Source organism: Solanum lycopersicum, chromosome 11, assembly GCF_036512215.1.
Source record: "Solanum lycopersicum chromosome 11, SLM_r2.1".
Classification (NCBI taxonomy): domain Eukaryota; kingdom Viridiplantae; phylum Streptophyta; class Magnoliopsida; order Solanales; family Solanaceae; genus Solanum; species Solanum lycopersicum.
In genome coordinates, this window is record NC_090810.1 from 30,918,853 (window position 1) to 30,990,941 (window position 72,089).

Below are 72,089 nucleotides of genomic sequence, written 5' to 3' on the forward strand. Positions count from 1 at the left end.
TCCACAGTGAAGGTATTGTGGCGAAATAGTCTTGTTGAGGGTGAGGTGTGGGAGGCTGAGCCCGACATGAGATCCCGTTACCCTCATCTTTTAAGCTCTTGAGGTTTAGGCTTCCTACTCTTGAGTCTAAGTTTCCTTATCTCTCCATATTTTCTAGCTATTGCTTGGTTGTGCATAGTGATTATTCTATGATTTGACTAGCATTATGCTAGATAGTGGTAGTGTCATTCCTAAGGGGGAATAATGTAACAACCCTAAAAAAATGAATAAGATAAGAAATGCTTAATGTGTCAAGAATGCCTACGATTAGATCATGGTTCACACGGATTAATTCACGTAGAACCAGACCTCGAAACCCTTACTACATCCAATCCAACTAAACTGGGGAGTTATTTAAGCTTGTAAAGGTTGGTTCCAACCATATAGGGCTCTCGAATACGAAGATTTACTCGTAGTAGTCTTTACTTGACTTAAAAAGAAGAAATCTTAGGTTTGAAGGGTCCAGGGGTAAAATTGTCTTTTCCTAGCTAAGGGTAGTATCATAATTACAATAAATATGTAATTAATTAATTAACAAATAAAGTGGAGTTGGGGAGAGAGATTATAAATTGAGCCTTTGAAGTGAAGTCTTTCTCCACCTGGGGTCGAACCTAGGTGGGAGCAATGATTTAATATGATTTATTTAATTGATGAATTAATTTAATAAATTATAAATTAATGGTTGATTTAAAAAGGAAAAATAATATTTCATTATTAATTATTATTTATTTATTAAAATCTATGTTTTTATGACTGTTTTTTAGTCTACTAAGTCTAAACTACTTCATCTCCTTTAACTCTCTCTCACGCTCACCTCTCTCACATTTCCTCCAATCTTTTCACAATTTCCCTCTGCCTAAACTACTACAAGAACAGAAATATTACTAGAGTTCTTCGCACATGAAGAACTCAGACGAAAATATAAGAAAACAAGCTAAGTGAACACATTTGGTAAAGAGAGGTTTTTTTCCGTCAAAAATTGTGTTAAAAACTTTGATTGAATATGAGTTTTGGAGAGGGTTTGGGGCACCAACTTCAAGTTTTGAACGTCAAAATAAGGTCTGCGTTTTCTTCTCTCTTGATCCCTTTCACCAAGAGAAACCTTAAGGTTTATATTATTCATTCAAAAACTAGGATTTTTTCCCCTTTTGCATGCCCCTATCAGTATCTACCAATGAATTGTACGTTAGGTATGATTTCTGGTAGATTTAGGTGTATGTTATGTCTTCATGATTAATATGATTGCGTTATGTACTTGAAATTCTATGATAGACAACAATGTATTCGAAAGTTTGTGCAAGTCTGTGAATGTGCAAAAATGTTATAGTGAGTATACTGTGAACTAGGCTGAGTTAAGGGTTCAAGTTTAATATTGTTTTGGCTGTGATTTTACATATAACAACCTATGTGAATCGTGATGTTCATTAAAATGGAAATGGGACTGATTTGAGTTTCAACATTTTTGCTAATGGAATCCATGAAATACCCCCCAAAATTTATTAAACGATCCATGAATTTTTCTATGTTTTCAAGTGGATATATTGAGGAAAATAAGTTTAAAAAATGATTAAGTTTCCAGCCAAAAATATAAGTTTAGTTTAGGCTAAAATATAGAGAATAAATCTGGAAAATTTAATTTATTTTAAAGGGATGAGGCCACCTAGATTCGAATCTGTGATCTCACCCGTCTGGTACCTTAAATTAGCAATAAAAGAACATTGGTAAGGGGGATTCTAAATGGGGTGTACTGGCTGAGAAAGGATGGTTGAGAAAGGAGATAGCAAAAGTTTTAATAAATGACATGGGGGGCGTTGAAATCGAACGCACGACCTCCAAGCAAGGAATGAATGGAATGAAAAATAAAATAAAGGAAGTGTGAGGTATGGGAATGTAACCCACGACCTAAAGGCTGGAAAGGAGAAAAGCCGAAATATATTAGAAAATAAAGTTAGGCTATGGAGACTCGATCCCACAACCTCATTGCCAACAGATAGCCAAGTCAATTTTTAACTAAAATTAAAATATAAGGAGGTTGTGGGGCGTTCGAACCAACAACCTCACAGCCCTTAGCGAAATAAAGCATAAATAAAGACAGGCTTTGCGGGTTCGATCCCAAAACCTCATGGTCCATGCTAATTGGACAAGAAGAATTAATTAAAAAAAGAGAGGGGGTTGTGGGGGTTCGATTCCGCAACCCTTTAGCCAAATAAGAGGAGAATCCAAGGAGAAAAATAAAAATAGAATGATTATTTTGGGGTCGATCTAGGGTCCCAACGTCATGAAGACTAAAAATAAAGTGAAGACAAAATGTAAGTATTGTCTTAAGGGTTCGAACTTGGGTTCCCTTACAAAAATTTCTGTATTGATACATGAGTAATACGAGAATTAAATGTTCAAGAATAATGCCACTTACTTAGATCGAAATTGAGATCTTGGTATACATATCAGCTATATAAGTCTTGTACTACATATTCTTAGGAATATATGAGTAACTTAAGCCAACAATGAATGAAGCATCGTGGCTTGTATGTATAGATCCATAAGTTTAGCATACGTTTATAAATAAGTGAACCTAAGATATCTGTTATGAAATGAAGTAACCTTAAAAAGGATAAGTACGAGGTTAAAACACACTAAGTGGCCAAGTGCATTGGCACATGATGAAATGATTATTATGTAATGAAAGTAGAAAACCCTAGAAGGGTTAAGTAAGAGTGTGAAACACACAAATGGCCAAGTGCATTGGCATATAATGAAATGAACATTCACGTAAAATGGGGTGAGTAATTGTGAATAGATATTGCACTAATGTTAATGAATGTGATGACAACATAATATGAAGATAATGTGAAAGATGAGAACAATCTCAAATGATCCTAAGTAAATGTTACCAAAAGGTACTCACTTATAACAGTGGGAGTTAATGAAAAGACGAATCTCTATGAACAGTCTAATTAAAGTTTTGAGATTAACATACTCAATACTAATGATGAGATGAGAAATCATCTATTGATCTATGATGTCCTCATACTAGAAGCCAACATCCATGACATATGAGTTGAGTGTAATGGAACTTTAAGCTGAGCACCTATAGACTCGCTATGAGCGGTGATGACTTCTTTCGAGAAGGGTGGAGGTTTACGTAACTCTCATGAGATGATACTTTCCGGCATGCAGCGTATCGGTCTTCGAACCTATACTGCCAATATGGGGATCTGGAACTCCCATGTGCACTAGCATGTTTTGGGTCACCTAGGCCGGTGATTCCACCTCTTTTAGGTGGGGGGGGGGGGGCGGAGACACTGAATTTCATGATGCTCACATGATCTATGTCGGTTAAAGTTAAAGTTCACAATGAATGAATGAGACCAGCCTCAAATGATGTGCACATTGAAATGAATGATGCCAAAGTTGTTAGGATATGATAATCAAGAGGTGAGTTAGACTCAAGTAATGGTACTAGATTATTCTTGTCCATTGCACAACAAACCGATGAGAGTCTTAAAGTAGACCCTAGGTATACCTGGTGTTTACAATAGCTTATATATAAATGAAATGAAGTACATATGACTGAATGAAGCAGACTCTGTGTTTTCGAATGAAGACTCCCTAGTTGATGTCCAATATTTTGAGCCCTTATGTTGGGAAGTCTTAATGTCAAGTCCATGATTCCAACGTCTCATGGCATATGAATGAATGTTATAAAAGATGTTACGTGCTATATATTATGAGATATGTGTTATGTGTAAAAATGTTATGTGTTGTGTGCAATATGATAAGTATGATGATGCATCTTACCCTCATAGCATGACCTTCCTAATACAAATTTCGGAAAGTTCACAAACTTTCCTAATCCAAATTTTGCAAGTCCACTGATTTGGCTTCCCTTAATCATGTTATTAGAAAAGTGCTATTCTTGCTCATGCATGTCCGTGGTGTGTGCTTGCATGTACCTATACTTAGTACAAGTGTGTGCTAACGCTATACAACTCTACAATTTTAGGTGAAGGCACAGGTGGACGCTAGAGCTATAGGTTGACATTGAAGCTATCCGGATGTCGAGCATTCATCCAGACTTGGTAGGCCCTCATGCTTTCGAGGATGCTTGCCCATTTATATTCTATCTTAGTCTTAGGATAGAGTTAGTGAAATGTTCCACTAGTGTTTCTTTCCCATATTGTTTAAGACTATGTATTGGAGACATTTTTACAAGTGTTTAGTTATTGCTATATTAAACTATTTCTTTCATTTGATGATCTTAATGTTAGATGGTTGATGGTAAACAAATTATGATTATATTACAAATGCTTATTAAGAATGTTAAGTAACAAAAAGTTCAAATTTTCTGCGAAAATTAATCTAGAGGAAGTAATGATGACATATGTAGGCTTGTCTGCGACCTCTGACAGGTCAATTATGCCGATTTCGTCTAGGGTCTAGATTGCGGTCGTGACAAAATCCCACAGCTGCTAACTCAAGATAATGAATTGGATAATTTTCCTCATGAAACTTAAGTTTTCTAGAGGAATAGGCTATTTCTTTCCCATGTTTCATAAGCACATACCCTAAACCCACTAGGGATGAATCACAATATACCACGAAAACCTTAGTACCCTCCGGTAAATTCAACGTCAAGGCAGAAGTAAGCCTATCTTTTATGATTTAAAAGATGTTCTCACATGCCTTTGACCACTGAAGTTTCATACTCTTTTGGGTCAAAGTAGTCAAGGGAGATGCAGTTGACGCAAAAAAAAACCACAAAACTCCTATAATAATGTGTTAGAACCAAGAAACTACTAATGTCGATCGGACTTAAAGGTCTAGGATAATTTTCAATGCATTGGTTTTACCTGTATGAAACTAACTACCCCACTAGAGATTATATGACCTAAAAAAACCACCTACCTAAACCAAAACTCACATTTGCATAGTTCGCAAATAATTGGTTTTCCTTAACCACTCATAACACCACCTTCAAACGGCCTATGTGTTCACTCTAATTTTCTGAAGAAAATAAAAAATTAATCTAAGTAACTTTGAAACACCCTATTCATGAGAACCATAAATGTCGCTGGGACATTAGTGAGACCAAAAGACAAAACTAAGAACTCTTAGTGACCATATCTACTCTGAAATGTCGTATTTGGTATATCCTTACCTCTCACCTAAGTTGGTGATACCAGATCTCAAGTCAATCTTAGAAAATAGTCTTACCCCTTGGAGTGGATCAAACAAGTCGTCAATCCGAGGGAGAGGATACTTGTTCTTAATAGTGACATCATTGAGTTGGAGATAATCGATGGACATTCTAAGGGACCCATCCTTATTCTTCACAAACAAACCGGAGCACCCCATAGAGAAATACTATGTCTAATGAAGCCTTTGTCTAGCAAATCTTTCAGATGATCCTTCAAATCTTTCAATCTAGCAGTTTCCATACGATAAGGAGGAATTGAAATGAGTTTTGTATCCGGTAGCAAGTCAATACAAAAATAAATTTCCCGTTCGGAGAAATTCAGGGAAGATCATTAGGAAAGACCACCGGAAATTCCCTTACTACGGGTCTAACTCAATGGTAAGTTTTTAGGAGTCTAAATCTTTGAATCCTACAATTTTATATATACAACCTTTTGAGATCATTTTACAAGCCTTAATAAAGCGATAATATGACCTATAGGTGTAGAATTTCCCCTCTTCCACTCTAAAATGGGTTCATTTGGAAAATTAAACTCAAAAATACTAGTTCTACAATCAATGGAAGCAAAACATCATGCAACCAATCCATCCATAAAATTACACAAAATCGATCATATCATGTTCTACTAATTCAACATGAGTAACTCTATTGGGCAATATTATAGGAAAAATTCTATATACCCTCCTTGCAACTACCGACTCACCTACCGGAGTACTTACCATGAAAGGTTCATTTAAAATATCAGGAAAAATATTAATATTTCTAGATATAAAGGGAGTAACAAAACAAAAAATAGCACTCATATCAATTAAAGCATATACATAAATAGAGAAGACTTGTAACATACCGGTCACCACATCGGGAGAACCAACTTGTCTACCCCTAGAGCGAACTCCATAACAGTGATTTTTCTTTGGAGGATCAACATAGAACATTATCTTGAGCATGATTTATACCTTAGTATTTCCCCTTCACATATTTACAATCCCTAACATTGTGCCAACTTTTGCCACACCCAAAGTAATTGTCCGTTCCAACAAGGCAATTACTATAGTGCTTCTTCCACACTTTCCACAATTTGGCTTTTTATCTGGTAATCTAGTACCTCTTCCCTTTTGAAATTAAGGTTATACACCCTATAATAACAATCCTTAGGATATTTGATAGCAATTTGATTTAAATACCTCTTCTTAAACCTAGTCTTGTCTTGGATGTCATGCCTACCTTATGAAGAACCACCAACAAAAGACTTTACCCTCTTGGCATCCCTACTCTTCATCTTAACCCTTGTCTCTTAAACTTTTTAAGCATGAACCATGAGATGAGAAATGTTTATATTATCATGTAGCATAGACGAATGACATTCCTCCTTCAAGTCATTAGACACGCTTGCCATAAAGAGGCTAATTTCATCTTTAATATCAGAAACCAAAGAAGGAGCATATTTTGACAATTTAGTATATTTCAAAGAGTATTTAAGTACACTAATACATCCTTGAAGAAGGTTTATGAATTCCTCCACTTTGGTTCCCTTTTCTACCTAGGAAAGAACTTATCAAGAAAGGCCTTACTGAAACTGTCTCATGTCACCGGTCCACGTCTTAAAGGCCTATTGTGTCTCTATTGGTCATACCAAGTTTGGGCCACATCTTTAAGTTGGTAAGTGGCTAACTCTACCTTATCACTAGTAGTCAACCCCATAGCATAGAGGATCTTGTAGGTTTCATCAATGAACTCTTGGGGGTCTACTTAAACTTCGGAACTATAGAAAGTAAGGGGGTTCATCCTTGTAAAATCCTTCAAATGGGAGGTCATGGTACTAACATATTTGTTTGCACGGGGTACAACCTCCCGATTAGATTGGGCCTTCATGGACTAAGATTTAGTAGTGACGGCTTGTGCTTGAGTATTAATTGCTTGGGCCATTTGGACAAAGGCAACCCTTATGTCACTATCCGCTAGAGGAGGAGCATTGACAGGAGCTTGGTCATTAGTTGCAACTTTATTAAGAGGAGGAACTGGATTGCCTCGGGAAGGATATACCGTATTGGCGATATCTTCATCAAGTCTTTGAGTGGGTATTATACAAGTATTCATTGCATATAATCACAATTAAAGGATTGGATGCTAAGGCACATAGACTCAAGACTCTAGAGGCACGATATTGGTTTTGCAAGAAACGAGATTTTCCTAAGAATCATATAGTTTCCTATTCACAAGTGTGGCACGCTCACCATTATGAATAAGAACCTAAATAGACGTGGTTAAGTGACACATTGACTCTGTAGATATTCAACCTCATTCTCTCATGCGAACTTTTTCACATCCGCAGAGTAACTCTTAGACGTAACTTGGGTTGTCGTCATAATCGAGGATTAAGACTAGTCTCTTAGCTTACATTTTATAAGTTAAAATGTGGAAAAATTTAACACTTTTCTTCTCTGTATCATGAGCTTTACATAGAACTCTCACATACACATAATATATATAAATATAATATATATACATATATATATATATATATATAAGAAGATTACATAAACTTCTACTTTTATGGCACATACTTATATAAACGATATAACATAGTCTTAAAACCAGATGTATCATCCCATAACAATCTAAATAAGAGCATAACAATTGGGAATAAACCATACATCAATATAATAAAATCAACATATAGACTATACAATTTTAGTACTCAAATGAAAAAAAAATGAACATATTGTCTTTAAGACTAATCAATATCTGAAGCTAGATAATGACACTGTCCTCAAAGTATTGAAGACATACCTAACTCGGATAATGAGAGTCCATCTCTTCCTTCAAATTTTGTTACAAGCCTTCAACGACAAGAACCTAAAATGTTAGGGAAAAAGAGACAAAATGGGGTTAGCAAATTACTGTACTAAGTATGACACCATATGCACACACAACAAAAAATCATGTTAAAGAGGGACATTTCATAAGAGTATGCAATTTACTTTTAAAAGCTTTATGCACATTAAAGAAAGCAATACCAATCAATAAGACATATTCATTAAATGAAGATCAAGTACACCAAAAGACCAACAGTACTAAGCCTAGTCAAGCAAACATGCATATCACTTATTTGAGCACATAATCAAGACAACTCTACCATCAAGCTATAATGTCAACAAGAACGAATAAAGGTTCATAACGTCCTAACCAAAGCAATACCATTACCCATGAACCCTCATTAAGTCAACTAGTGCAATGACTAAGCAAAGCCCCATAACCTTTCTCAATCAAGTAAACCCAACAATAAGCATAACCAATGTCCAACTTCACATAGCATATCATTCAGAGTAGATATCATCATACTTTAGCAAGGGAGACAAAACACATATTCATAAGTAAAACAAATCATCATATATTATCATAAATATGCAAGGTCATAATATATATAGTGTACAAATATAAGCATATACATACATACATACATATATATATTTTATATATATTCCCTCAAGGCTAACTAGTGCAATGTTTAGGAAGAGTCCCCTACCCCTACCAAGATTAAGCTAAAACCCCTTAGGTCATCCTAGTTAGAATTCATTCATTTAGTTCATTTTATATTTTTGGGAACATCTGGCCCTAACCGACATAGACCACATGAACTAATGTGCAATACTGTGTCATGGAACCCAACACCGAAGAAAGGCAGACTACTTGTAAAGGTAGTACAAAAACATGAACATATCATCTAGGTGGATCAACTAGCTTGTTTTCCAATGGGGACAACATCGTTCAAGAACTAGGAGATATTGTTGGGACCCTCTTTATTCTACATCCACTGTATCTCCAATCTCATGAGTACATTAGTGATCCTACCTTCCCTGTGTGGGAAAACACACTCCTCACTCTAGTTCACTCGGTGCTAAGCTACATTCCCTTTTAAAATGTGTTTAATATGTTATTAGTCATCATAGCTTAATGTTGGTCATAACTTCTATCTTTTATATAATCATCATCATGATATCATAATAATAGTTTCATGAGTATTATTCTTTCATTACAATTTATACAACTAAGGTTAAAACATTTACATAATCACTTCATAATAAGGCATATTGGTAAGTTGTCACCATCCTTATAACATTGACATCTTAGCCAAAAACTCACAATCCATAGTTCAAGAAATTTCAACTCAACATCATACCAACCCTATCAATTTTAACATAAGGTTTACTTTAATACAAAATCAACACTTAATCACAAGTAATCTTAATTGAAATAAGGAATAAAGATAATAAGACTTACTCAATCTCCTCCACAATGCCATCATCAAGGTCTTAACATGAACTCTCCAATTTAACCCAACAATTGACGTAATACCATCACACAATAGTAACAATCATAATAATAAGGAAATTTGAATAATTATACAACACTTCATCACTAGTTCATAGCCTAGAATTAGGGACTTAGATCAAGTTCATAATTTACTTCACAACCTATGTCAATTACTCAAGAACTAGTATAATTGGATTACAATATATAATAATATATTCATAATTATCATAAAAACAACATATTATAGAAAGTTACACACTAAAAAAACCAATTGAGTCAATACCATATAATTAAATTCAAAATCACAACCTAGGGTTAAGGGGAAAAGATTTTCTTCCAATACCAATTTCGTATTCGAAGTAAAGACACTTGAAGTTCATACTTTAGAAATCAATTTAATGTAGCCCTTTGAGGAAAGAGATCCCAAAGGTGAAACAAATCCAATTCATTAAAAATTAATTATGTTTGATGGATAAAAATTGATCTTTGACATGCTAGAACACTTCTTCGCTTAGTCTTCAATGGGGTTTCTTTGGGAGAGAGAAAGAAGAGAGAGGGAGGAGCAATTTGGGTTTGGAAAATTAAGAGGGTTAGGTTAGTTTAATTAGGTTAGGGTTTTTATACAAGTCATTGAATAACATAATCATACCTACCTTAATCCTTAAATAATTAACCTACCACCTTATTAATTATATTGACTTATCTTAAAACGTGCAAGAAAAACAGTATTGACAGACACGACAACGAGCCACACCTCGTTTGACTATTGACGACCAAGGCACCAACTGTCCTATTGGTCCATCATTTTTGTCAGAGATATGTCAATATGGATTCTTAAAAAGTTTTCTAAGTGTCCATCGAAGCCCCATCGATTGGACCACGCCTCGTCGATGGCCTTTGTTGGAGATATTGTTCCTTGATAGCTTTTAGCCACTTTTGCAAGTGTCCTTCTCAAGGGCCCTTGGTGAGTCATAACAAGACGTTTAGACTATAAACTAACTCTAATATGTGTTAGACACCCTTCCACAAATATTCGTAACTTTTGGACTCCTAAAACATAGTCAAATAGCCTAAGACAAACTAGTACCTCATTGAACTAGTTTCCTGACGTTATGGACTATCCTTGATGTTTTGATTCTAAAACTTTATAAATGACTCAAATAAGTTAAAATTGATCTTAAAGTAGTGTTATAACTCTTATACAGTCATTTTAGGCTTTATATTAGGCTTTAGACTTCTGGATTATCACATTTCCAAGATAACCTTTTAGATAATTTTGTGAGCACTAATCTCAAATTACAGAAGAAGTATGTTTTCAAAACATAACATGTAGTATATTTTGGGAGTAGTATTGATAACTTAATAGGTATGATCATGAATTCAAATAACTAAGGTTTTCATAACACTATAAAGCCACCATGAGAAGAAAAAGGGTTGTACTCTTTTGATGAATCGTTTTCACAATAGTCTACTGGATTAACTAAGTAATTCTGTTCCTATACCTTTTGCCGGGTATAAGATGTGTTGGAAGCATGACGTAGATCGTTGTATCATCACTATAGCTATTATGTCATCATTGTAGGTTAGAAAAACATCCATATATTTTATTGTAATTTCATATACATTTCAAAGTTATGTCTTATCCTTTTTATATACACAGAGTTGAAATCATGTTTTTAAACAACTTTTCATTGTATTGCACTTGTTTTAAACTGCTTTATTTTGAAGTTTATTCAATAAAGTGTCATGATTTGAGTATTTTGAGTTGAGTATCTTGATACCTTAAGTTGAGTATCTTGATTTGATATGTGCTTCATTGAGTCGAGTATTATATGTTTGAAATTGTCTATCTAACATCTGAGTTGACTATCTTATCCTTGAATACTCTTTATTTGAGTAAGGTTGATTAGTTTTGAGTATCCTTGAATATTACTTGTGTATTCATTATGTTGACTAAGTTTTAAAAGTTGTAAGTATGTTTCTATTTTATCTTGTTCAAGGTTATGTTATACTTTCAAATTCCTCTTACTTGCTAATAGATTTCACGTACTAAGCCATTTGTTCTCTATATTGTCATGATCCAGATACAGTTATTCAGGATCTTCCAAATGAGCTCCATTGATACAACTGAGAGTTCAAGTTTGCTATGGTGAGCCTCATTGCTTCAGGAATATTTTATTTACCTTTAAGTTGTGTCAATTCTTAGGATGTCGTGTGTCTTTCCTTGACTTTCATTTTTATCAATTATAGGCTTCATAGATAGTCATTGTTGTTGAAATGTCTATATGATTTATTTTATTAAATTTGGAACAACTGAAGCTGCCTAATTTATGGTGAATTGAATATGTTATATTATTATGAGTTCTATTTTGTGTTAAGATTTTGTATTTCGTTTTATGAATTACTTATATTTTAAGATTCGGCATGCTTAAGTTACTCTTTCGGTTATAGTCAGCCAGGTTGAGGGTTCACTTATGGACCATTAACGGTTCTCGAATGTCAGCCACGTCTAGGGTGTAGACTTGGATTGTGACAAAATTTGTATCAGAGCCCAGAGTTCAAGAGGTCTAAGGTTTTTATAAAGTCATGTCGTGTAAGATCTTATTTATGATTTTGAGGGACCCACTTTTATAAAGGAAGGACTAAAATATTTAAGAAAAGTTTCCCTTGTTTCCTACTCTTTATCGTTCAATACAGTTATGCCACAACGATTTGTTTGTGCTCGTTCTTTTCTCAGAGTCATTCAACTACACATCAAACTAGAGGTGGTTGAAAAGTAGATTCACTTCTTTCTTAGTAAGTTGGTCTAAGAAAATTTTTTGAGGAAGTAATGAGACTCTAACAGAGCTTGAGAGAAACCCTAAAGAAAGTTAAGGTTCGCTTTAAAAGAGTGCCCTCATATTCATATGAATTGTACATATGAGATAAAAGAGAGTTGTACACTTTCCCTTGAAGCGTTGTTCCAGTTGAGGTCCTTATTAAGAGGAATATTTAGAGTTTGGGTTAACAGAGTAAGTTAAGGGTTCAGTTTAAGTGAATGACCTCATATTGATTTGAATTGTGCATTTGACATAAAAGTGAGTTGTATACTTTTTCTTAAAGCCTTGTTCTAGTAGAGGTTCTTATTAGGAGTAATATTTAGAGCTTGGGTAGAATTTTCACCCAAAGAGGTAGCATTGCATCTGAGACAAAGAGTAGTAGAGAAAGACCTCACACTTAGAGGAATGTATGCATAGGTTTAGTAATCCTATAAAGGGAGATATTGTTTTTTTATAGCTATATTATTATCGTCTTGCACCCAATAAGTTAGAAATGAGGACTTTTCCCTTATGGGTAGTCTAAGAAGTAAATAGTTGTGAAGATCTTAGAATAAGAGGTAGAGTAAGTTTTGCAAGTCAATATGAGTTAGAGTATACCTTAACTGGAAAGGGGTTTTGATGTGTAATTGTGTAAGTAATAACCAAGTGTAAGTGGTGATAAAATGGAAGAGCAAGAGTAATCATGAAGTGATAGATCTAATCTAGGCTTATGGATTTTGAAAGGAGAACCCCATGGTATTTTGAGGATGATTGACTTATTTGAGTTATAATGTGCAAATATTGAGTAATTAGTACTTAAGTTGTGAAGTGAAATGTGAGGGTATTTAGAGTATGCTGACCTAAAGATAAGGATTGACTAATTGTGATAGTGAACAAGTGTTTCTAAATTGCCGTAGTAGCATTGAGGTATATTATAGTAAGTTAGCAATCATATTGATATTCGAGTATAGTAATAAACAATAAGCTTGAATTTTAGATGAGTTTTATGATAAAAAAGAAGGCAACAGAAGGATAATGATGTTAGTCCTGAGATTTCATCTAATAAACTTAACATAGAGTGGGTGAGGAATTGATGTGATTAGTTGTAATACATATGTGGTAAAAGTGAGAGATCCTGATACTTGGGTAAGAGAAGAGAAGTATGGGTATGTCTCCAGAGTAGAAAGAGCATAAAAGAGGTGTACAGAGATGATATGCTACTAGATGAAGTTCCAATTAACTTAAAATATTCCATGTGTGCCTATATAGGATAATTGAGTTGTCAATGTGGAATAGGTCCACAACCTTCAAGTTTTATATTTATACTTAAGGGAGAGATGTTAAGATGAGAAATTAGTCAAGTGTTAAAAATTTCTTACGGAACTGGTTAGTAGGAGTCCTTAGAGTTGTTAGAATACTAAGCTTGAATGCAGTGTAAAAGGGTAACAGTTTGAGATGAGATTCCCTATAGAGAGGCATATATCCTGAACTTGTGGATTTGATTTATGATTTAATATAGTAAAATCATACCATTAGACTCGGACCATAGAAACAGTAACCTCATTTTATACCCACTCTAGTCATTATTCGAGGAGAAATTATCCCAATGGAGAGATATTATAACACCTCACAAAATCTTAAACCGTCCTTCGTTGTGAGTATAATTTTACCAAGGAATTGAAATTTTCCTAAGTTCTCAATGTATCACCTTAAGTTCCAAGAAGAACTGAAGAGAAAAGCTTTCAAGTAATTCCTAAGTTTTATTAAGTTTTTGTCAAGTTCAAACCACAATAATTCTTAGAAAATGGAGAGTTAGGTTTGCAATAAGATACTCTTGTAAATTTGTTTGAGTTATCTCTCCACAACCACTGAGTTTGCTAAATTCTGAGTTCGGATGAGTGGGATATGACCTTTTGAGGTTAGGCTATCCAATTAAGGAAGTTAGCCGAAAAAATAGGAAGGGGTATTTTTGTGTTTTCCTTAAAAAATCATATCATATTTATTTTTAGTAATACTTTAAGGGCCTAATACTTTTAGGTTTATTATTATTATACTACTATATGCCTTGGGTTTTTGTGGAGTGTTCTAGAAGAGAAAATAAGAGAAAACAGGAAAGGAATAATCATTCGTCAAGATTCTTGCGTCATGTTGCGGAATTTCAGAATGAGTTCAATTCCTAAGAGGTATATAACATTCCATTGTTTTGGATTTGTTAATCCACATGACAAACATGTTATTTTCAAAATGATTTCACTCTAAAAAGTTGATGGATTTAAGTTCATTCTAAATAATTTTTTGTTGGGGTTTTGATAATTTCTTGAGATTAAAGTGATTATTTTGAGTGGATTAGTGTGTACTTATGTCGGGTAATTTAATCTAAGGTAAACTTTAGAAAAAAATTGATTAAAAGCTATTTAGTATCAGAAAACCGGAGTAAATATTTGTCGAACTTTTCTTGAGGAAGGTCAGGCGTTGTGCACCGCAGATTCTCCCAAGGGTCTGACGTGACACACACTTAGTGCGCCTATATAGTATCTCATAAGTTAGGGGCTAGTGCCCGGGCCCAGAATGCGCCATAAATGACTATCCCCACTTTTTTTTCATGAATTGTCTTCTTTTAGTTCATTTAATGTGTATCTTCACTCCTTTTGATTCTAAACACTTCAAACTACTTCTAAATACTTAAATATCATTCATAACATAAACCATAACCTTGAATTAATAATTCAAATTCAAGGTAAATTTAAAAGTTAAGTATTTAGAGTTCTTCTGATCAATTTGAGAAAGTCTATTTGAGTCCTTTTGAGAAGCCTTCTACAATTTCTAGTAACTTGTTTCAAGACTCGAGCAAATGAGTATGATAAAGAAGAGAATGTATTCATGATTCTACCTTATCCTCATGAGATCATTCATATCATGCACAATAACTCTCAAACTAATAGTTCATACTAAAGAGATAGTTAAAAGTAGAGTTGGAGAAAATATTTGAGTTCGTAATTGTGAATCCTTTGAGACAAACTATAGATTTGCACTAAGTTTTGATGAAGTAAGGAAGGAAATAAGAATATGCATGTGCATGAGTTCCATGTATTTATGTATACCTTCTAGTCAAGTTGTTTCATGCTCATAATTCAGCATGAACTTTGTAAGTTGAGCATCTTTCAGAGAAGTTGTATCTTCAAGTTCTAAGACTTTAACTGTCGAGTTCCAAATCCCTCTTTAATATTCTTTCCAATGACCCATTAAGTCCTTGACATAAGTAGTTCCTTCCCATAATTTAGTATGAAACTTATGAGTCGGACAGTCTTGATATCAAAGGTATCATTAAGTTCATGAGTTAAGTAGTTCATGCCCATAATTCCGTATGAACCCTCCGAGTTGATCATTTTTTAAATGATTAGTGACATTGACTCCTTGAGTTTTGGAATAGTATATCTTTAAGTATTGAGTTCTATCCGTGGTTATTGATACCTTCAATTGTGTCGTTAATCTCCCTAATTCGATATGCACCCTATTAAAGAAGTCTTTTTACAAATTGTTTTAAAACATTTTTTAAAGACTTGACACTGAGTTAAGAATGAGTAAAGTTGAAGTTCTGGTCTTCAATGAACTATATGGGGACTAAGTATTCCCAACTTATATTTAAAATGTTTTCAAATTTTAATAACAACGACTACTGATATTTCCGCAAAGTATTCGGGCTAGTTTTTGAAAAAATTAATCGCTTTCTAAATGAAGCAAGATAGGAAACTTAGATATCCAAGGTATCCTTTGAGCTAAGTTTTTGAGAACTAATCTAAAATCACACAAGAAGTATGTTTTTAAAACAAAAGAGCTAGTATATTTAGGGATTAGTATTGATCACCAAGTTGTGGTCGAGCACAACTTTAGATAACTCACGTCTCCATAAAACAATGTAGCCACCATGTGTAGAAACCGATCATACTTTTTAGATGAATTCATTTCACAATAGATTAGTGCATCCACTTAGTAGTTCATGTCTTATACCTTTGGCCGGGTATACGATGCGCTTGCAGTGTGAGGTAGATCGTTCTATCATCACTTTAACTCTTATGTGATGGTTGTCTGTTGAAATAACCACAGACGTTATTGTATATTCATATATATGCAAAAGTGATGTTTATGCCTTGTTATATACACAAAATTGATATCTTGTCTTTAAATAACATTTCTTTACACTTCACTTTATTAAAAAATATTATATTGATGGGAGTTTAGTTAAGTATCATGAGGTTAGTATTTCGAGTAGCGTAACTTATTTTGAGTATCTTGAGTTTATATGTGCTTTATTGAGTCGAGTATCAAATATTTAAAGTTTAGTATCCAATCTTTGAGTTCAGTATCTTATCCTTGAGTACTTCAGAATTGTGTAAGGTTGAGTAGCTTTGAGTATCATTCAGTATTCCTTGAGTTGACTAAGTTTTAAAAGTGGTAAGTATGTTTCCATCTTTATCAAGTTCAAGCTTATGTTATACTTTAGAATTCCCCACCTGCTTGAACATTCCATGTACTGAGCCATTTGGCCAGCATTTTCTCATGATGCAGACACATTTATTTAGGATCTTTAACAAGAGCTTCGTTGATATATCCGAGAGTTTGAGTTAGCTATGGTGAGCCTTATTTGTTTAGGAGGACTTAATTTACCTATCAGTTATGTCAGTTGTTTTGATGTTGTGGGTCTTGTCCAGACTTCAATTTTTATTAGGTAAAGGATTCATAGATAGTCAATACTGTATAGAAGTGTGTATCATTTATTTTACTGAATGTTTTAACGACTTAAGTTGCCTAATATATGGAAAATTTAATATGTATTTTTCTAAGTTCTCTTTTGAGTTAAAGTTTTGTATTTAAGTTTCATGAATTTTATTGTATTTTAAGCTTTTGCATGCTTAAGTTAGTCTTCCGCTTTTAGTCATTTTGGATTAGGGTTCGTTTAGGGACAATCAATCATTCTTGAGTGTCGGCCATGTCCAGGGTGTAGACTCAGGTTGTAACACACATCTCCAAAATCGAACATACCTATTGCTGATCTACATTCTCTCCCATATAATGCCTCAAATGGTGCCGTGTTAATACTTGAGTGATAGCTATTATTATAAGAGAACTCACGGAGTAGTAAGATCTTATCCAATGTCCTCCAAACTAAATCACACAAGTTGTCAACATGTTTTCCAATACTTGAATAGTCCTTTATGACTGTCCATACATTTGGGGATGGAAGGCCATTGTAAAAGTGAATTGTGTTCCCAATTCATCTTGCAACTTCCTCAAAACTGTATAAGTGAAAAGGGTAGCACGCTCTGAGATGATAGAAATGAGCACCCCATGCAACCTCACTATCTCTTTCATATAAATTTAAGCTAATTGTTCCGCATTATAAACTACCCTTACCAAAATAAAATAGGCTGACTTATTCAACCTATCAACCACAATCTAAATACAATCGAACTTTCTCAAGGTCTTGGGGAGACCAACTAAAAAACCCATGGCTATTCTTTCCAAGTTCCTTTCCGGAATTTGCATTCTTTGAAGTAAACACGTAAGCCTTTGGTGTTCATACTTTACTTTTTAACAATTAGGGCACTTCATCATGAACTCTGCGATGTCTTTCTTCATTCCCGACAACAAATAAATTCTCCTTATATCTCTATACATCTTGGCCACACCCGGATGAATAGAATATTGTGAACCATGACACTTCGCCAACAATTCCTTTCATGTCGTTATCTCAGGAAAACAAGTCCAATCCTTATGGTTTATTACCCCGTTCACATCAAGATATGACCCTTGGGACTTACCCATTGCACTCTTCATTCTAAGCTCATCAAATTCTCAATCCTCGACATTTTGGGCCTTGATCTCCTCAATGAATATGGAGTTAGCTTCAATACTAACTAACACCCTACCTCTTTTGGAGATTCCCAATTGCATGAACTTAGATTCGAAGGCCCAAATTTCCTTTCCCAAAGATCTATTGGATACACTCAAGTAAGAAAAACTACCCATACTTACCGTTTTCCGACTCAAAGAATCTGCCACATCAATGGCCTTATCGAGATAGTATTAAATGGTCACATCATTATCCATGGGTAATTCCACCCATCTTCCATGTCTCAAGTTCAAATCCTTTTGAGTGAACACTTGCTACAAACTATGATGATCAATAAATACCTCACACTTGATGTCATGAAGATAATGTCACAATATCTAAGGAGCAAATACCGCCGAGCTTACTCCAAATTGTGAGTGGGATAATTCCTTTCATTCACCTTCAACTTACGTGAGGAATAAGCTATACATTATTGTCATGCATCAACAAAGCACCCAAACCAGAATGTGAAGTATCACAATATACAACGATGTCCTTACCCTCAACTGGTAATGTTAGGATTGGCGCGATGGTCAAAAGAGTCTTAAGATTTTGGAAGTTCTCCTCACATGTATCAGTCTCTTCAAATGGTACATTCTTCTTGGTAAAATTTTTCATGTGAGTAGCGATTGAAGATAAATTCTCAATAAAAAGACGATAATAACTAGCGAGTCCCACGAAACTATACCGGGGCATACCCAATTCTTGACCTCTTCAATCTTTTGGTGATCTACCCTTACACCTTCTTTTGGCAATACCTTTCCCAAGAACACCATTGATTTCCACCTGAATTCACACTTGAAAAAAATCTTCATATAAATTTTGCTTCCCAAGAACACCAAAAATGTACAAATATGGGTAGTATGCTCTTCTTCACTTCTCGAATACACCAAAATATCATCAATAAGTACTATCACAAAGGAATCAAGAAATGAGTGTACCACGCCATTCATCAAGCTCATAAAGGTTGTATGTATATTAGTCAACCCGACAACCTCACCAAAAATTCTTAATGCCTATAATGAGTACTAAACGCCACCTGAGTACATCTTCTGGCCTAATTTTAAATTAAAGATACACAGTATCTTAATTCAATCTTAAAAGAAGATCATTTCACCTTACAATTGATCAAAGAGATCATCTATTCTAGGCAATGGGTACCTATTCATTATAGTCACTCTATTCAATTTGTCGATAGTCTATACACATCGTTATGCTACCATCCTTCTTCTTGAAAAATCAAAATTGGAGCACCCCATGGGAAGACTTAAGATCTCTCAACTCTGTCAGAGCCAATCGATACAGAGGAATTTAAGTGGGACGAGTTTCAGGCTGTATGTCAATATAATAATTATGTCTCTATTTGAACCCAAGTTAGGTAGTTTATTGGGAAATACTTCACAAAACTAGGGAACCATAGGAATACACAATGCCTGGAGCCTCAATCTCAATATTCCTATCGTTAGCTAAATAAGCTAAATAACGTTGCTTTTATAGTTTACGATCCCAGATGGTGGATATATTTTGAGCATGGGCTTGCATAGCCCATCCAACTCTAATCTTTCCGTTCCCAAAATTTCTAAAGTCACAGACAGTATTAAAATTAATCATCTCATGATTGGGGGACAACCAAGTCATGCCAAAGGTAATATAAAAATAACCATATCCAAAGTCACAAAATCAACCCAAATTTGAAATCCCATAAACAAATAGGGAAAGCACGATGGACATGGATGACTATGAATCACTCTCCACCGGGGGTAGAAACACAAATTAGGGCATCAAGGACATCACACAACATCTCAAATTCGGATACGAATATGATAGATTCATATAAATATGTGGAAGCCAGATCGAATAGAACATTAGCCATCTTGTCATAGACAAGAATAGTACCTCTGATTATATACACCAGATGGCTCCGCCTCATTCTTGCCCGGAAATGCATCACATTTAGCCCTGTCATCAACACAAGATATTTCTCTACTTGGTTACACATTTACTCTACCTCGGTTACCCATTCCTCTTCCTCCACGACTTCACTTGTTACCTCCTCGCCCAACTTGTAGACGCTGTCGACATGTATTTCCATATCCGCGGGTACTATTGCTCAAGAAGGTTGCTGTATGGACTCGAATGCACATGGGTATGAACAATCTCTCCTCATATGACCAGGTTCCCCACATTTAAAACAAGTCTTTTCACTGGATGGTCTACTACCCTTCCCTAGCACCATACTATGGCTATCCTAAAAAAAATTATATGAAGTCCCTAGATAATTACTTCTAGAGTCGGACATGGTTAATTGGATTGTCTTGTTCGTGGTCGACCGGATCCTCTATCACTTGTGCCCTGAAATTTTCAAGAATTTTTGCCCTCTTAGCAAATGCATTGGTTTTACCATTTTGCTTCACCCCCTCCACTTTCTTAACATAATCTTCAATCTCATTAGAACTTTATCCTATAGAAGTCATATGGACAGATAAAACCTACAAATCTGAGTTCAAACCTCTAACAAATAACCGGATCCACTCATACTAAATAGTAACCAATTGTGTATCATCTTGGGATAAAGCGTGAAACTTTGCTTCATAAGAAGCCACAAACATACTGCCTTGCTCTAAAGCCATAAAATCATCCTTATTGAGATCTTTCAACTAACTAGGTCCATCCTTGTCAAGAAACAAGGCATGGAATTGTGTCCAGGTAATTTGGAGGTAATGTAGAAGATCTACATTCCATGTAAGCCCTACACCATTGCTTGGACACATCGTGAAATTGAAAGGACACGAAATCCATCCCATGTTGGCTTAGAGTACACAACATATGCAGTCTCTCGTAATAATCCACGATGAAATCATAAGCATCTTTGGTCTCAGATCCATGAAATACAAGAAACTTGAGGTTTAAAAACATGGTGAACATAGCATGATCATTAATGTACATCACAGAACCCAACAAGGGACGAAAAGAAAACATTTTTACTGCCCTCTTAACCTGTCATAGTCATAGTCTTAGCTACCAGAGGGTTACTATGGGCTTGAGTGGGTGGAATCATACCAGGACCAGCCAATGCTTTCAATGAAGACATGATCTGTTGAGATAATACAGGATCGATGGGAGGGATCTCTGTCGCTTCTGCTTGCAATTCTTCCTCTTGCTCTATATCCTCAACATCCTCAATCTCAACTTCATCTTCTACCCCTTCATCATGTTTTAAAGGATTCTTGTTCATTGGGACATTTTTAAGAGTCACCTCATGCACAACAGGTGCCACTCTTCCATGACCTCTACCCCTAGCTCTTCCTGTACCTCTTTCTCATCTGTGACCTCTTACTGCGGGTTCCTTAGCTAAAGCATTAATGGGAGCTACGAGCTAATGTCATTATGCCTAATATTAACCATCTGTGGGCAGAAGAGTGAACGAAGTAAAATACAAATTTGAGTTGACTAATACCAATTGGAAACATGTAATAGCATGAAGGAGACATGAGAAAAATTTGAGATTTTCTAAAGTCCTATAGCTTCTCTAAGAAAAGTAAAGGTGTCCCATACCATTCTGGGAGACTCTATTGGGCTCATTTCAATAAATCGAGATTAACAAACCTAGGCTATGATACAACCTTTTTTACGATCCAGACCATGGCCAGTTGCACACACACTTGCTAATCAGTGGGAGAACCATTCCTATTATCCAAATAAAGAAATTATTCGAAAACTAAGGCATTAAAGTTACGAAAGTAAGTTGAATCTCTATAAATGAAGTTCCTCTACTAAAAAAGAAGATCATGTACTATCCATTTGCGAAAGATAAACCTAGAACTTGAAACTCAATCTACCAGCACAACTAACGAATAACCTAGTCTAAATAAGGAATTATTAATGAACTATTCAACTTACTAAATATAAAGGTTCAAGTCAAAAATTGGTGGACCCGGACGAAGGAGAACTCCATGACAGCCCGGACGAAGTAGCTCATCCTTGAAGTCAATGCGATAATCTCTCATCTCCTACGTGAGGTAAATCAATAGAGGCTTGAAGATTCCATGTACTCATAAAAATAATAGCAAGTATAGAATCAGTACACAACTACCGTGTACTGGTAGGATCACAAGACTATCCCACTAGTGCAATCTATAACAAGTCTCAGAACAATCTAATTTGATTCATATACATAAATATTAGAGGTGAATCTACGATTTGGAGGTTAGAGGTGAGACAACATTCGAGTAAGATAACAGGTCCGGTTGCTTTAAGTATGGGTTACAAATTATGTTAGTAATTTTTTTTATTTTTATAAACAAATCGATCAAATATGCATGTAGTAGTTTTTCCTTTTAGATAATGTGTGATTATAAATAACTAAACAATTCGATTTTTATATCATTTATGGAATCAGATTTGTGATTCGCTGTTTTTTCACATTAAAATTTTAGCTTGTATAAACAATCTAATAGTATTAACATAATATATACATTTTCCATTGACTTTATGTATTGTTGAAGATATATAGTAGGGAAATAATAAAATTATAGATTCAAGTTAGTCATCTTACTTAGCAAAAACATTGGTGAATATCGAAAGAACCTTTAAATTTAAAAAAATCAACATTTTTGAAATTTATGTTTTCTAAAAAATTAGTGTTTCAATAAATTCTTTATATTATTAATTTGATACTCATAATTTAGTATTCACTAGTTGATTAATAATGAACATGTTACACTTATGTCAAGAGATTAATAATAAGTGCAAGAGAAAGTAAAAAAAAATTCTATGAAAAGGGGTCAATTTTAATTAATAAACATTAGTAAGAAAATAATAATGAATGGAGAAAAATAAAAAAAGGGTTTATTTTGAATTAATAAAAAAAGTAATAAATAAATAAGAATGAATGAAGAAAACAAATCTAAAAGAAAAAAAAGGAGCAAGCCAATAATTAGGTATTGTTGGCGAGGTTCAAATCCGCATTTACTACGTGGCAGACCTCTCCTTCGCTAGTTTAGTTATTCTGCACTACAATTACTGGGTGGCAAAAGTAATATATAATCAATTATTATGCATAATCACTGGATGTCATGGCACCCCAACCTGTCCACGTAGATCTGCCCCTGGTAATGATAATATCATTATCGACTTGAAAATTCAACAACACACTTTACATGCTTAACAACATTTGTCCTCTCACAGAAAATAAACTCAGACTGTTAGTGCACCGACGTGGTACTTGGTCCTAGTTAGCTTGTCGAGACATGGCAAGACAATCCTATAGTTGTGATAGAGCGTGGCAACCCGATCCAATATTTATGCCGCAACGTGACAATTCAATCAAAGTTAGCTTGCCAGAACATGGAAATACGATCCCCAATCACACATCACATAACAATCACAAGAATATCATAAAATTATACATTTACATCATAATTTTATGACTACATCATTTATTTATTCTGTTACAACAACAGAATCAATATTGCGACATTTATATAGATACAACTATCATAATGAATTAGGACTATGTACACATAAAACAAATTATGAAATCACAATCATCACATACCTCTAAAAAAATGTAAAACCCTAAGAAACATGGCCCTTACATTTCCTAATTCCTTCGCTTATTCTTGTTCTACAAATAAAAATAATAAAACAGGAATTATAAAGCACTCACTAATTACCCGGAACACTAACAATTCAAAGAACCCTAGATCAAACACATTATCCCAACAAGTCAATTTTTGGTTAATTACACTATATCAAGAAACCCACCCCATCAATATTGACCCATTCCATTACGTTTGTTGGATAAAAAAGTGAACCCACGAGGTGAAAAACTTACCTTTAGCTTCAAGAATCGGGTAAAACAAGTTGAAATAGCCCAGGGATCATTCTTTGGATCTAAAAATCAAAAATTGCTAAATAAGGTCGTTTAGAGGTTGTATTTATGATTTTTTCCGCGTCAGTCTCACTAAAGCGAAAACCATCGGGGTGTAGAGACATTGTTGCACTAGTGAACTCCGTCCTGAAAAATGCAAAAAAAATCATATAATTCAATTCCCGTCCGTCCGCTATAGCGTCAGTTATCCCACTGTAGCAGCGTTGTTGAAGCGGCAAATACCCCGCTACAACTGCACGAATCGAGACACTAATTTTTAGTAAATTTTAATTCTCCCAATTTACAACACACCCTTAACCTAATAAGCTCACAAAAAACCATCAACACTATGATCAATTTTCAAAGATCAACTTATCAAAATTCAGTTTCATAAAAACGTACAGATTCCTTAACGAGTTATCTAACTGGTTATGTAATCAAAATACCTTTTAATCCACTCAATTTCTACCGAATTTCCCTTCACCTTCATGACTCCAATTTTTTCCAATTATGGACAAGGTTGAAAAATCCATATCCTACGAAAAAGTTTTTCCGTCCCCGATTTTTCTCGCATTGCCATTTCTATATCAACGGAACCAGTCGTTACAAATATTGTAAATATTTATTACTCTTAAAAATAATTCATATCAATTTCCTTTATTATTATGTAAAATTGTCTTTATTTATAACTTGTATCATTAAGATACAAAAATAATGTTAAAGAAATGGGTTATTATAGTTAGTGCAATCGTAATCCTTTACTTCCTCCAAATAAATATCGTCTGATATATGTTACTTAATTGAAAGACACATTTTCCTTTTGATTGACTAAATTATAATAAATCTAAAGTAACATAGCTTTTACATTATGTAAAAAAGGTAAACTTTTAAAATCGGATGATATATAACATTTATTATATGATGGTATTGACGTATCTTTATTTTTTAAAGTCAAACTATTAAACTTTCATTAAAATTTTAACAGATCATATTGATATGCAAAAAATGAAATTTAAAGTACATTTCGTATAGTTTTTTAAAATCTATTTTTTACAAATTTTTTAATTAATTTAACAATGAAAATTAGTCAAATTGACTTTGAAAAAGTGCAACATGATAATTAAAAGTGATTGGAAGTAATAGTAAACTACTTTTGTTGTTAGAATAATGTTTGAAACAGATTTCATGGGAAGGAAAATAAAGAAAGGAAATCGATGGATAGTGGATGACCAAAGATAATTCTTGAGAGGATTTTTCATGGAAAAGGAAATCGGACTAAATTGGTAAGGATTTCTTGCCTAGTAGAATGCACACACATTTTGCTAGTCATGCTCATAAGTACTTTGTGTGATTATTGGATGCTAATTCCAAATCTAATATGAGAAAAAAGCGTAAGAAATCAAGTGTTTTCCATCTTCATATTGAAAAACAACACATCTTGAAAAATAGAGGTTACACATAATCAAGAAAGTGTTCAAGAAACTCATAATGTGCCATGTTTTGTACCAAACTACATGATGAAAAGTGTTTCAATTGTAATGCCTATTACTTGGGTTCACATGAATCCTCATAACGATCATTATGCCTCTAGCCATAATCTGGGATTTGTTCGTATTATTCTTCTCCGGATAATAACTTTGAGTGAAAGTTATAGTCAAGAAAATATACACAAGGATACTTATTCGTTTTTATTTATTTTATGTATGGATATATGTCTTATTGCAGTTGTATATTTCAGACAAATGAAATGAAAGCATAGTTAGCTCTTTATTTTTTCGTGGTGTTGTTGTATCCTATATTGAAATTTATCCAACTTTCTATCTATCTCAACCCAGCTTTAAATTAGTTAAAAGGCAAGCAAAAAATAAACAAAGATAAGGTAAACAAAATCTCTGGAAGTCAGCAGTAAAGCGACAAACTTATCATTTTAAGACAATAAAAATTTGTGAAAATTATATGAAATAAGAAACTATTAATTCAAATTAAAGGTTATAACCATTGTTTTTTTTTATTTGTAATTCGCAGCAAACACTTCATATTGTAAATATTTATTACTCTTAAAAATAATTCATATCAATTTCCTTTATTATTATGTAAAATTGTCTTTATTTATAACTTGTATCATTAGGATACCAAAATAGTGTTAAAGAAATGGGTTATTATAGTTAGTGCAATCGTAATCCTTTACTTCCTCCACATAAATATTGTCTAATATATGTTACTTAATTCAAAGACACATTTTCCTTTTGTTTGACTAAATTATAATAAATCTAAAGTAACATAGCTTTTACATTGTGTAAAAAAGGTAAACTTTTAAAATCGGATGATATATAACATTTATTATATGATGGTATTGACGTATCTTTATTTTTTAAAGTCAAACTATAAAACTTTGAATAAAATTTTAACAGATCATATTGATATGCAAAAAATGGAATTTAAAGTACATTTCGTATAGTTTTTAAAAATCTATTTTTTAAAAATATCAAATTAATTTAACAATGAAAATAAGTCAAATTGACTTTGAAAAAGTGCAACATGATAATTAAAAGTGATTGGAAGTAATAGTAAACTACTTATGTTGTTACAATAATGTTCGAAAAAGATTTCATGGAAAGGAAAATAAAGAAAGGAAATCGATGGATAGCGGATGAACAAAGATAATTCTTGAGAGGATGTTTCATGGAAAAGGAAATCGGGCTAAATTGCTAAGGATTTCTTGCCTAGTAGAATGTACACACTATTTGCTAGTCATGCTCATAAGTACTTTGTGAGATCATTGGATGCTAATTCCAAATCTAATATGAGAAAAAAGCGTATGAAATCAAGTGTTTTCCATCTTCATATTGAAAAACAACACATCTTGAAAAATAGAGGTTACATATAATCAAGAAAGTGTTCAAGAAACTCATAGTGTGCCATGTTTTGTACCAAATTACATGATGAAAAGTGTTCCAATCGTAATGCCTCTTACTTGGGTTCACATGAATCCTCATAATGATCATTATGCCTCTAGCCATAATCTGGGATTTGTTCGTATACTTCTTCTCCGGATAATAACTTTGAGTAAAAGGTGTAGTCAAGAAAATATATAGATTAATAGTCATATCAAACATAATGTTATATGTGTAGCGCAATTATACAAACTATAACTCTAACATACAAATATGATTTTTATGTTTTCTATACCCAAAATTTACTCCCTTTTTAACTAAATAATTAAAAAATATTTTACTTGCCAAGGAGTCACTAATTGAATGAGCATGGCCATAGAGAGTTAACTTCCCTCCATGATTAGTTTTTTGAGTAATTTTAGGTTTACATGGCCATAGAGAGTTAACTTAAAGTTAAACTTCAATAAATTAAGAAAAATAGTTCTTGATAGCCATGTGTCTCTTGTAGGAAACCTATTACTCCAATAAAAATAAATGAATAAAACATCCTAATGTTTATAGTCACTTAGAGTCACGAAATACTTGAGAAAGTAATGCATCTTTTCTAACATGGGATGGAAGCAAAAGTCAATCCTTATCATATTTCTCTGCTACTTAATATTTTCACAATACTAAGAGGTATTCTTTTATAATAGTCTAGTATTCCTTATCATTAACCTAGCCGCAAATAGTTTTTTGCATATGCATATTTACAAAATTCGAACTAATAACAATAGAGTTGAATTGAACCAAGCAAACTCGCGTTAATCTATGAGCTCCATTATACGATGGACAAAGTCCTTGAGGATCCAATTAACTCAAAAGAAGAGACATTGAAAATTATGTTTGCCTACCGTATCAGTTCTCTCAGTAATAAGCTATCACAATAAAAAAAATGGATGTGATGACACTCGTTTTATTCTACCAAGACAAGTCAACCTAAAACTCAACCATTACAAGAACGTGCGGAAATTATATAATCAACTCAAATATACTCTTAAAATGTAGTTTTCATGTATACAAGCCTAAAGTATTACAATTAATGCAAAAGAAAACACAAGTATCGGATGACATTGGTTATAGATAAAGATCATAAAGAGAAGTACGAAGATCCACATTAATGACAAGCAGCTACCTCGCAGACTGCCACAACAAGACTCTGATAGCGAGAAGAGAAAATATCACAATGGTCCCGGCTAGTAATCTACAAAAAAACATATTTGCATAGGGTAAGTACCAAACCACACGGTAATCATCAAGTAAACCTATAAATACAAGATAAGGGCATAGAAGACAAGTGATCCGTACACCCAAACCGAACCTCCATAAGTACAACTAGCATAAAATCAGCCAAGCCTAATAATTCACAATTGGAATCACATATCTCAGCAACGACATTCAAACAATCACATATTCTCAACAATAAGCTTAATATTCATCAATTACAACCTCCACAACCTGCATAAGACTAGCCCAACCTAATAGTTCATATTCCCATATGTAGCACACAACTCAACAACAACATTCTAACAATTACATATACTTAATTAATAACAAACTCAATACTTATCAATCAACTTTCACAAAAAGGCACTCACAAGATAAGATAAACACAATATAAAGTTCACAAATGATAAATATGTGGAATGTAATAAAATGAAATGTCAATTAAAGTGATGCATGTCAAACCTAATGATACAAAATCGCTGTCTCTCAATCTTAAACCCATGGGGGACATATATGTTTGTTCATTTGTCGCAGCACACGACATGTCCCTCGACAATAGTATCCATCACAGGTGCGCGATACATCCCTCAAAATGTAGTATCAGTCACGGGCATGACACGTCTCTCAAATTGGTACATCCTCTTTAGTTTCTCATTCTTTCTTAATTTACATAGAAGTTTTAACAACCATGTCTCAGAACAATATAAATTACATGTTCACATAAATAATAAGGAGATGTCCATTTTATAATAATGCACAACTCACAACAACACAATAGTGATATAACATCAACAATGATAATTATGCACATTTCTTTTTATTACCCTTTATTAATCATTAAAATTATACAATATGGAATAGTCAACCCATCACTAATTCCCCTTACTCCTTAACAGATACCACAAGGAAATACACAATTCTATGCTCTTAACAAGCGTTTAGAAATCCACCTGACAAAATAATTAAACAAACACTCCGGAAATTGCGCCTTCCCCCTGTACGTTCTACTTCAAACTTAATGAAATCTAATCACATAGATAATAACGAGAATCTTTAAAAACTAACAACACTTATATTGTTTTAGGTCTAACATAGACCCAAAAATCCACTAAATCTATAATCAAGTCCATAATCTTGGTGACAATTAATATATGAACTTTTAAAATTTTATGAAAATTATAAGATTAGGATTAAGTGAAAACCTATCAAAATATGAACCTTAGTGTGTTAATGAAGAAAATCATAAACATCAAATTGACGCTATGTGTGAGAATTAGTAATTGACAATATCTTATAAGGACATCATCAGAATATTCTCCAAAGCAATCTCAGTCAAGGAATCCACACAAATTCTTGATTGAATTATATTAACTTTGGTTTCCAAATGAAGGACAATAACTTCACCTATTTAAACCGGCCTCAGCATAATAGAAGATCACGAACTTCACTTCAACTTGTACTATTGTCTTCTATTGTCTTTCACAAAAGCGTTATATTCTTGAGAGTGTACAACTAGAAAAAAAAGAGAAAGAAGAAGTTGTGTGTCGCTATAGGAGTTGACGCTGCATCCGAGTTGAAGAAACTGTGTGTAGGTTTTAATGGTTGACATTTTTTACCTTTCTTCAAGAATGTTGTGGTATCAAAGAGTATCTCCATTGCACGATTTTTTTTCTGGCCAATGATAGGGGACAGAAAAAGTTCATCCAAGCCCCTTTAAATAGAGATTACTTTGTAGGAATAATATCAAAATTATTTTATCTGTATACAGAAAAAGACATGAATTATGATGGCTTTTCTTTATGTTTGTTAGGTATTTTTTTTTTTTAAAAAAAGAAAAATAGATTCTCATGTGTAAGAATTTTAGGTCCCTACTAGTATTCAACTTATAAATTCTTTACCAATTACATAATTAAAAATCTCTATAATTCAACCCAGTATAAATAGGTTATTATGTCTTTCTAAAACATAGATTGTTTTGAATCATGAGATGAAGTTATTCCTTTTGAGGGTTGGGGATTTTTCCATATCTACTCTTGAACCTTCCTAGAAGTAATACTACTTGTGCTAATTCATGCATGTGTTCATTTCTCTTCTCCCTTTTGATTATGTCTTTAAATAATAAACATAGGGAACTATGTAATATACAAAAGTTGCAATGTAGGACGCCAAGTAGAACGAATGATTCCGTTTGTTAATTATATACAACTCTAAGTGTCTACTTGTGCATATTAAAAGTTTGAAGGTATAAATGCTAGTTAAAGCCAAGGTAAAGGGTATTTTTATGTGTTGTGACTATTATATAATACAACTACTTGTAGTAAATTAACATTATGAAAAATATTATGCCAAAGCAAAAGATGATAACCTCAAACTTCGAAATAATAAATTAAAAATTTAATTATATGTTTTTGAATAATAAGTAGGGCACTATGTAAGGTACAAAAATTTTTAATGTAAGAAGTTGTTGGACCCCTAGTCTACTTGAGCTAATGAGGTCCAGACATCACATTGATTTGGGAAGTTTTAATGGCATGTATGTGGGCTAAAAAGTGCAGCTATAAAAGTAAGCATTAGTGAGCAGAAAAGTGTTCAAGATACTTGAGTGATGGAAATGCACTTTGGACGTACACGGCTTACGTCTGTGCAAAGTCGTCGACAAGACAAGGTGGGGTGTTTGCTTGTCAAGGCATGTCTGTGGACCTGAAGTGAGCAAGATAGAATCTGAAATAAAATTATGTGTTTGAAGCATAATGAAATAATTTTATGTATTGGAATAAGCTGAAATAGTCTAAATGTTTGAAATGGAAGAAATATTCTAAGTGTTAGAATGATTAATTTCGGTTAATTGTTAGAATATATTTTGAGTTCAAAAATATTCTATCTGTTGGAATATTTAGTACTGGAACATAGTTTTAAGTATGGGAGGACAACTGTTAGACACATGTAAGATATAACTGCCGATATAACAACCGATGTAACTGTTGTAAATGCCTTGTGCAAAATTTTTATAGAGGGTTGAAATTAGTCTAAGGCATGAGAGAGATATTATGTCCTTATACATTCTTGAGGCCTTTTCCTATATTGGTTTTATATTAATAAAAAGTTGGGAAGATTTTCCGCATCATGGTTGTATTGTTACTTTGATTGTTGCCCAAGAAAAACTAAATTATATATTTCCATACTTAGCCAAAATCGTAAGAGTGTAATGTGAAGTTTGCAAGAGTTGTAGACTGCGTAGGAGTGGTGTTGGATAAAAAAACGACCATCTTTTAATTGGTATTAAAGCGTGGTGGAATGATGGTGAAAAATGCTGAACTTCAGGAAATAATTCTCATCGTTGAAGCATAAGTTGGGATCACTGATGAAAGAATGGATGACATAGAGTAAGTGAATCTTATGATGCAGATTATCGACTTGAGACTTGAAGTTGACAAAGTTCGAGGCTAAGTCGGTCTGTATAGAAATGATTGTAACATTCCTGAAAATGTACTCGTTTAGTGAAGAGCCTATAAGTTTTAAGAATAGGTATTGGGGATACATAGGCATCCCAATTGCCCAATATTTAGTAATATTGGGCATATTAGAAAACATTGTCTTAAGGGTGTTAGCCAATTGCTATATATATATATATATATATATATATATATATACAAGTGTCTATATCAAAATCTAAGCTTGTCTAAGAAATGTACCTACAATGAAAACCCTTAGCTAAAATTAATATTCCAATCTTTATACAAATCAGGTACGAGGCATACAAGTGTCAATCCTAGGTACCATAGCACATAATCACTTAAAATGATCATGTAGATTAAGTTGTGCCCAAGGACATAGTGGGGATCCTTAGGACAATAAGTAAACATTCCAAATGAACCTTCCATAATATTTAGTTAGGAAAGTACACGCAACACATGTGCAAGCACATATTCAACCGGAAAAGGGAGAAGTTAACTGATTCTGTTAGGGCGGTTGGAGAGAAGGCGCGCGTCCGGGTCAACCGAAGTGGTGCAAAGATTCCCAACTGGTCCTAGTCTCTAAATAACTTACCTATATAACTAAATAACCTAGTACAAACAAAAAAAAACTTACCAAGGGACTCGAAAACATAAGACCTAATCGGGTGACTTTAAGACAAGGAACTAAATAAGAAACATCCTAGTACCTAACCTAGGATGGTCAAAAAGGTTACTGATGGTCCTAACGAATTAAGGGTACTTTAGTAATTACCCTTGGTCAATGAATTAATTAAATTAGCAACTTAATTAATTAATTCAAATCATGAAATTGAAATCCTTACCCTAGACAAGTAACTAACTAAGAAACATCCTAGTACCTAACCTAGGATGGTCCAAAGGGTTAGTTATGGTCCTAAATAATTAAAGGTACTTTAGTAGTTACACTAGATCACCTATTTAATTTTAGCAACTTAATTAATTAATTTAAATGGTCATACAAAAATCCTTACACTAGTCAAGTAACTAACTAAGAAACATCCTACTACTTAACCTAAGTTGGTCCAAAGGGTTGGTTATGGTCCTAACAACATGTGGGTACTTTAGTAATTTACCTAGGTTACATAATTAATTAAATTAGAAACTTAAATTGATTTAATTAGTCAAAACCGAAAACACTAAGTAATTTTTAGATTTCGATTAAGTCAAATGTTATTCTAATTCAATTCAATTTAGGAGGGTCATTTTAGTAAATTAGATAATTTAATTTTTAATTAAGTTAATTAGTATAATTTAAATTAATAAATATCAGTTCCTAATACGTAGAAACTCATGACTAAAACAGAAAAAAACATGTGAAAAATAGTGAACAAAACGTATGAAAAACAGAAAACGTCTTAGGCGATTCAAGCTATTCTTCAAGGTTTTCATGTAAGGTGATCTTTGTAAAATCAATTATAAATAAGGTATTGGTTTTTGTCTCTTGGTTTAGTTTCCTCAAGAACCTTTTCAAACAATTTGAATTTAAGAGATCTGAAACTAGGGTTGTTCACAATAAAACTTTTGAACGTTCGTCTCCTTAGTTCTCCCTATTTTCGACTTCTAGTAGTAGGTATAATTGAAAATCTCGAGCATGTTGTTGGTATACAGTAATAACTTATCATTATGTGTAGGATTCTATGATTTAATAATGTCGAATGAGACCTATAGGTTAGATCCATATAATAAATGCCCAATTGTGTTCGAAAAGATGAAATTGTTAAAAGTTGTTTATAAAATTGAATTTATTGTTGAAAGGGATTAAAATTTTGACTTTTTTTTCTTGTTACAGTAGATATGTTTTAAGTTTTTGGAATGCAATATTTCCATGAAGAAAAAAGATGTTAATCAAAGCTAATTAATGAATCTTCAATTCCAAATCAACTTTATAGTTGTGCCAATCTAACACTGAATTGTTCTTAGAAGCTAATCAAAAGTAAAAAGTTTGCTTCTTAACATGATGAGAATAGTATAATATATACATAAAGTTAATTAACTTGTATAGTGATAATACCTTGACAAGTGTTTAGTGAAAGTTTGATTTATGCCAATAAATTTGCCAGCAGTATTATTTCAAAAATATGATATAAAGTTGACTAATGACTAAGTTATACCAATATTACATGAACAACATAAATTATAATGTTTATTGTGAGGCCAAATACATAATAAAGATTAAGCATGATCAATCTAACTCAATGAAACTGATACCCAAGGGTATGCCAATGATTGGTAGAAGTCCCAATATACCCTAGATGAATGAAGTTTTGAATATTAGCACATTGAATAATGTTTATAACGTTAATAAAGAGTGTTATAAAGCTACAAATTGTCATTGAATAAGATAAGGTGAGTAGTGACATAATATAAACTTAAGAATCATTGAAGTGACCAGAATGAGGTGGGTAAAGAAGCGGGACAAGTCTCACTTGCACCTAAACAATTATGCTAAAGATACTCACATAAGAGGGTGTTAGAATTAGTGAGACAAGTTTTACTCACACCATAATGATAATGTAAGATTTAAGTTCACATTCATCTAAAAAAAAGGGATGACCGGTTATCCAAAGAGTTAAGTAAACTCATTACTAGAAGCAATATTCCATATTGCTTGAGTCAAATCTAAAAGTCATAAAGAAAAAGAAGTTGAGCAAAGCACCGATAGACTAGCAATTAGATTGTGCAAGCACATGTAAGCCTCATGAGATGAGGCTACAACAAAGGTGGATAAGTAGTCTTCATATGTCTCCTAGTCTTCTAACTATGTTGCCAACATAGGAACAGGTTAGTGGATTCCACCTAAGAGAGCTAGGTATGATGCAGTTTCAATTTAGCCGGTTAAACCACCCCTTTCGTTGTGGGGAAGACACTGATTTCATTCTTAGATCACATGATCTATGTCGGTTAAATGCTCAAAAAAAGTATTTGGGTAACTTTAGCCATGAACCACCTCTTTTTTGTGTGGGGAAGACACTGAACTTGGTGTGGGGAAGACACTTCAGCGTGGGGTAGTCACTGAATTTCATGTATAGCTCACATGATCTAGGTTCACTTTGATCGGTGAACCACTTCCTTTAAGTGTGGGGCAGACACTGGTTTTCATGTTAGCTCTCATGATCTTAATGCTAAAGATTTCTTTAAGAATGTAAGAAAGAAACAAAAAAAATTTAAGTTCAAATTGAGCTCAGAAAGTAAGAGCTTAAGTATGTCAATTCATCTTTGGTTGATAAGAATGAAGTTTTAACAAGGTATTGGCTTGTGCCAAATGAAGATATATGCTCCAATATATTCACATTATGCAAATAATTAAATAATGGGCATAGCCAAATAAAAATTGTCTTATAATGACTTCTTATATTATTACAACAAAGGGGAGTAAAACATAATGTCTAATCAATGCCCCATAATCATCATAATATAAAAATGATGAAATAAGTAGCCTATCCGATAAAGATTGACTTATAAAGATTTTATGCCCAAGTTGTAGTTAAATCATTTCCTTAATCTCTTTGATTACTTACTTAATTCATTGTAGGTATAGGACTATAATAAATCATTACAATTCTAAGTAAAAATTAAGATCAAAGGAGATCATTGAATACACAACAAAAAGAAGAAAAAGACTGGAAAAAAACTAAAGTGTTGGGGGAAGAGCTCTCTGGTTAGGAAGGAGCAAATTTATATTTGTTTGAGTTGTTCTAAAATTATTTTCATGATTCTAAGGTCTTATGTTCATATAGAAAATGAGTTTTTTTATTTGAATGTATTGAATATTTCATATTCATATCATGATTCAAAAATAATGAATTACGAAAGTCTAGTGACTTGACATTCAAGAAAGGGCATGTTGTTGTAGGAAGTGCTTTCCCTGATCATGCATAGTCCTTAAGTGTATATTTGCATACAGCCATACTTAGTACAAGTGTGTACTAACCCTATTCTATTAAGGCGTAGGTCAAAGAGAAGATTGAAGACTCATTGAAGCGGTTTGGATTAGCGATCTCAAGACTTTAGTAGGTCCTCTTAAGTTCAAGGATGCTACATCTATCATTCTCTATTAGCACTTTATACATAGCTAGTGGATGTTGTCCCTTGCGTCTCATTTCAGACATTTTATAGAAATCTTTGTATTAAGGTCGTTCGGCAAACTATTACAATATATTGACTATTTCATTTGAATTGCTTAATCGTTTATAGATTGTTGTTTAGTTTGATCTCATTAGAATATCATTCTATATAGTTATCATATGAAGTCTATGCATAATTCACTATGTTTTGAATATTTTAAATTTTCCGTAAATTTAAGTATATGAATGTGAAAAAAGCTAAAAAGAGGCTTGTCTGCGTCCTATGAGAGGTTAACGACGCCAGTTGCATTCGAATTCCATAATCCGTGTGGGAAAAAATTTGTATCATAGCATGAGGTTAAATTACCTAGGAACTAAGGCTCAACACAACCACGTTGCATAGTTTCTAACTTATAGTTTTTAAGTGCACCATAAGTATGACTTAGAGACTAAATGATGTTAGGAATCTTCCCTTCTACTACTCTTTGTCGTGTTGTGTGGATCTGTGACATTTGTTCATTCTAGCATCAAACTTCCTTCTTGTTTGTGCAATACACACAAGAATAAACGCAGGTAGGTGTGTTGGAGAAGAAACTGTTGGAGTAAACCAAGCTCCCTCTCAATCCCCAGCTTCTCGAGTGCAAGTGTCTGTCGACCCAGTTGCGTTGACGGATAGAGAAGTGAGAGTAGCATTGGTTTATATTGCCCAAGCCATCACTGCTCAGGACCAGGCTATCACAACCCAATTCTAAAGAAAGGGCACTTAGGGAGAACCCACATGCTAGCACCGTGTCTAGAAGACTGAGAGATTTCACAAGGATGTTGAGATGGACGAGTTGGTCTAAGGCACCACATAAAGGTCATATACTTTTAAAGGTAGAGAGCAGTAGGAGAAGTCAGCTTATGTGGTCATTAATACCTTTCATGTCTTCTCTTTTCCTATGTATGCATTGTTAGATCCAGGATCCACCTTGTCTTTTTTTACTCCTTTAGTAGTTAGTAAATTTGACTTACTTCCTGATATCTTACATAAACCATTTCTAGTTTGTACACCCATTGGAGACAGTGTTAGGGATGAAAGAGTATATAGAGATTAACCAATGACAATTTTTTAATAGAGTTAGCTATGCTGACCTAATAAAATTAACCATTCTTGACTTTAGTATAATTTTTGTTATGGATGGGCTCCATAACTGTTATGCTACCACAGACTGTTGAAACAAGGTGGTAAGGTTTCAGTTGCCTAATAAGTTAGAACTGAAATGGGAAGGGCGTGGTTCAAATCCATCAAGACAAATAGTTTCAATCTTAAAGCCAACAAGATGTTATCTAAGTGTTTTTAAAAAGATGAGAACCTTTCTTACGAAGAGGTTTCTGTTGAAATTTTATATTGCCAAGTGAAAAGTTTGAGGAACAAGGAGTTTTCCACCATTAAGGTGTAATGGAGTAACCACCATGTGTAGGGAGCAACATGGGAGGCCAAGGCCGATATGAGATCCCGTTATCCTTTATTCAGTTCTTGAGGGTAGATATACTATTCCTTAGTCCGATTCCGTTAATGAGACTATAAATCTTAGTGCATTAGGAGATTTTGGTGTTATAAGTCCATAAAAGTGTGTTTTATACTTGCACAATACGAGTTAATATGAATTCATGCTTGCATTCATCTTACTATTTTTGTATAGAGTTTGCGTGATTTATGTGTTGTATAAGTGTGATGTACATTGAGTTAAAGAAAGATTGAGAAGGAAGTTCCTCAATCTCAGATACGAAGCTTCAAATAAGTTTTGAGTAATATGCATCATCCAGAGTAAGTTGTAAAACAGATATTCAGAAAGATGAAGTTTCAAGCATGTTGATGTATTATCGAAAATACCCTCTCTAATTCAAAATGATGTGTAGCGTCATTCGGGGACAGATGTTCCTAAGGAGGGGGGGATAATGTAACATTCCAAAAAAAGTACTCATCTATTGAAGAGATTATGATGTTTTAAGAATAGGTATTGAGGGTACATGGGAATCCCAAATGTCTAATATTAGTCAATGTTGGGCATATTAGAAAATATTGACTTAAGGGTGTTAGCCAATTTCTATATATACACAGAGGTGTATATAAAAATCCAGTATTGTGTAAGAAATGTACCTAAAATGAAAAAACTAGAATAAAATTAATATGCTAACCTTTATACAAATTAGGGACAAGGCATCCAAGTGTCAAGCCTAGGTACCATAGCACATGATCATTTTAAATGATCATGTAGATTAAGAAGTGCCCAAGGACATAGTGGGGATCCTTGAGACAATAAGTAAACATTACAAATGTACCTTCCATAATAGTTAGTTAGTAAAGTACACGCTACACATGTGCAACAGGACTAGGGAGAAGCTAACCTATTCGGTTAGGGCGGTTAGGGACAAAGCGCGCGTCCGGGTCAGCCTACGTGGGGACAAGATACCTAAACGGTCCAAGGATATCCATAACTTACCTAGCTAACTAATTCACCTAGGACAAACAAAAAATAACTAACCAAGGGACCCGACAGCCTAAGACCTTATCGGGTGATCTTAAGACAAGGAACTAAGTAAGAAAAATCCTATTACCTACCCTAGGATGGTCCAAAGGATTAGTTATGGTCCTAACTACATAAGGGTAATTTAGTATTTAACCTAGGTCACCTAATAAATTAAATTATCCACTTCATTAAATAATTTAAATGGTCAAACCGAAATCCTTACACTAGACAAGTAACTAACTAAGAAACATCCTAGTACCTAACCTAGGATGGTCCAAAGGGTTAGTTATGGTCCTAACGACTTAAGTATACTTTAGTAGTTACCATAGGTAATCTAATTAATTAAATTAGAAACTTAATTAATTAATTTAAATGATCAAAACCAAAATCCTTACTCTAGATAAGTAATTACATAAGAAACATCCTAGTACCTAACCAAGGATGGTCCAAACGATTAGTTATGGTACTAAAAACTTAGGGGTACTTTATATATTACCCTAGGTTACCTAAATAAATTAATTATAAACTTAATTAATTAATTTAATAGGTCAAAACTGAAACAACTAAGCAATTTCCGAATATCAGTTAAGTCAAGTGTTCTTCTTATTCTAGTTAATTTAGTAGGGGCATTTTCGCAAATTTGCTAATTGATTTATTAATTAAGTTGATTAGTGTAATTTAAATTACTAAATATCAGTTCCTAAGACCTGTAAACTCACGACTAAAACAGAAAACAAGTGTGAGAAAAATAGTGAACAAAACGCAAGAAAAACGAAAAAAAATTCTTTGGGGATTTCAAGGATTCTTCAAAGTTTTGGTGCAAGGTATCTTTTTAGATTAAATTTTACATAAGGTATGGGTTTTACCTCTTGGTATAATTTCCCCAACAGTCTTTTCAAACGTTTTAAATTCAAGAGATCTGAAACTAGGGTTATTTCCAATGGAACTTTCGAATGTTGATTTTCCTAGTTCTCCCTATTTTCAACTTCTATCAGTATGTATAATGCAAAATCTTGAGAATGTTGTTGGTATGTGGTTCTAACTGATCATTTGTGTAGGTTTCAATGATTTAATAATGTTGAATGAGACCTATAGGTTAGATCCATATAATAAATGCCAGTTCTGTTTGAAGAAAATTATTATAAGTTGTTTATGAAATTTAATTTACTGTTGAAATGGAGGAAAATTTCAACATTTCTTTTTGTTTTAACAGTAGATATGTTGTAAGCTTTTGGAATGCAATATTTCCAAGATAAAATAAGAAGTTGTCTGCTTAACATGATTAGACTAGTATAGTATATACATATATTTAATTGTCTTAGATTGTTATAATATCTCGATAACTTTTTAGTGAATGTTTTTTTATGCCAATAAATTGGCCAGCAATATTATTTTCAAAATATGATATAAAGTTGGCTAATGACTAAATCATACCAATCTTACATGGGCAACATAAAGTGTAATGTTTATTGTGATGCCAAATGCATGATAAAGATTAAGCATGGCCAATATAACTCAATGAAAGTCATAACCAAGGGTATTTCAATGATTGGGAAAAGTCCCAAAATACCCTATATGAAAGAAGTTGTGAATATTAGCACATTAAATAAAGTTATTAACGGTCATAAAGAGTAGTATAATGTTTTTAAATGTCATTGAACACCATAACGTGAGTAGTGACTAATTAAAAGTTAAAAATTATTAAAGTGATAAGAATGAGGTTCTAAAAGTAGTGGGCCAAGTCCCACTTGCACCTAAATAATTATTCTAAAGATACTCACATAAGAGAGTGTTAGAATTCGTGAGACAAGTCTCACTCACACAATAAAGATAATATAAGACTTAAGTTAACATTCATCAAGTAAAGAAAGGAATGACCGGTTATCCAAAGAGTTAAGTAAACCACGAAACTACAAGCAAGCATCCATAATTTTTGAGTCAACTCTAAATGTTATTAAAAAAAGAGAAGTTGATCAAAGCACCGATACACTAGAAATGTGATTTTGCCATCACATGTAATCCATGAGATGAGGCTACCACCAAGGTGGAATAGTATTCTACATATGTTTCGTAGTCTTCGAACTATGTTGCTAGCATAAAAACAAGCCAGTGGACTGCACCTAATAGAGATAGGTATGATGCGATTTCACTTTGGCCGGTGAAACCACCCCTTTTTGGTTTGGGGCGGACACTGGATTTCAGTCATAGATCACATGATCTATGTCGGTTAAATGCTCAAAGAAAGTATTCTGTTCACTTAAGTCGTGCACCAACTGTTTTTGGTAGGGGAAAACATTGAACTTGGTTTCACTTTAGCAGGTGAAACACCCCATTTATGGTGTGGGAAGTCACTGGTTTTTATGTTAGTTTGCATGATGTAGGTTCACTTTGATAAGTGAACCACCCCTTTTTGGTGTGTGGCAGACAATGGATTTCATGTTAGCTCGCGTGATCTTAATTCTAATGATTTCTTTAAGAAATTAAGAAAGAAAGAAAGAAGAAATATAAGTTCAAAGTGAGCTAAGAAAGCAAGAGCTTAAGTATGTCAAATCATCTATGTTTGATAAGAATTAAATTATAACAATTTATTGGCAAATCATCTATGTTTGATAAGAATTAAATTATAACAATTTATTGGCTTGTGCAAAATCAAGATATATGATCCAATAGCTTCATGTCATGCAAATGATTAGATAATGGACATAGACAAATAAAATTGGCTTATAATGACTTCCTATATTATGCCAATAAAGGGGAGTAAAACATAATGGCTAATCAGTGCCCCATAATCTTCATAATATGAAAATGATGAAGTAAGTGGCTTAGAACATAATGGTTGGCTTATAAAGTTTTCATGCCCAAGTTGTAGTTAAATCATTTTCTTAATCTCTTGGATTACTTACTTGATTCATTGTCGGATTGGACTATAATAAATTATTTAAATTGTAAGTAAAATGTAAGATCAAAGGAGATCATTAAAATACACAACAAAAAGAAGAAAAACACTGAAAAAAATTAACAAAGTGTTGGGGGAAGAGCTCTTAGGTTAGGAAGGAGATAATTTCAAAATTATCATTCGAGTTGTTCTAATATGATCATGATTATAAGGTCTTATGTTTATATAGAAAATGAGTTTTGTGCTTTGAATAAATTAAAATATGTCATATTCATATCATGATTCACAAATAACGAATTAAGAAAATCTAGTGACTTCACTTTCAAGAAATGGCATGTACTTGTAGGAAGAGCTTTCCTTGTTATGCATAGTCCTTAGTGTATATGTGCATACAGCCATACTTATTACAATTGTGTACAAACCCTATTCTATCAGGTGTTAGAGAGAAGATTGAAGACTCATTGAAGTAGTTTGGATTAGCGATCTCCATTATAGCTTAGAACTTTAGACATATCTAGTTGATGTTTTCTCGAGCGTTTCATTTCAGACGTTTTATTCAAAGCTTTGTATTTAGGTCGTTTTGAAAACTATTACGATATATTGATTCATTCATTTGAATTGCTTGATCGATTATAGATGGTTTTTTAGTTTGATCTAATTAGAATATTATTCTATATAGTAATCATATGAAGTCTATGTATACTTTACTATACATTAAAATTACTACAATGTATTTGAAGGGTGATGCTAAAAATTAGTGGAGGAATCGAAATGCAGATGATGTGAGTGTTGTAAAACCCATAATTGATACATGTTATAAGTTAATGAAAGAAATATGTGATTACTTTCTTCCTAGCAATGGCTCTAGGCTTGGAAGGGACACGATGAAGACACTTACGCAGATGGGTTTGGTGCCGGATTATATTAAGGAATTTACCTATATTATGTTAGACATTCAAAACATGTCTAATGAGGATATATTTCATAACTTCATTTCTAATGTGCAATGATGGGCTCAAAACAAACTTCAGAGATTGAGTGTCAAGGATTTGCCAAGGGAAATTGTCGTTGCTGATTCTTTAGTAGATTTCCAGACTAGTCGACCTACTACCGATGTTCATTCTACTTTTAAATCTAAGAAAAAGGGTGAGAAAAAAGAATATTGGAATAGGGAAACCCATAAAGACTATTCTAATGATTAGAGGAAAGCACCAACGAAGGAAGGAAATAAAGAAAATAAGACAAAGAACAAGGATGAAAATTTGAAAGGTTGTATGACTTGTGGTGTTCCTCATTTTTATAAGTGTTGTCCAAATAAGGAAAGGGTGAATGGTTCTCTTGATTGAAAATTTAATCAAGATGAAGAAGGAGAGAAAGTCGTGGATCCTATGGCAAATCTTTAAGGTTTGTCTTTGAATAACATTACATTTGTTAATAATGTTGAGCGAATGTTTAAGACTTCAAATCCATATGCTTCATTGATTCACATAGAAATAAAGAAAAAAGAAAAATTTATGATGTCTATGGCTGATACGAGGGCGACTAATCGTTTATTTATGTAAGTATTGATGAAAAATTGGTGGTTAATTTACTATAATTCTTCCTACTTCAAAACAGTGAATTCTAAGGCTCAAGCATTGTGGGCATGACTTATGGGGTACCTATGTCAACTAAAAATTGGGTGGGAAACCATACCTTGATGGTGATGTCATTAGGGGTTTTTGAGATCATACTTGGTATTGATTTTCTGAGAAAGTTCCAATTTTTTACTTTTTGACATATATACGGCATCATGATATGAGTAAGGGCAATGTTGAATTTGTAAGGGTGTTCATCCGTTTTGGAAAGAGAGTAATATTGAATTTAAGATGGATAGGGAATTGTTGTATCCTATGTGGATTGGCAAAGGGATGAAGAAGTGTAATGAAACTATACTTGTTGCCTTGGTCGAACTGAAAGCTGATGTAATAGTAGAAAAGCCTGAATGTGTTGGTGAGTTGCTGAAATAGTTTGCTAATGTGATGCTGCCTGAATTGACAAAGCATTTTCTGCTAAGAAGGGATAGTGATCATAAATTATAATTACTACAAAGTACTATTGCTGCTGCACAAGATCTTTATCGTGTGGCTTCTAAAGAGATGGATGAATTGCGTAAATAGTTGAAGAATTTGTTGGATGCAGGTCTGATTCCACCATCTATAGTTCTCTATGGTGCTCCCATTTTTGTACACAAGACGCATGATTGGATGATGAGAATGTATATAGACTACAGGGTGCCAAAAAAGGCAACAGTGAAGAACATGTATCCGGTTCCATTGGTGAAGGATTTGATGGACTGATTGAGCAAGACAAACTAATTCACAAAACTTCATCTTTGGGCAGGCTATTGGAAGGTTAGGATAACAGAAGGTGATCAACCTAAAACTATGTGTGTAACTTAATATGGTTCTTATGAGGTCATTCTAATTCCGTTAAGGTTAAGCAATACCACCACTACCTTTTGCAACTTCACAAACTATGAGTTCTTATTTTTTCTTAACAATTTTATTGTCGTCTATTTGGATGATATTTTATCTATAGTCAAACATTTGATGATCATGTCAATCACTTAAGTTTGGTTCTGTCTCAATTGAGGAAATAGAAGAGATAAAAATTTCGGGGCATCTTTTTAGTTAAAACAAATTTCAAATGGATCTGAAGAATGTACAGGCCATTATTGATTGGCAGGAACCCTCTAATGTGAAGAAATTGAGATTGTTTTTTCGGTTTGATAGCTATTATAGAAAGTTCATTGATGGTTATTCGAAGATGCAAGTGACTTTGACGGATTTACTACAGAAAGATAGTGAGTGGGTGTGGTCTATTATATGTCAAGAAGCTTTTCAAAATATGAAAGAAGTTATTGCATATAAACGGATACCTAAGCTGCCTAATTATGAGTTGTTATTTGAGTTATACATGGATGTTAATGATAAAGTTATTGGGGGTGTTTTAGTGTAGGAAGGTCATCTTCTGTCCTTTGAAAGAATAAATTTGAATAATGTCGAGAGAAGATATTCAACGTATGAGAAAAAAATAGTTGTTGTTCTCATTGACTGCACATTTATAGAGTCTAAAACTTCGGTACTCAATTTTTGGTGAGGAATGATAATGTGGCTTATACATTCTTCAAAACACATAAAAAGTTGAGTTTAAAACAAGCAAGATAGCAGGAACTTCTCCTTTAGTATGAATTCATGTCGGTACATAAGCCAGGGAGACACAAACAATAGGCTGATGCACTGAGTCGAAACGAGTTATTTGCTGTAGTATATTCATTTTCAAAACTTGAAACTGATTTCTTTGATAGAATCAGGTTGTCCACTGTTAGTGATTCATTGTATGTTAAATTGATGAGTCAAGTAAAAGACAGGATAATCAGACCATATTTGATCGAGTACCAAAACGGGGTAGAGTGCGCAATGACTTGATGAAGAAAGCGCATGATACTGCTTGGGTTGGACAACCATGTGTTGAAAGGATGTTAGCACTATTGTCTCGTGTTTATTTCTGGCCAAAGATTGTAGATAACATACAGGCATACATGAAGATTTATAATGTTTGTCAAGGGGACAATACTAAATATCATAAGGAAATGGGCTTGTTGCAAAATTCGCCTATTCTTGAAATGCGGTAATCATATATTTCATTTTTTGTTTTCCTAAGGTAAATGGCAAAGAATCAATAATGGTTATGGTAGACAGGGTTCGAAATATTCTGTTTTCATTACTGCACCAGAATTATATTCATCTAAGATTATTGTTGATTTCTTCTATAAGTATGTAATTTATTACTTTGGTGTTCCAGTTGAAATTGAGAGTCACATAGATACAAGGTTCACATGAAGGTATTGAATAGCTTTGTCCGATATGATGGGGACCAAGTTGAAGTTCTCTAATACAAGTCACCCACAAATATAATGACAGACAAAAAGGATTAATCACTTGCTAGATGAATATTTTAGGACTTATGTGACAATAAGTTAATGAAACAGGGTTTTATTTTTAGACATGGTGTAGTTTTATTACAAACTTTACAAGTCTTTTGCAACAGAAATAAGCCCTTTCGAAATCATTTTAAGCAAGCAACCTATGACGCCACTGGATATATGGTTGCAAAGGAAGACTTGAAAGATTTTCTCAAGCACAAGAAAGCCAGTGCAAGGTTCAGCTGCGCCTGAAGAACTATGTTGATGAACATCGTTACTCAGTAGAGTTCAATGTGGGTGATAAGTTTTTGCTCAAACTTACTCCACAAGTGTGGAAATAGATTGTAAGTAAGACTAGAGTTCAAAGTTTGATTCCTAAGTATGATGTTCCAAATCGATGTGGTGAAACAAGTGGGAGAAGTTGCTTATATATTGAACCTGCAAGAAAAGTTAAAGATTCACCCAACTTTCTATGTGATTTTTTTGAAACCTTATATTGCAGTTGCAGATGATCCGGACAGGAACATGTGAAAAAGGGGTTCTTCATCGGTACGTACATAGTTTGATGCTGAGATTAAGAAGATGCTTGATCACTAGATGGTGGGCACATGTAAGAATGATACAAAGATAGAATTCTTGATTTATTGGAAAGGAAGGAGTGCAACTGATATGGTGTTGGAGTAAGAGAAGGAATCATCGAAGTTTGATGCTCAAATCGATGATTATCTTAAAACATTCTCGATGAGCACATATAGTTCAAGTGGTGCAGGTGGTATGTTAGACCACCAATCTACATGAGCTTATGACGTCCAGTCAGGGCAAGGATTTAAGCATTGGTGTTTGAATGTATGTGGGTAAAATAGTGCAATTGTACAACTAAGATTTAGTGAGAATCAAAGATTTCAAGATGCTAGTCTGGTTGACAGGAAACTTGGACGTACAATGCATACGTATGGGTAGACTCGTCGGCAAGACAAGGAAAGACGGAAGACTTGAAGCTGGCAAGACAAAAGCTGAAACAAAACATAGTGTTGGATGTATGCTGAAATATTTTAAGTGTTCGAAGTAGGCTAAGATACATCTAAATGATGGGATAAGTTGAAATATTTTGAGAGTTTAAATAGGCTGAAATATTTTCAGTGCTCGAATTACTAAATTTTTTTAAGTGTTAGAATGTATTTTGAATTCGAAATATTGTATATGTTAAAATATTTACTGCTAGAACTTAGTTTGAATTTTTTAAGGACATGTGTTAGATACATGTCAGATGTAACCGCCGATGTAACTGTTGTAACTAGATTGTGCAATAACTTTATATCAGATGAAAATTCCTCTAAGGAATGGGAAAGATATTCTGATCTTAGACAAATTTGTGAAGCCTTTTTCTTTATTTATTTGAAATTAATAAAAGGTTGGAAAGAGTTCCCGTATGTTTGTTGCGTTATTAATTTGATTGTTACAAAATAAAAAACTTAGTTAAATCTATGCATACTTAGCCAAATTTGTAATAGCGTAAGGCTGAAGTTTGCAAGAGTTGTAGACAGACTAGGAATGGTGTTGGATAGTAAAATCGGCCCTCTTTCAGAAGACAAGTAGGACGAATGGTTCTGTTTGTCAATATATACAACTTTAAGTGTCTACTTGTGCTCATCTTAAGTTTGAGAACATAAACTCTAGTTAAATCCAAGTTAAAGGGAATTTTGTGCATTATTCCTAATATAATACAACTACTTGTAGTAAATCAACAATAGCTAAAATGATTATGGAAAAGCAAAATATTATAACCTGATATTTGGAATAATAAAAACAAAAAGTCATCTACCAGGAGGCCAATAGAATGATATCTTTAACACTAAATAGGTGTATCTAAAAGTACAATGCGTATTTCATATCATAATTAGAAATTAACAAACTAGAAATGAAAAGGTAAAACAAATTATATACTACGCTCGGAATACTTGTTGTTGAAATGCCAATTAATAGATGTTGAATAATTAGCATAAAATGTGATTATATAACTTTATTTGTCCATACAATCATACTTATTAGATCCCTTAACCTTGCAAACTACACTCAAGATAAAAGTTCAAAGAACCTACAACTAAAGTCTGTTGCAATATCTTAGAACTTTCACCCAATATATTTTTGAAATATCATAATTTTTAAAATAGATCTTCTTTTACCGTGTATTTAAGGGCTCCTTGAATATTATTTCTCCTGATTAGTACTTGTCACCACATACTTTAGGACTACTTAATCATTTAGTTTGATAATACATTTTATCATTTATTTTCCACTTCATCTACTTAAAATGTATTTTAGGACACCATGATTATTAATTATTATTTGTTCTAATTTTTCTAATCATTTATATTGGGACTCCTCAAATATTAATTTTCCTAGTACTTAATACCAGATATTTTCCTCTTCCTCTTACCATCATTTTAAATATATTGATCGGATTAGATTCTCTAACAAGTTGATACGGTCGTCTACTAGAACAATGATTAGGTTACTTAATCTTTAACAGCGATAACACCAGAGATTAATTAGTTTTCCATATTTGAAGGATTTTATATTTACACTATTTTGTATTTTATAAATTCATTTTCTTCAGTGTTATCTCAAGCAAATTTCAAGAACAAAAACATTAGTATAGTGGGAAAATGAATGATTTACTATGAAAAATCATGTTCTTCTAAACATTGTAGCATATCACCAGCATCAGAAGAATCTCATGAAGTCATGACAAACACAAAGAAGATGAAAGAAAAATCTATTGAAGACTCTTAATTGACGACACATGAAGTATCATTTGGTAGAGAACTTCTTTATCTAAAAGTTTATAATTATTACAACAACCTGAAACATATAAAGAGTTCAAATTCACACTCCTGAAAAAAAATGTGGAAGGCTCTCAATGGAAGACACATCAATTGTCAACAACTGCTAAAGAATATCATTGTCTCAAATTAAATAATTGTTGCTACAACAACTAGAACATTAATTGTTCAAATATTGAAATAAATCTTTTAAATTCAACTCCATATCATGCTAGTGATTCTCCCAATGTGGCAACGCCCACACAAAGGCATTCATTAAAGACTAAGATTTTCTCTTGCAACTTCTGCAAATGAGAATTTCCCACTAAGTAAGCCCTAGGGGAACACAAAAATGCTCACAAACAAGAGAGGACATTGTTTAAATGGCAAAAGACACTTATTGATGTTATTCAGACTTTTGCCCCTCCAAATTATCATCCCTACTATATCCCTTAGTCTAATTCGAACATACACATGCCCGTTCAGAGTTCTTTTTCAAATCTATCCCAGTTGCTGTAAATGTAGATTCTTATGTAATTCACAAGTCTACTATTTATCAGACATCACCATAATTTTCCATATACAATTATAAATTTAACGCACTGAAGTGGTCATCAAGCTCATTATTTTTTAGTACAAATACTATCCTAGGAAATAACAACAATGATATGTTTGGATCTAGGGTTTTTATGGTTAAAAATTCCCTTAATTTTGACAGAATAGTGAAAAAGGTTTAAATTTAAGGGATTCACCAGTCAATATTGATAATACTCTTGGTGGAAAAAGTTCTATGCAGATGAAATTAGAAGAGGGTAATGCATAGAAGAATAACGAAGAGGGTGATGCAAAGCAAAATGATGAAGAAGAAGAAGAGAAGTTTGATTTAGATCCAAAACGTTAATGTTAGTTTGCAGCTTGCTATGAATCGTTTTGTTATTTTACAGAGATTTAATTTATTTGTGCGTGCTTTTATTAGAACGTATGGAACTATTAAATCCACTTTAGTTAAATTTATTAATTAATTCTGTGTTCATCATTTGATAATTTTTATTCTTTTTGGAAATTTGAAGCTTCATGTTAGACCAAAGAGATGTGTCTCCTTTCTTTTTTTGTATCTTATTAAAACAAGACTTTGATATGCCCAAATTGTAATTTCCATTCGTTTTTGAAAAGAATGTTTATATTGAAATTCATGACACGACTACTAAAAACAATCATGGTTAAAGAAAAAAGGGAAGGCAAGTTTCATATGATATTAGTGAAAATATGAAGATTCAGACCGAGATGTAATCATTATTGTGTTTGTATTAATCCATAACACGTTAAACCTTATTAGAAAATGTAGCATTGGTCCTCACTTCAAGGTCTTACAGTTGACATTTATTGACTTTAAGAGTGTTGTGGAAGGAAGACTTTAAAAATTTGTTTATTGTCCGAAGCCTAAAGACGTTAGAAGTGTTAGAATATGCATAAGGGAATTATTATTCAAGATCATAAGATTATACAATAGCATAATAATGTAAACTAAATAAATTGTGAAACTTTAACCTTTTGTAGCTTCCCAAGAACTCGTTAAGGGTATGGGAATCCATGATTGCATCCTTCTACTAATTCATGAATAACTCTCTTAATCAAGTCTTGTGTGGGCAAGGATAATATTCATAGAAAAGGATGATCTTTCCTTGAGAACCACTATACTTCTTTAAAATTTCAGCAGAAGGGAAAGCTTTGAAACATCAATTTTTTTTGTCATAATTAATAGTAATTAATAGTCCTTACATATATATAAGGGTATTTAGATATTATTAATATATCCAATAACAATGATCAATAGTAATCAACAACTATAAAATAGCATTAAGTGTATTTTGACACCGCTAATGTATACAAGAACCATATTAACTAGTTATCCACAATCACTTAATAATATTTAGTGTATTTTGTCACCGTTAAGGTATTCAACATCCATGATAGATAGTTATCAACAACCACTAACGTTACGTCTCGAGCCGACACTCTAGATATGGTCGGAACTTGAAGACCGTTGATGGCCCCAAGAAAACCCTTCTCTGGTCTTTCTTAACTCGGCGGAAGACTCAAAGCATTAATACAAGGACTAAAATGCATTTACTGAATCTTTTAAAACATAAATTACAATGTTTTTGAAAATAAATCATTCAACTTAGCCAAATTTCAACTCAAGTTTTAGTGCATAATCAATGACCATATAAAGACAATTGAGTGCGAAGTGTCTATCTATGAAACATCTAATAACTAAGATGGATGTCGGGAAAAGACCGCCAATCATCCTACCATCTAAAAATACAACTGAAAAACAATGAAAAGGGAGTCCTCTGGAATGCAAGGAGACTCGCTAACTTACTTTGAGATGCTCAGTAAATCAAAAGTACACTTGGTACCAATCCTAGTTACCTACATTTGAATCATAATACGAAGCAGGACAACTGGTATCAATACATTGAATGTACCAGTATGAGAGTTCGAATTTAAAAACAACATAGGCTTGAAGAGATTATGAAAAGAATGCTTACTTTGGATTTTCTCAACTCATGAATACTTAATTAAACTCATTTCATTATAAAGCAGTTTAAAACAAGTACAATATAGGGAAAAGAAAAAAAAATTAAAACATGATATTAACTCTTAGACATAATATCATAAAGATTATCATGCTTCCTCTCAAAGTCTACTCGTGCAATGCATGACTGAAGTCTTATACCCCTATTCATAATAAGAAGAAAACTTGAGGAATGATGGAATTACTGTTGTGGGAATTTCTCTAACCAACAATGATCACTTAAAACCTATATTGATGAACCAACACTATTAGGCCCAAGCTTCCCAGCTATTTTACACCTTACTGGAGTATAGGGCATGCTTAACATAGTGGATCCACTAGCTTAAAGTAAGTAATCATCTAACAAGAATGAACCTTTAATTCCCATGATGGATACATGATTTATGGAGACTTGAGTTCATATGAAGTTGAATCCCTAGATCGGTGCTCAATACTAATCCTCAAAAATATGCTTAGCTCATATATTTTAAAAAACAACTTCTTTCTTTAGTTTGAGATAATTACTTAAACATAGCTTAAAATCTCTCTTTAGGAATCATTGTTCCCTTTCTTTCTCAAATTTGAAAATATTTTAAAACTCTTTAAGACTATATAGTGCCCATATACTTATTTTAAGAAATAACTTCAATATATAATCTTTATCCAACTTGAATATTAAGTATTTTAAACAAAGTTATAACATTTGTGAAAGAAATTCATTAAAAAAACCTTGATGAACTTCACTTGACTTTACTCTTAACTTTAGTTGACTTAAATCTTAAATTTACTTGACTTGAATTTTAACTTTATTTAAATTGACTCTTACCTTAACTTCAATTGAATTTCGTTTAAGGAATTAAGGTTTGTGGTACTATATCTCTCTTGATGTTTAGGAATTATTTCGAATAGCTAAATTTGAGAAAAGATGCAAATAACAATCTTGGAAAAAGTCCGCGATACATAGATGCTCCTAACTAGTTATTCATGAAATAAATTTTGGAGACAGACGAGTCCGCGTCCTGTCCACGATGTGCAGAAGCTTTTGTTAAGTGAGGGAACAATTCCGTGACGCGGACCTTGTACATGTTCCTTATCCGATTTTTCTCTTCTTTGTTTCCAACCTCTATTTTCCAAAACTCAAATATTTCCCTCAAATTCATTTTTGATCCTGATATCCAGAATAGATACTCAAGAGACTAACTCAAAAAAACTCTAAATTTAACCTGAAAGATCATATAAACTCAACAATCACCCAATAATTCAAGAACAACATTCAAATTCAAGAATTTATGTCAAGAAAATCAACTGCTGAATCTCTTTTACGATGAAGTGCATTGAGCAAAACACGTCTTGAGTGTGGGTGAATTAACCCAACACTGTGACAGACTCACATACCTTGTAGGATTAAAATCATGAAGAAATGTGCAATCAAAACCAAATATTAAAGAATATTGCTTTTGTCTTCTTCTTTGTCTTGTCTTCTTTCTCCAAAAAACGATAACTCTATTTTTCAAAAGCATAAAGTTAAGTAACTTGACTTTGACCCCAATTAACTTTCTAAAAATAAATTTAATTAATTGGGTAAGGAAAATACCAAATTACCTTTCTAATTTTGCTATCGGACATTTTGTTAATCAAATAGTTCAACTTCCAAAGAGCATAACTGACTCATCCAAACTAGAATCTTCGTAGAGTATGTGGTGTTGGGAAGATTTTTCCAAGGTCTTTACAACCATATTTGGAAATACACATAAATCATCTTGTTCTAGGAATTATGAACATTTGAATTTTACCAAAAGCCACTTTTTCCTAAGTTAAGTAAATTTATATATGTTAATTCATTCCAAAAATGACTATTTACGATTATTTGCTTCTTCATTGCTATTTAAAATTGCAATATATTACAATTTCTCCGCATTCAAAACATTCTTCCTCGAATGAGATCAATCATACTAGGCTAATGGCATCACATCAAACATATCCTTTAAAAACCAACAAGAACAATACAATTTAAATATTCTAATTTAATATCAATGCCAAGAAAAGGATTTGTCCCTTTATTCAAAAAATTTCCGGATCCGAAGTGATGTGAGTATCTATTGTTCTTATCCTCTCTAGCATCTCAAGTAGCTTCTGTACAAACTGATTTCTCCACAAAACTTTAACTCGATGTTAGTCAACTTGGCACTGTTGGTTTAAAACCGGGATCCTCCTCACAAGATAAACTATCTTTGATACCGGTATCCTCAGTTGGTATAATAAGCGAAGTATCTACAATGCATTCTTTCAACATGGAGATTTGAGAAACTGGATGGACTATTCCTAACTCTTGTGGTAACTCTAACTCACTAGCTACATTGACAATCCTCTTGGATATTCTGCAAGGACCAATATACTGGGGACTGATCTTCCCCTACTTAGAAAATATCATAATACCCATTATGAGTGTAACTTTTCAAGTAACTCAATCATTTACCTCAAACTCTAACTACATTCTCCCAACATTAATGTCGAAATTGTAATGACTCTACGCCTTTTTCAACTTAACTTGAACAAATTTCCTTTTTCACCATATCTTGATAAACTAACTCTAGTCCTATCAACCCTGTTTTACCAACTTCAAACAATAAAAAACGAAAATTGGTGTTTTCTTCCATAAAGATCTTCCTAATAAGGTATTTTGTATGCTAGAGTGGTAAATAGTGTTGTAAGCAACTCCATGTAACATAGGTGATCATCATTTTTTCCCTTGAATTCAATCACCCAATCTTGCTTGATACCTCAAAACACCATCTCTTTCACGACTGAAGTCAAGGCTCCAGCAAAAACGTTGTCGTTAACCTCTCTGAGGTCGCAGACAACCCTACATATGTCATACTTACTTCATCTAGGTTAATTTTAGCGGAAAATTTGAAACTTTTTGTTTGTTAACATACATGTATACGTAATACTTAACATTATAGGCGTTCGTAAATCAACAATCTAATAAAGAGATAGTCAAATAAATGAATAAGTTCATACCTTTATTAAATGTATTTTTGACAAAATGGCACAAATACAATGTCTGAACAAAAGTGTAATGAAACACTAGTGGAACATGCTCCTTATATACCGTGGTTTCACGGTATTTTAAGTACTTTTTCCTTGTGTTTAATGAGTCCAAAAGCCTTTTTGTACTAATGCGGAGGTTTTTGAGCAAGAAATATAGAAAAGTACCACCTGCGGAGCTTGTGATGATTCGTCGTGCCCGTGAAGGTACGTAGGTGGCATCGTAATGCAGCTGCTGAAGGAAGATGGGGAATTTTGTCCAAGTGTGGGGTTACAGAGTGCGTGACTGAACGTCCTATCCATGACGGTCCGTCCTGCTGGTTCATCGTGAAGATAAGAGAAGTAGTCCCTGTACCCAAATTCAAAGAATTCAAGTGTTTTTGAATGGAGACCCTCGACGGACTATTGTGCTTGTGACGATCCATCGTACCTGCCGTTGAGGGTAATGAAGAGATCAGCAGAAGAATTTAAACAAGTATGGGACGACAGAATCCATGATGGCCCATCGTGACCACGATGATCCGTCGTGAGGTCAGACGACCCAGCCGCGTTTTGACAGATTTCTAGCAAATAGTGTCCTTATTTAATTAGGTTTTTTTATAAATAGTTCAAAAAACCTCGTTTTTAGGGTTAAACTCTTTGGCAGTTAGATGTTCATATAGTTAGACTCTTGACTATTTTTAGACTCTTTGTTAAACTCTTGGTTATTTGAGCTTGTTTTGTGGATTAGACTTGGTGATTATTGTTACACTTTTTGAGAATCTTTAGTCTTCAATTAATTTCAGTAATTGATTGTTGGTGACTTTTATTAATTAATCAAGTTAACTTCTGGATTTTATTCTTTTTCATTGAAGTAGTGCATGAATTCTTATATTACATATTTGAATATTGCATTTATGACTATGGGTATATAAACTTCATATCTAGGGTTGTGGGAACCATAGGTGAATAATGAGGTAAAACCTAACTAAAATAACAATTCTCGAATAGTGTCTTGCATGTATTGATAATCATTCGCTTAAAAGTCTTTTTAATGGATGGCCAACGTTAGAACTTGCCTTAATGCTACTTGCCGGACCAAGGAGGTAGATAATAGGAAAAGAGTTATCAACATTGATTTAGTGTATACAATCTAATAGGCTAGTATTGATTGGTAGGAGGTAATAAATTAGTCAAATATCGAATATGATGCTTAATATGAGGTAAAGGTAAGGGTTACTATAGCAACACACGTAGACGGACCAAGGTGAGGAGTGAAATTTTCTAGATGCCGGACCAAGGATTTAGAAATACATAACTTATTACTTTGCATGCCAGATACTAGGAAAGAATAGTTATAGCTAGAATTATCAAGTTATGAACCTCTGGGAACACATAAACCCTAGTTTCTTTTATTAATTGATTATACTTCAACATTTGAAGCTTTTAGTTGTCTCCTTTAATTTCGCTAGTTATTTTCATTTATTTAGAATAGAAAACCCCCCTTTTATTTTTACTTTCCAAGGAAATAATTGACTAAATATTAGTAATAATAGATTGGAGTTAAGTCTGAACTATTTTCCTCGTGGGAACGATCCCAACCTCATTAGTTGGGTTCTTTACTTGATATGACCGTTTTACTTATTATTTGAGATGTAAGTTTGAGTGTATCAAATTTTGGCGCCGCTGCCCACGAAAATAGCTTTTAGATTAACTTTAAATTATTAATATAGTTTAGTCGATATTTTCTTAATTTTATTTTGTTTATTTTTTTTATTCTTCCACAACCATCTTCCTTTTATGATAAATACATGGAGAGGAAGAGAACCCTTCTTTTTCTATGATCACGAATTAGAGCGTACATTATGCAACATGAATTTAAACTTGGGAATTAATCATGATGATCCAAACCAGAAAATCCCAGCTCCGGTTGATGTTCATGGTCAGTTGTTACCCGATGCTCCAGGTGAAAACCAACAGAAGGGACAAAATCCCGCTCCACGCCCCAAGAATACTACAGAGGCTTTGACAATAGAAGACTCTGATGGGCCACTTGTCTTTCCCCCTTTACCGCCAGGCCACACCTTTGTGGTAACTAGAAGCCTGATCCATACGCTAACTGCTAGAGGTTTGTTTTTAGGGCTACCTTCTAAGGATCCACATGCCCATATAGCTAACGTAAGGACAATGTGTAAAAGTTGTTTAGGAGGCCTAACTTGGACTTGTATGTAATAGGGCTAAGAGTGTTTCCTCTCTCACTGACGGGAGAGGTTGCTATTTGGTTCTCTAAGCTCCCTTACAACTCAATTTTCACTTGGAACCAACTAAGGCACGTTTTCTTAGCACGCTACTACCCGGTCTCTAAGAAACTAAACCACAAAGACAGAGTGAACAACTTTGTGCACTACCAGGAGAGTCAGTTAGTAGTTCTTGGGATAGATTCACCTTGTTTTTTAGAAACGTCCCCAATCACCGCATAGATGCTGAGTCACTGAAGGAATACTTCTATTGGGGACATGATGATAATAATAAAGCAATGTTGGATACTATAGCGGGTGGTTCTTATGGGGACTGTCCTTATGCCGAGATTGCTGAAAAGTTAGAGAAAATCTCCTGGAACAATAATGCATGGAGTACTAAGAAGTCAAATACTAGGAGAAACACCTTAGCAGTGCAATCCACTCACAACCTAGCCATAGATCATATCCGTAAAGAGATGGCACCGATGAGAACTGAGCTTGGGCTGGTAATAAAACATATCACTGGGGGTGCAGAAAAGATAAATACATTTAGCTAATTGTCTAAACCACCACCAACAATGATGAATGCTATTATGCGGAGGATTCCTATGCAAGAAATGTGCAGACGGGGGGTTTCTGACGGAGTTCCCAAGGCTCAAATAAGGATAATTGGCGCCAAGGTCAAGGGAACTAAGGTCAGATCTATGGTAACTATAACCGTGATGGTCGTTATATCCAAGATGGAAACTACAACCGCGACAACAACTTCAACAGGGGTAACTACGGTAACAGAAATCATAGGAACGGGCCCTATGTCCCTTTTCAAAATCATAAAGTTACTCTTAGGGATGGTGGAGGTAGTATGACACAAGTTGAGGATATGTTGCACAAAATAATGACGAGGTTCGATGCTAATGATAAGCACGTTAAAGAGTTAATGAGTGATTTAGCGGGTATTGGGTAGAAAGTCGATATACATGCAATATCGATTAAGTAGATCGAGTTGTAAATAGCCCAATATTTGCAACTGTGACCACACGGCAATCGGGCACTCTTTCTAGAAACACTGTCCATAATCCAAAATATGATGCACATCGTATGGCAATCACTACTCAGGGTGGTAAGCAAACCATTGACCCACCTATGCCATCTAATGAGGAAAAGGTGAGAAATGATAATGATAATTTGGTAGAGGGTATTGGTGAAGCAGAAGATAGCACTGGAAAAAATGCAGAAGTCCGTGTAAAGGTAATTCTCATGCCTATACCCCCCCTTTCCTCAGGGATTAGTGAAAAAGACTAAGGATGGTATATATCGGCATTTTATAACAATGTTGAAGCAGCTTTCTATCAATGTCCATTTGGTAGAAGCTCTAGAACAAATGTCTGGTTATGGCAAGTTTTTTAAAGATCTGGTTACAAAGAAAAGATCGGTTACTTTCGAGGATGATAATAGAATGCAACATTGTAGTGCTGTTGCTACCAGATATCTCGTCCAAAAGAATGAAGATCCGGGTGCGCTCACTATTGCTTGTACAGTCGGGTCATTACATTTTGCGAAAGCACTATGTGATCTTGGGGCAAGCATAAATCTCATGCCCCTCTCGATTTACAAGAATTAGGGTTTGTGTGACCCAAATCCCACTACTATGCGGCTATTGATGGCTGATCGAACAGTGAAAAGGCCTATAAGGATATTCTACGATGTTCTAGTAAAAGTTGAGTCGTTCATATTTCCAGCAGATTTTGTTATTCTTGATTGTGAAGTCGATTTTTAAGTGCTTATTATTCTTGGGAGGCCATTCCTTGCTACAGGTAGAGCCTTAGTTGATATGGAAAAGGGGTAGATAAAATTTTGGTTTAACATTGAAGAAGCGACCTTCAACATTTGTAGGTTCATGAGGCAAAGTGGTGAGCTCCAATCGGTATCTGTTGTATCCTACCAAGAAAAGATGAAGAAGGATAATGACCTAAAAAGAGCAAAAGGTGATTTTATTGTTGGGTATTTGGTGCTTTTAGACAGTTCTAGGTTGCGTTGGCTTCCGGGCAAGCTCAAGTCCAAACGAACTGGCCCTTACTGGATTACCCAATTATTCTCTCATGGAGCAGTTTAATTAGAAACTAAGGAGGGAGTGCAGTTTAAGGTTAATGGAGAATGAATAAAACTCTATTTTGGGCATACTGCATCAGTGAATGAAGTGATAGAGGCATACCATATTGGTGAAGGCTGAGTAATCAAGTTTCCTCAGTTGTGCCGCGACGTTAAATCAGGCGCTTGTTGGGAGGCAACCCAATACTTATAGTTTTTTCTTTTTAGTAATGGTAGCATTTTCTACTAATGGCTTTTAAATTTGCAGGAATATCACAAGGAAATTTTGCAAAAAATCACTCTGAAGCAGTCACTGACGGATACATCGACGGTATATCACAAGCGTGACGGACTGTCGGATTAATATATCGTTCTATGTAGGTCTTTTTGTTATTTTCAAAACTAGGGCACACACGACGGAATCAATGACGGACTGTCATAAAAGTGAATGACTGTCGTCGGGGACTCGTCGCGTCATTAGTGAAGCGTACCCGACCCGACCCGGCAGGGGTTTTTAAAAAAATTCTTAACATTTAAAACACCCACCCCCTTAATTACACCTAAATCCTTCCTCCCATCTCACTCCCTTTTAAAATTCCAATTTCATACCTTTCTCTCTTTCAACAGATCATTTTCCCAAATTCCCCAATTCCTAAAATTCACTATCTACTAGTCGGAGTCTACTGTTGGGTTCTTTACTTGATACGACCACTTTACTTTTTATTTGAGAAGTAAGTTTGAGAGTATCAATTCCACCAGCTATAGCCTACATCTAACCTAGATAATAACGGTAGACATCCCCGAAAGCATGAGGACCTACCATGTCCGGATGAAAGCTCCACGTCTGGATAGCTGCAATGTCAACCTGTAAGCTCTAACGTCCACATGTGCCTACACCAAAAATTATAGAATTGTATGGGATTAGTACAAGCTTGTACTATCTATTTGTATATGCAAGCACACACCAAAGGCATGTATGAATAAGAACAGCTCTTTCCTAGAAACATGATTGTGGAAAGTCAAGACAGTGGACTTGCAAAATTTGGATTAAAAAAAGTTAAGAATATTTCCAAATTTTAATTAGGAAAGTCATGCCATGAAAAGAACATGCATCATCATACGTATCATATTGCACACAGTACATAACATCTTACAAACAACACATAACATATTGCATATAGCACATAACATATTGCATATAGCAAATAAAATCTTTAATATCATTGGTTCATATGCCATGAGACCTTGAAATCATAGGCATAACATTAAAACATCTCAAAAACGAGGGCTCAACATATGGGAGCTCAACTAGGAAGCCTTCATTAGCAAAAATAGAGTCTGCTTCATTCATTCATACGTACTCCATTTCATTCATTGATAAACTAGTGTAAATGCCAGCTATACCTACAATGTAGTTTAAGACTTTCATCAGGTTCGATGTGCAGTGATCAAGAATGACCTAGTGTCATTACTTTATTATTTCTCACCTCTTGATTATCCTATCCTAACATATTTGGTACCATCATTTCATTATGTGCATCATTTGAGGCTGTCCTGATTCGTTCATATGGAACTTTAACTTTAACCGACGTAGATAATGTGAGCATCATGAAATAAAGTGTCTCCCCCACACTGAAAGGAGGTGGAATCGCCGGCAAAAGTGACCCAAAACATGCTAGAGTACATGGGAATTGAAACCCGACATATTCCTAAATTGGTCGTATAGGTTCGAACACTAGGAGATATAAGGAGACTCATACCCCGCATGCTAGAAAGTCTCATATAATGAGAGTGACGTACACCTCTGCCCTTCCTGAAAAAAGGCATCACCACTCATGGCTAGTCTATCGGTGCTAAGTAAACAGTTCCATTACATTCAACTCATACGTCACGAAAGTTGAATTTTAAAATGAGGACGACATAGCTTAATTGATCATTTCTCATCTCATCATTATTATTAAATGTTTTAATCCAATACTTTTATTTAAACTGTTCATAAAGATTACTATCATATTTTACATTAGCCTTATATCATGTTGTCACCACAATCATTAGAATTAACACATTTTCTCTTCATAAATACTCACCCCTTTTATGTGAATGTTCATTTCATCATATGTCAATGCAGTTGGTCATTTTGTGTGTTTTACAGTCTTACTTAACCTTTCTAGGGTTTCATCAATTCATTGTTCATATCATCATTTAATTTCATAAACTTTGGTTCATTTACTTATAACATATGCTAGACTTATGGGTTTATTCATACAAGACATGAGGCTTCATTTATAGTTTATTTAAGTGATTCATATCTTCCTTAGATTATGTGGTAGAAGACTTATGCATCTTGTATGTATGCCAAGATCTCGATTCTGATCTATGAAGGGAGCATTATGTTGAACATTTATTCACATATGACTTATGTATCAATACCTTAAATTTTGGGCAAGGGAACCCGGTTTCGAATCCATTGGACAACAGTTACATTTTTATTTTTATTTATTTTCTATCACATAAAATTGGACCCGAGATCGAGCCAAACGTTATCATTTCTTTTTTTTCTTTATTTTCTCTTTTTCATTTATTTATTTGGGGTCCGAGAGATTATGGGATCGATTACCCACAACCTCATTATTTGTTTTTTGATCTTTACTTTTTTTAGTTGACCGTGAGGTTCTGGGATCGAACCCCCACAACCTCACTTTATTTTTCTTTTAATTCTCCTTTCCCGCCTAGAGGTCGTGGGTTCGATTCCCACGCCTCACACTTATTTTCTTTTCATTTTTTCTTAAGCTTGACCGAGAGGTTGTGGGTTCGAATCCCACTCCTCTCATTTCTTATTTTCATACATTATTTTCCAGCCAGGAGCACTGTTCTATTCTCCCGTAACACATTGTTTTTCACTTCTTCATTTTCACAACATCTAAGGTGGTGAATTCAGGAGTTCAAACATCAATGACCTCACTTTATTTTCTTCACTTTTCATGACATTTTAAACAACTTAACTTTGCTGAAATTAATCAACAAGGTGCTGGAAATTTGAGTTACATTTTCAGCTTCTTTTCCATTACATTACACCTTAGTTCTTAGGGGAATTTCATAGTGCATTTAGAACATTTTAGTTGAATTTTCATGGATTCGTTTAGCCAAGATATTATCACTCAAATTAACCACATTTCATAGCATATGAAAGCCACTATTTACATCAACATGTGTACATGATATACAAATAACTAACATACCATTTCGATTCTTAAATAGTAACCAACCCAAATACGCGTAGTTACATTTTCGGAAAACATCGCCATAAGTCACATGATTCCGAACATACATATAAACACATAAGCATCATGAAAACACATTTTATCCCTATTTTTTACCAGCAAACATAACCAACCTATGATTCAATGGGAGCTAGTGACAACGTGACATGCAACAGGGAACGACCCTATTTTAAAGACATGGGAAAGGTACCAAGAGACTAGAGAACCCATACCTTTTTGATGTTCAAACCTAGACTTTCTGCCCAAAGAAATCCTCCAAACACACGTCCAACACCAAAAGTATTACATCAATGTCAACGGAAAACCTTCTCTGTGTTTACATTATTGATTTCGTTGGTTGTTTTTATTTTTCGGTGTAATCTCTTCAAGTTGGTTTATCTCTATGTTCTTGAAGTTATTTTGGCAGAGAGAACGTTAAAGAGAAGAGAGATTAACGTGTGTTGAGAGATAGAAGTGAGAGGAGAGAGTTATCATAGGCTTAGGAGCCTAGTTTAGGACTTAGTCAAATAAGGTTTAGTTAAATTTAAAAAATCTGAATTCAATTTTATTTTAAATCAGTCCATGAATAATAAATATTATTAATTAATTACATCAATTTACCAACTTAAATAAAAATAAATTATATCAGCGATTCCACCTATGTTCGAACCCGTGTGGACCAAGACTTCACTCTAAGAGCCAATTTTCGGTCCTTTTTACCAAAACTTCCCCTCCACCTTATTAATTAAATAATTAATTATATATTTAGGGTAATTATGATACTACCCTTATCCTCGAAAAAAGACTATTTTACCCCTAAACACTTCAAACCTTAGATTTACCCTTTTTAAGTTCGGTAAAGACTCATTCGAGGAAATCTTCGTATTCGAGTGCCCTACATGGCTGGACCAAATCATTTGTAGCTCAAATAACTCCCCAATTTAGTTAGCTTGTGTGTAGCAAGGGTTTAGAGATCTGGTTCTACGCGCATCAATCTGTGAGAACATGCTCTAATCGTAGGCATTGTAAACACATTCAGCATTACTTAGCATATCCATTTTTAGGGTTGTTACATTATCCCCCCTTAGGAACATTTGTCCCCAAATGAAACTATTAACTATTTCACGTAATGCCATTCAGATCATAATATAGTTACTATACACAATCAAGCAATAGAAACAAAGAATGGAGAGGTAAGGAAACGTAAACTTAAGAGTGGGAAGTATAATCTCAAGAGCTGAAAAGATGGGGGTACTGTGATCTCATATCGGCCTCGGACTCCCACGTAGCATCCTCAAAAAGTTGATTCCTCCATAATACATTGACTGTGGCAATCTTGTTATTCCTTAGCCGCTTGACCTGTCTGTCTAAAATCATAACAGGTTCCTCCTCATAGGACAAATTTTCATCAACCCCCAAACCTTCAACAGGTAGAATCGATGCTGGATCACCTAGGAAATTTTTATAACATAGAGACATGAAAGACTGGATGAACAGAAGCTGGATCCACAGGCAATGTTAACTCATAGCTACCTCTCCTACATGCTGTAGGATCTCATATGGCCCAACATACCTCGAATTCAACTTTTTCTTCCTGCCAAACCTCAACACCCCCTTCATAGATGATATATTCGAATAGACCAGGTCACCAACATCAAACTCTACGGGCCATTTTCTGTCATCTACATAATACTTCTGCCGACTATAAGAAATAGCAAACCTATACCTAATAATCCTGACCTTCTCTAAGGCCTCATGAATGATCTCTGGACCCAAAATAGATGAATCTCCAACCTAGAACCACCGAACTGGAGAACTACACCTCCTACCATATAGTGACTCAAACAGTGCCATCCCAATTTTGGAGTGATAGCTATTATTATACGAGAACTCTATCAAAGGAAGATGGTTATCCAACCTACCCTTGAAATCAATCATACACGCCATTAACATGACCACGAATGTCTGAATGGTGCGCTCTTCCTACCCATCAGTCTGAGGATTAAAGGCAGTACTATGATTCACTTTTTTGCCTAAGATCTTCTAGAAGGATCTTCAGAAATATGAAATGAACTGAGCTCCTTTATATGAAATGATAGACAAATGAATCCCAACATCTCACAATTTTATCAATGTAGACTTTCTTATAATCCTCGGCTATGTAACTAGAATTCACAGGGATAAAGTGGGCAGATATAGTTATACTGCCCACAATAACCTATATGGAGTCATGATGTCTCCTTGTCTTCGAAAGACCAACAACGAAGTCCATACTAATGTCCTCCCATTTCCAAGTCAGAATCTCAATAACATGAGTAAGACCACAGGGTATGAGATATTTTGCCTTAACCTGCTGAATTAGGACACTTGGGCACATAATCTGCAATTTCATTCTTCATGCCATCCCACCAATAGATCACTATAAGATCATGATACATCTTGATGAAACCTTGGTGTATGGAATATCTGGAACCATGGGCCTCTGCCACAATCCTATTCCGCAAATCATCTACATCTGGTACTCACACGGTGTCTTGGTTCCTATGTATGCCATCACCTCCCAAGGCAAAAGACTCATTCATCCTTATAAGCACGGAGTTCTTTGACTCTACCAAAATATGGTCAAGATGCTGACCCTTCTTGACTTCAAATACTAAGGATGATAAAAAACTAGGATGAATTGAAACACCCACGCTAGTAGAGTCAACTAACCACACACCTAGTCTGGCCAGTCGGTGTACATCTTTCACCAACATCTTCTTCCCATCCTCAACGTGAGTTGTACTTCCCATGCTCATCCTTCTCAAAGCATCATCTACAACATTAGCCTTACCAGGATGGCAGTGGACATTCATGTCTTAGTCCTTCAACAACTACAACCATCTCTGCTGATTATGATTCAACTCCCTCTATGTGAACAGGTACTGGAGACTTTTGTGGTCTATGAAAACATCCACATGCACTCCATACGAGTAGTTCCCCAACAATTTTAAAGCGAACACCACAACTTCAAACTCCAGGTCATGAGTGGGATAACTCTTTTAATGAACCTTGAGTTGTCTGGATGCATAAGCTATCACCTTACAACCCTACATAAGAATACAACCCAAACCAACCCAAGATGCATCAGAATACACAGTGTAATTCTCACAACACTTCGGAAAAGTAAGCATCGGGGTTGAAGTGAGTTTGTCCTTGATCTCTTGGAAACTCTTCTCACAAGCCTCCTCCAATTCAAACTTGACTTTCTACTTCGTCAAAGCTGTGAGTGGACAGCCAGTGCAACAAAAGCCCCCTACAAACCTACGATAATAACCAGCCAATCCAAGGAAGATACAGATATCTGTGGGAGTAAGAGATTTTGTCCGATTCTTAAAAACATCTATCTTCCTGAGATCTACCTCCACACTTTTGTCGGGCATAACATGGCCCTGGAAGGTCACTAATCTAAGACAGAATTCACAGTTGCTGAATTTTGCATAAAACAAATGTTGTCTTAATACCTTCAAGGTTAGTCTCAAATGGTGTTCATGCTCTTACTTGGTCTTAGAGTAGATCAGAATGTCATCAATGAATACTATAAATAAGGAGTCAAGGTATTCACAGAAGACTCTGTTCATGAGATCCATAAATGAAGCAGGTGCATTCATGAGACCAAACGACATAGCTTTGAACTCATAATGACCATAACGGGTACGAAAGGTTGTCTTTGGGATATCTCCATCCTAACCCTAAGATGATTGTACCCTGAAGGAAGATCAATCTTAGAGAAGAAACTAGGCCCTTGGAGCTGATCGAACAAGTTATCTATTCTGGGAAATGTATACTTATTCTTGATAAAGACTTTGTTGAGCTACCGATAATCAATACATATTCTAACGGTTCCATCTTTCTTTTTCACAAACAACAATGGAGTGCCCTAAGGGGATATGCTCAGCTGAATGAAACCCTTATTAGTAAGATCTTTTAACTGCAACTTCAACTCCTTGAGTTCAACTAGAGCAATTTTGTAGGGAGGAATTGAAATTGGTTTAGTTTCAGGTTCTAAGTCAATACCAAAGTCAATCTCTCGAGGGGAAATAACTCCAGGCAAATAAGCAGGAAATACATCTCGGAGCTCATTCACTACAGGCACTGAGTTTATGGAAGGAATGTCATTGTCTTAGACGTTAACACTTACAAGGTTACAAATTAACCCCTTGGAAATCATTTTATTGGTCTTTAGTTTCTAAATAAAGGGATTAGGATGAGTGGAGTTGTTCCCCTCCAGATTATATATTTTTCGTTAAGGAACAAAAATCTTACAACCCTACTACGATAATCCATAAAAGCATAAAAACTATGAAGCCATTCCACGACAATAATAACATCAAAATCATGCCTTGGTAACTCAACCAGGTCCGCACACATAGTCTTACCACATACAACTATTGGGCAATCCTTGTATACTCTATAAGTTCTTACATTTTCTCCTAAAGGTATACTAACCACTATAGGATCATGCAGAACATCAGGCAACATTTCAAAAGTGAGAGAAAGCGAAGTAGTTACAAAGAAAAGCATAGACCTGGATCAAGTAAACCTTAAAAAGAAGTTTAGAATACTTACAACATACTTGTGACCGCATCAGCGGACTTCTCCTGCTCCTCCCACCCCTTTAAGGCATAGAACTTTTTTCTTTTAGGAGGCTCGGCTGCTTCTATATCCTGTTGATTAGGCCTAGGCTGAGCATTACCTCCAGCTTGACCTCTTTTCTTTGGGATGTCCTAAACAATATGCCTGCTCTTACCGCAACCGAAGTAGGCATCAGTGCCCTGTCTGCACTCTCCACTCTAAGCACGGCCACACTTAGCGCAATCCTTTCTGGGATGCTGCATCTCACCTCTATTACCCTTCTTGGGCTCGGTTCTTCCTCCTCTAGGTGTTGTACTCCTCTGAGAGTTAGAGTTCCCTGAACTTGGTAGGCCCTTTTTTAATCTTGGTTTCTCACGGACACCAAAGTTGTTTCTGTCCATTACTAGGTTCGGCCTGATCTTGAGTCTTAGGCCTCCTAGCATCACGGACACCCCTGTTGTTTCGGCTGTCCTTTACCTGATGGACATGTACCATATACATGGAGAGGTACATGTTATCGTGGAGCATCGCAGACCGACACTCCTCCTACAGATCTCTGTTTATTCCTATGAGGAACCTACTCAACTAATCCTAGTTGTTATATACAAGGGAAGTAGCATACCTGTCCAGCTTAACAAACATAAGGGAATACTCCCTGACTGTCATGGATCCATTTTTAAGGTTGATGAACTAGTCAAACATGGCCTCCCTCAAACCCATGGAAAAAATCTCTCCAAGAATTCTATCTTAAACAGCTCCAAAGTGACCGGAACTCCTCCCAAAACTCGGCTATCTTTCCACATGTTGCACCAAGTCTGTGCAACATCCTTGAGGTTATAGGAATCAAACTCTTCTTTCTTAGTATCTGTGTCCCCCATAGGCACCAAGATCTTATGCACCTCATCCACAAACTCTTGAGGATAATCCAAAGTCTTAGACCTTATGAAAATAGGAGGATTAATTCTCGTAATATCTCTAAGCCTGTCAGCCATACTGCAAAACCAGTGGGTTCTCCCTTTGAAAATTCTGTTGGTAGACCTGGTCAATCATGGCTTGGGCCTGTATAGTGATGGCCTGTGCCATCTTGGCTAGAGATGCCCTCAACTAAGCATCAGTCAACCTATCAAGGTTAAACGACATAGCCACTCCTTCAACTGGAGCCTTGGGTTAAACCTGATTGCCCCCAGTAGCAGCTCCTCCTCTCCTTTGACCAATTATTCTTTATTATACATTTTTTGAAAACAACAAGTATTGATGTTTGACATGTTCATAACACAAATAAAATAAGACATTAGGAAAGGCACGATAAGATAAGAAGAAGGGAAATTTTCTTGTGCATCATGCAGTCTCTAATTAACGATAGTGGTACACTTCACTACCATGACATAGAAACTATTCTATATGGTTTATCTGATCTTATTATCCTCGGAATTTTACCTAGCGCTCTGATACAAACTTTTTCATGATTGGAGTCTAGACTCTTGACGATACTGGCATCGTTGACCTCTTAGAGGTCGCATACAATCCTACATACGTCAAACTTACTTCACCTAGGTTAAGTTTAGAGAAATATTCAAAAAAATTTGTTTCATAACATACATGTATACATATTACCTAACACCATAGTCGTTCACAAATCAACCATCTAATAAAGAGATAATCAAATGAAAGAATCAGTTCATAATTTTTTTAAACGTATTTTTTCCAAAACGACACCAATACAAAGTCTGAACAAAAGTGGATAGAAACACTAGTTCAACATGCTCCACCAGCTATAGCCTACATCTGATATGGATAATAACAGTAGACATCCTCTAAAGCATAAAGTCCTTTCAAGTCAAGATGAAAGCTCAACCTCTGCATAGAGGCAACATCAACCTATAAGCTCTAACGTCCAACTGTGCCTTTACCTAAAATTGTAGAAATGTATGGGATTAGTAAACACTTGTACTAAGTATGGGTATATCAAAGCACGCACCAAGGACATGTATAAGTAAGAAAAACTCTTTCCTAACAACATAATTATGGAAATTCATGTCAGTGGACTTGCCAAATTAGGATAGGGAAAGTTAGTAAGCTTTCAAAATTTGGATTAGGAACGTAATGCCATGAAAGTAACGTGCATCATCATACGTATCATACTGCACACAGTACATAACATCTTACACAAAGCACATAACATAATGCATGTAGCACATAAAAACATTCATCTCATTTGTCCATATTCCATGAGACCTTGAAATCATGGACTTAATGTTAAGACTTCCCAAAAATGAGGGCTCAACATATGGGACATCAACAAGGGATCCTTCTTTAGAAAACACAGAGTCTTCTTCATTCATTCATACATACTTCATTTTATTTATTCATAAATTAGTGTAAACACCAGCTATACCTAGGATGTCGTTTAAGACTTTCATCGGGTTTGATGTGCAATGATAAAAATTGACCAAGTGTCATTACATAAGTCTATCTCACCTCTTGATATTCCTATCCTAACACCTTTGGTATCATTCATTTCATTATCTGCAGCATTTGGGCTTCCCTCATTCATTTATGGGGAGCTTTAACTTTAACCGACATAGATCATGAGGGCATCATGAAATCCAGTGTCTCCCCCACATCAAAAAGAGGTGGAATCCCCGTTCAATGTTTCCCAAAACATGCCGGCGTACATGGGAATTGAACTCCTCCAGATCCCTATTTTGGCATTATATTTTCGAAGACTAGGAGATATAAGGAGACCCATACTAGGGATGCCGGACAGTCTCATCTCATGAGAGTTACATGAACCTCCGCCCCTCCCAAAAGAAGGCATAACCGCTCATAGCGAGTCTATCGGTGCCCAGTATAACATTCCATTACATCCAACTCATACGTCATGGAAGTTGGCTTCTAGTATGAGGACATCATTGCTCAATAGATGATTTCTCCTCTCATCATTTGTATTAATTGTGTTAATATCAATACTTTCATTTAGAGTGTTCATAGAGATTGGTCTCTTCATTAACCTTACACTCCCATAGGTAAGTACGTTTTGGTAACAATTATTTATGTTTATTTGAGATTGGTCTAATCTTTTACATTAGCCTCATATCATGCTGTCACAACAATCATTAGCAATAGCACATTTTCTCTCATAATTACTCACCACTTTTTTCATGAATGTTCCTTTTAATATTCCAATGCACTTGTCCATTTAGTGTATTTCGCACTCTTACTTAACCCTTCTAGGGTTTTAGCATTTCATTGTTCATATCATCATTTTATTACATAAATCTTAGGTTCACTTACTTATAACGTATGCTAGACTTATTGGTCTATACATACAAGCCATGAGGCTGCATTCATAGTTTATTTAAGTGATTCATATCTTTCTTAGATTATGTGGTACAAGACTTATGCATCTTGTATGTATGCCAAAATCTCGATTTTGATATATGAAGGAAGCATTATGTTTAACATTTATTCATGTATGACTTATGTATCAATCCGGAAATATGGTCAAGGGAACCCAGTTCGAATCTATCGTACAACACTTACATTTTTCTTTTTATTTATTTTCAGTCGCAACACATTGGACTACAGATCGAGCCCCAACGTTGTCATTTCCTTTTATTCTTTATTTTCTATTTTTATTTTATCCGTTGGGGACCGAGAGGTTGTGGGATCTATTCCCCACAACTTCATTATTTTATTTTCGTTTGATCTTTACTTTTTTTAGTTGACCGTGCCAGTGTGAGATCGAACCCTCACAACCTCACTTTGTTTTTCTATAAATTCTCCTTTTCCGCCTAGAGGTCCTGGATTCCATTCCCATGCCTCACACTTATTTTCTTTTTGATTTTCCTTAATCTTGACAGAGAGGTTGTGAGTTCAAATCCCACTCCTCTCATTTCTTATTTTGATACATTATTTTATAGTCTGTACCACGGTTCGATTCACCCTTACCACATAGGTTTTCAGTTCTTTACTTACACAACTTTTTACAAGGTGAGGTCACGGGTTCGACCCTCAATGACCGTTCTTGATTTTCTTCAATTTTCATGACATCGTAAACAACTTAACTTGGCTGAAATTAATCAAGAAGTTTCTAGAAATTTTAGTTACATTTTCAGCTTATTTTCCATTACATTACACGTTAGTTCATAGGGGAATTTCATGGTGCATTGCGAACGCATTAGGTGCATTTTCATGGCTCATTTAGCCAAGATATTATCACTCAAATCAAACACATTTCATTGCATATGAACATCACAATTTATATGAACATGTGTACATGAAATAAAAGAACTTACATGCCTTTTAATTTCCTAAACCGTGGCCAATAGACACGGCAACACATCCAAACGCACCTAGTTACATTTTCAAAAAACAACAACACAAGTCTCATAATTTCGAAGATACATATAAACACATAAGCATCACAAAAACACGGTTAATCCCTAGTCTTGTATGATCGAACATAACCAACCTATGATATAATGGGAGCTAGTAACATGGACATGCAACGGGGAAAAACCCAAGTTTTCGGACCGAATATACTTAACCTTAAGGGGTCTCTTGGGAAACGTACCAAGAGAGAAGAGAACCCATACCTTATTTACGTTCAAACCTAAACTTTCTTCCCAATGAACACCTCCAAAAGACACGTCCAACACCAAAAATTCAACACCAAAGTCGACGAACAACCTTCTCTTTGCCTCCGTGGTTGATTTCGTTGTTTTTTTTAATCTATTGTGGTGAGTTCTTCAAGTGTGAAGAAAATGCTTTATCTTTATATTCTTACATTTATTTTGGCATAGAGAACATGAAAGAGAAGAGAGATTGAACGTGTGTTGAGAGATAGAAGTGAGAGGGGAGAGTTATATTAGGCTTAGGAGTCTAGTTTAGAACTTAGTCAAATAATGTTTAGTTAAATTTTAATATTATGATTTCCCTTTTATTTTAAATAATCCAATAAATAATGAATATTAATTAATTACATTAATTTACTAACTAAAAAAAAATTTAAATCATCGTTTCCACCTAGGTTCAAACTCGGGTGGAGCAAGACTTCACTCTAAGAACCAATTTTCGTCCCTCTATACCTAAAATGCCCCTCCACCTTATTAGTTAAATAATTAATTATATATTTATGGTAATTACGATACTATACTTAGCCAGAAAAAAGACAATTTTACCCCTAGACTCTACAAACCTAAGATTTTCGCTTTTTAAGTCCGGTAAAGACTCATTAGAGTAAATCTTCGTATTTGAGAGCCCTACATGGATGTACCCAACCTTTTCAAGATCAAATAAAACCCCAAGTTAGTTGGCTTGGTTGTATCAACGGTTCAAAGGTTTAGTTCTACGCGACTCAATCTGTGTGAACCCGGTCTAATCATAGTAATTTTTTAATATTAAACATTATTTAGCATATACATTTTTATGGTTGTTACAATATCCCCACTGTTCAAAAGCATCGCTTTATTCGTATGAAGTTTTTCCTTTAACTCAGGCAAGATAGGGTCGTGGTCTTGCATACCTTTTATTTATCACACTAATGGTGATTCAGCTACATTCATCACCACTATCTTCTTTTTATTGAATCCAATAATTGAACTAACGATCATGCAAGTCTACGCGCAACTTTTTTCTAACTCAATCCTAACTTGCTAGAATGGGTTGTAATACACATAGATAACGTACTCAAGGCATCAACAACAACATTAGCCTCATCTGGATGGTAAAGAATGCTCATGTGACATTCTTTGAGTAATTCTAACCACACTATCAGTCTAAGATGTGACTCTTTCTAACTAAACAAAAACTGAAGACTTTGGTGAACAATTAGCACATCCTCATGAACACCATAAAGAAAATGACGCCATATATTCAAGGAAAATACTACAAAAACAAACTCTAAGTTATGAGTTGTATAATTCTTTTCATGAATTTTTAAATCTCTCTCTTGGTGCCTTTATTTATGGCAGAATAGAGATAGGACGAGTATCAGGAATGATGTTGATACCGAAGTCTATTTACATCTCAGGAGGGACTCCGGGAAGATTATCTTACAAGTCTTTTGGAAAAATTTATACTACTAAAATTGACTGGATGGGAGGTATCTCAAAAATAGAGTAATGAACTTGAGGACTAAGTGATAGATACAACCCTTCGAAACTATGTTCCTCGCCTTGAGGTAAAAATTTAAAAGACCCTTAGGCATTGTTGAAGTAATGCTCCACTCTAAAATTGTCTCATTTGGATAGTG